The 54,124-nt window shown below is 42.1% G+C and overlaps 1 protein-coding gene across 1 annotated transcript; it reads right to left on the bottom strand.

The window, feature by feature from the left end:
- Positions 1-13,000: 13,000 nt before the first annotated feature.
- Positions 13,001-53,779, bottom strand: LOC306980028 (zinc finger E-box-binding homeobox 2). Its single transcript, XM_079579239.1, has 8 exons — positions 53,617-53,779; positions 21,460-21,690; positions 20,248-20,457; positions 19,337-19,527; positions 19,118-19,229; positions 16,547-17,751; positions 16,284-16,467; positions 13,001-14,075 (listed from the first exon to the last, which is right to left on the bottom strand). The coding sequence occupies exons 1-8, from the start codon at positions 53,672-53,674 to the stop codon at positions 13,492-13,494; spliced, it is 2,775 nt and encodes a 924-aa protein (XP_079435365.1). The 5' UTR covers positions 53,675-53,779; the 3' UTR covers positions 13,001-13,491.
- Positions 53,780-54,124: the final 345 nt, after the last annotated feature.

The following is a 54,124-nucleotide window of genomic DNA, read 5'->3' as shown; positions in this document are numbered from 1 at the left end:
GCCCTATTCCTACAATCTTTTTTTCTAAACCATTTCATTGCCAACATAGTACTGAAGGAAAACGTGCAAGTTTAGTTTCACAATCTTTCGAAATAGACTTGAGAAAACAGCACAAAAGCAGAATCTTTAAATCATAGTAACGGGTGAAGGAAGGAGCTAAATTTAGCGGAACCATCTCACTGTGAAACCCAGCCCAGCAGCACATGCACCTCCGCGTCTGCGTGGACGGACGCACCGTCAAATATGCAAACCAACAGGAAGCAGGAAGGCTGGGCGTGAGCAGAGACTGTTTTTAAAGTATAGAGCCAGCAGGGCCGAGACGATCCTGTTCAAACCAAACTACTGACCGTGTATGTGGACCTCTGTTACTTTTCCTAATTACTGTTTTAAATTAATGTTGTAAATATGTGAAATATGACGAGTAGCACTTTTGCCTATTGTGTTACGTTAGCAGTGATGGTGAAAAACTATACAATGGGTTCAGGAAGTCTTTTTAGCCCTGTTAGTATCTAATTTATTCTTATATAAAATCTGCCCAGGCATACTGTATGGAGAGGCTATGCTGTGTGTATTATGGGCAATGAAGGAAATTTAGACCTGATTTTTATTCTTTTATGAATGTTTGGGTCGACAGTTGTTGTATGTAAAGTGTGAATTCTTGTGTAATGTCACCAATGTTTCTTTTTCTTTTGTACATTTTCCAAACTGAAATAGAAAGAAAACTATGTGATTTAAGCGTCAAAGACATAATCACAGACTTTTTAATAACTACACCTTATTTAGCCTTTATAAAAGATGAGGTAACACTTAATTCATCATGAACAATTCGTTAGTTAAGTGTGACTAACACTTAATAACTAATGATGAATAAATGAATAAGTGAAGTATGTGACTGTTCATTATGAGTTAGGCAGATATTAAGTGTTAGTCTCTCTTAACTCAGGGGTTCCCAAACTTTATTGGCTGGGACCCCAAAAATGTACACGTAAACAACACGGGACCCCAACCACATCAAGTTATTCCCTCTTATGCAACATTAAGGCAGGAAAAACATTTTAAAAACAAGTTAATATGTAGGTAAACTGTTTATTTGGGATATTTGAAAATATTTCACAAATGATATGCTGTTTTACACTCAAAAATATGCTAGAAACAGTAGCAGTTTTGAACTCATCTGGGGACCCCCATCCAAGGCCTCGTGACCCCCCGAGGGGTCCTGACCCCCACTTTGGGAACCACTGTCTTAACTAATGAATTGTTCATGATGAATTGAGTGTTAATTCATCTTTTATTAAGGCTAAATAAGGTGTATTTATTTTAAAGTGTTTCCGACTTTTCTTTTTAGTTTATTCGACAGGGCTAATAAACATTTCAGTAAATGTACCAGCACCTGGAACGCTATAAAGTCACCCAAAGAAAATACAGCCCAAAAAAATAAATAAATAAAATTCACACATTGATCAATCTCGATTTCCGATTTTGTCTTTTCCTGATGAAACAAATACACGTGGCTGATTCATGAACTTAGCCACACCTTTTATACAAACCTCAGCTTAATCTAAACCACATGCTTTCCTCCAGCGTCATTTAAGACACAAAAATCTCCCATTGTCGCATCCAAACTCTGAAACTAGGAGCTGTTTCTGCCAAAGACATGGCTGTAAACCTGTCGATAATAAAGTCCCATGACGATTATTGAGACTGACCAACAGCAGAATAATAATGATCATCATAATTTAAAGAGATGTTTAACAAGAATCCAAAGGGGAACTCTCCTGAACCCACTGTTGATCGATGTCGTGTGCAGACGCTTTACCTGAGCTGTTAACCTTACAATAAACCAGTGTGACTGAACCACTCTCTGCTGTTTCGTGCCTTGTTTTGTCGACCGGGACGGGTTTGTTGCGTGACAGATAGTAAAAGTGTGGAGGTATGTGGCCCTCGGAGAGTCTGTGGGCCGAGGCGTCCCCTGTGATTGGTGCAAATGCTGCTTTTAATAAGAGAACAAAAGAGGAACTGGAAATGCATATGTTTTCAAAAAATGTGGACTTTCCCCCCTCCCTTCCCTTCCCTTCTTCTTCTTCTTCTTTTTTCTTTTTTTTTTTCAACAAAAGCCTCTCACTCTGCGGCCTGGGTAATTTTATATTGACTGTGGGTTTGGCAGAAGACTAAAAGATCAGAAAAGAGGCACCAGGGAAGAAAGGGCTCGGAGATTGTGCTGAGTTTTATTAGCAGTATTTATTCATTTTTACGTGCGCGGTGCGGCGAGTGCGAGCGGACAGAGCGCGGGCTTTTGATCGCCGTGTGCGTCGCCACTGCGTCCGCTGATTCTATCGACAGAGTTGTCATTTTAACTGAGAAGTGCGGCCGCATGTGATTTACGTGATTCAAGAGACTGCCAAGTTTTGCTCGGTGTCATCTGCAATTTGACACATCATTCAATTTAATAGAGATAATGTCATTTATGCTTCGCTAATGCTTTAAGTTTGGTGTTTTTCTTGTTTAGACATGGTTTACATCACGGTTAATCCAGACCATTTTAAAGTAGTAAGTAACTTGTTTACCTTAATAAATCCTTTTCGTAGTCCCTCTGGTGGTAATAAGTGTTAATGGGATGATTGGGGGGGGTCTTTCATCTCCCCTGGCGTCTCTGGCCAGAAAACCACAATTGCATCTTGGCTGCCACTGGGTCGGAGGCCCCAATACACACTAATGGAATCACAAAGAAGAAGCTAACAGGCTAACGGGCAAAGCTAACTGTGGGCTAGTGCCAATTAGATTTAATTTACAGCCACGTTTCAGTGAAAAAAAATATCTTCATTGTGTAATTGGATAAACCCCTCTCTCCCTTTGTCTTTTCTGAGTATTTACTCTCACAGACAATTAATGATTAAAAAAACGTAACATGCTACGACACCTGCAGTGGCGCTTACGGCCTCTAGGGGCTTGAGTTACTTAGTACTGCTTTAAATAAATCCTTTTCTTAATCCCTCTGGGGGTAATACAAGTGTTAATGGGATGATTGGAGGGCCTTTCATCTCCCCCTGGTGTCTCTGGCCAGGAACCATGGTTACAACTTTGCTGCCACCAGGTCGGAGGCCCCAATACACACTAATAGAATCACGATGAAGAAGCTAACAGGCTAACGGGCAAAGCTAGCTGCGGGCTAGCACCACTTTAGCAGTATTTACAGCCAAGTTTGAGTGAAAAAAAAAATCTCCATTGTGTAAATGGATGTACAATATCCCTCTCTCCCTTTGTGATTTCTGTCAGCGTAGTATTTACTCTCACGGACAATTAATGATTAAAAAAACGTAACATGCTACGACACCTGCAGTGGCGCGTATGGCCTCTAGGGGCACGAGTTACTTAGTTCTGCTTTTGATTTAGGCCTCACTTGGAAGGTCAGTGTTTTTCAGGTGGCGCTTGGTTTTAAAAGTTAGTCTGGATTTAGCTCTTATATACTCCTGGAGTTCGTTTACCCCCCGGGGTATAAAATAAAGGGTATGCAAATGTAAAAAATAATTGAACCTTCAACAGCAGTGAGTGAGCTCTCCTCCTAGTTGGCTGCTGTTGCCGTGATGCCATGCTGTTGCTATGCTATGACATCACACACATAACCTCTGTACTCCGGCCAAACTGCAGAAAAGGGATATCTTGATCAGTTAAAATAGCTGAAATTGACAATATTTTTAAATTTGATTTTAACCCACTGAGATTAAGAATGTCTTTTTCAGGGGAGTCTTGGCTCCAGTGTGTTTTTTATTTTAGTGGTAGGGGAAACCGCAGCACCCTGAGAAAACCTACACCGGCAGAAACACACACATTTTACTTTTGTTTGATTAATTATGAGTTGCCAGGTAAATAAATCTGCCAATGGAATTTCTAAAGTATTTTTGCACTTTAAGAAAAAAGCATCTTATTACAAGTAGATAGAGATTTATCATCAAATATGAAGTGCAATGAGTTGTTTTTTCTATCATTTAAAGGTGCTTTACGCAACTTTTTTTGTGGGAATATTTGTGTTTGACCTTGTAGTGACCCAGCGGCTGTGTAAGTGGTTACCGTGGCGTCTTTACTCTCCATCACGGCGGTCTCTAAGATGCTCCAGGATCAATTGTTAGGAAGGTTTTCACTGCTGACGGACCCACTCACTAGAAAACCTACAAAACAATTGATCCCGGAGCATCTCAGAGACAACTGTGATCGAAAGTAAAGGCGCTATGCTATTTATTTCTCATAAAAAGTTGCATAATGCAGCTTTAAGTGCAAAAATACTCGTTCTACTGGCAGGTTTTTTCACATACCTTTTCAAATCAATGTGCTTATTTCAAGAAAATTCTGGGCATGGGTAAACTCGGCCTCTACATCCATGACAGGGGCGCATTGCAACGTCTTAAAATGTTTGCATCCGCTTTAGTTGCATCACAATGTACTTTAACAACAAGGCTTTCTATACGATGCACTTTCCCCTGTCCTTCCTCTGACACTTGGACCAATGTTTTCTTCATATTATTCATGAGATACTTTTCAAACATATAAACTATCTTTGGACACATGGGCGGAAGGGGCACAGTGTTCACATTTCAAACACACTGAAGAATGTTATGTCTATGTATTTACACATTTTTACTCAGAGCCGTGGGAAGATTTTTTAGTTAGGGGGTGCTGAGGGACAAAATTTACCCCCAAAATACTTTTTCTGTGCATAAATCCTATTTATTAACCTCTTAACTCCCGCCTGAACCGAGAGCATTTGCTCCAGTTCAGCTTTACCCAAATCCTGTAGGCCAGTGTAACGCCTCATTTGAAAGATCTACAAAACTAAATTGATCTTTTTCCTCACATCCGATTTTTTTTCCATCACTTTTTTTGTTGGGCAGTCGCCTCATTTTTGTCAAATTTTCGTGACATTTTTGTCACTTTTTCGTCAAATTATTCACATTTTTTTGTCAAATTCTTATCACTTTTTCGTCCATTTTTTCTCAATTTTTTCGTCAAATTTTTCTCACTTTTTGGTCCATTTTTTGTCCATTTTTGTCATTTTTTGTAAAATTTTTGTCACTTTTTCGTCAAATTATTCACATTTTTTTGTCAAATTCTTGGCACTTTTTCGTCCATTTTTCGTCAAATTTTTCGTCAAATTTTTCTCACTTTTTTGTCAATTTTTTGTCCATTTTTGTCATTTTTTGTACATTTTTTGTCACTTTTTCGTCAATGTTTTCTCCCTTTTTTTTTACATGTCCATCATTGTTTTCGTCTCAGTTTTGTTGCTATTTTCACACCTTTTTTCCAGAAGCTTTTGGACTGGTGTAAAGCTGCAGAAAATGTGCTCGGTTCAGGTGGGAGTTAAGGGGTTAATATTGCCTGCAGTTCACAAACTATCCACAATGGGGGCCCTGCAGCGCCCTCAGCACCCTGGGTTCCCTCGGCCTTGTTTTTACCGCTTCCTGTGTCTACAAGTGGAATGTAAAAATGCTTTGTTTCTGGCTGCTTTGATGTTATCGCTGCTGCTGAAACTACGCTCCATCTAAACCCCGTCGTCTAATCAGCCGCTCTGGCACTTCGTACGAGATTACAACACCCTTTTCTCGGCTCACCTCATTAATATTATGTTATTTTAATCAGGGCCCTAATTGAATCTTAATTGATAGCAAACAATCTGTAATGAGAGATGATGTAAGGAAATGTAAAGCAACGCAGACAATGGAAAAGCGGATGGCTGAGAGCGATAGAGAGGCTTCCTTTACAGCGAAACATTTGTGATTTACGGCCTGATGAAACGCTACAGCTAAACGTCAGCGCAAAACCAGCGGTGCATCTGCAGGCAGTTACTTCCACCCAGAGAAATGTTTCTTCGTGAAAGTGCTTATTCAAAACTGAAAAGCCCCCAAAAAATGTCCTCTCCTTTGTTCCTTTCTTTTACTTTTTTCTGTTTTTTTTTTACCACATACTTTTAGCTTTTGTTTAACCTTCTCAAACTAACATAGATTTGCACTGATTGAATATCATTGAAATTTTGTGCATTTCAAAGCTCATGGGGAAGTCTCAAGAAGGATGACCTAACCGGACTGAACTGGACTTACTGGCCTAATGTATTCTGACTTTACAAAGAAAAAAATATGACCAATATGCAGCTTGTTTCCTCCCACCATTTACAAAGAGATATCTATGCAAGAAATAATAGTATTGTATTCTCTGATTTCTTAAACAGAACTTGTCATGTTTTGGGTCTGTTCATGTTCTCTTTCCCCCTTGGTTTTGTTTATCGTTCTTGTTCTAGTTCTAGTTCTAGTTCTTGTCCTTTGTGTTTTATTTTGACATGTCTGTTTTGTTGTGGTTTTGCTTTGCTTCCCCTGTGTTGATAACCTGCCCCGCCCTAATGTGTGTCACCTGTTCCCTATCCCTTGTTGTATTGAGACCCCTGGCTGCGTCCGAAACCATCAAATTATAGCCTCTATGTCCTTAACCTTTCATGGGGTCAAGTGTTAATCCCTATGCAATTAGTGAACTAGAGCTTCAGCAGCATTCGCCCAATTTGGCTGTCCTTACCCAGGGGAAGGGGAAGTGACATCACCAACAGCTGCTGTTCTTCTTCTTTGAGGTTATTGGCAGACTGCAGGCAAACAAAAGCACATGTCGCCACCTACTGTATTGCATATGCAACAACAGAGTGTCCAAATAAACACATTTAAAGGAACAGGCTACCATTTTTCCATACTGAGATATGTTCTTACCTGAGTTTAGATGAGTTGATACGTACCTGTCTGGTCTTTGTGCGTACCCGACTTTGGTGGCTTCCAACATCACCCCCGTTTGGAGCTACAAGAATACATTGGGAGTGGCCAAATGCTGAGAACATCTTTAGTCGTTTTGCGTGACTGAGCACACGCACAAAGACCAGACAGGTCTTTGTGCAACAACTCGTCTAAGCTCAGGTAAGAATATATCTCAGTATGGGAAAATGGTGGCCTGTCCCTTTAAGGTGAGAAAAAAAAGAAAAATCCAGATGAGCCATCACATTTCCCTTTAGCATTTTTTTTTATTAAATGTGCTCCTGTCAATCAACAGTAGTTGCGCATGAATCACTCGAGGGTGGGCCGAGGGGGATAGGGGGATTGGCGGCGCCGTGGCTTATGGGATGGCATATAGCTCCTAATCACCGGTTAGTTAGCACCAGAGGTCCCTCTGCTTAAAGGAGCTATCCTTGATTTTTTTCATTTTCTGTTATTGGAATAAAATTTGTTTTGTTCTTTAGTGTATGGTAAAAGCAGACATTTATCCAAAAAACACTGGTTTTAAAGCCTTTTAAACATAAAATGTCAGGCTAGTAGGCTTTTTTTTTTTTTTTACAGTGAAGTGACAGTTTTCCTCTCTGAAAGTTGTGAAACCTGGTTTAAACTCAGTCCCTGTGACCAATTTTGATGTTGTAAATGCATTAGGAAAGTTTAAGATGAGCAATTTGAAATTTGAGTGACCCTGATTCTTTATACAATCAGGTATAGTTAAGTTAAGTTAAGTTAAGTTATAGCTCTGTAGTTAGCATTGAGGCTCCTTTTCCTAACTCCTTCCTAACTGACAGCCCAATTCGGAGGCTTCTTATCATGGCGGACGCTGACGCACGTCCAGTTTGGGTTTAGGCCTCTTACCAATCTGCTTGTTTCTGCTATGTTTTCCCTTGTCTTTGTTAGAGTTCATGGAGTCCGTGTTTGCCTGGCTCCTGCTTGAGTTTTTGGGTTTGTTTTACATCTGTGTTTTCGCCTTGGATTTGTCCATTACATTTATTTTGTGGCAGTTTTGCATCCCATTTCCTCGTTCCACCACCCCAACCGTAACAGAACTTTGACAATTTACACAGAGTAAATCTAGATCTAGAGACTCGCCTTCACAAAGAGCTCAGACTTTACACAGCGTTCAAAAACGGCTTTGAGGTTGGGTTTTTCTTTTTGCTTTGATGTTGTCTTTCTTTCAGACATTTTAGAGAAAAAAAACACACACACACACACACACACAAATGTTAGGGGATTTGAAAAGAATAAATAAGCCTTTTAAGACCTCAGCTCAACTTTTGCTCTACATTTATTGATTACTCTATTAAATCAAAGGCTTCAGAAGTAATTGTGATATCATACAAAAGCACAAGCTTTTTACTTTTGAAAACTTTGTAAATTTTAGTATACTGAAATTGACTTTTAAATGTCTGAACAATTGTGTGTCACCTCTGTTCTCTGGCCTCATGGTGAGGTGTCAGAGCTCTCTCAGACCTTCCACCAGAGCCTCAGTTAATGGGGATTGTGTGCTCCCAAAATTTAGAAAATCTTTTGGACAGTCGTGCTTCTCCTCCAGAGGGGCTACACTGTGGAACTCTCTCCCTACGGCTCTGAAACTGCAGACAAACGTTACCATCTTCACCAGAGAGCTTAAACAGTGGCTCAGATCGGCCCAAAGGTGTTCACATGTGTAAAATGTGCCATATTTAGTTTAATAATCTGTTTTATTGTAACTGTGTTTAATAATGTGTTTTATCTTTGAAACCTAAAAGCCCCCTATGGACAGGTGTTGAAAATTAGCACATGTGCTATAACACTTTAAACAATGCATCTGGTTCGTCCAATGTAATTGCTATGTCCATATTAAATAAATAAATAAATGAAATGAAATGAAATAATTAAAAATAAGTAAAAGTGACCTTTACGGTGAAAACTTTAAACATATGACCCTCTTTTGCTCATGCATCATTTAGTAAAGATAACAAAGCCTGTGAACACTCAAAAGTATCAAAAGTGCATCATGGTCCCGATGAGGTATTAATACAGTAATAACCATTATATTCTTAGGTCTGTGGTGCTCCAGAAGCTATTTGAGGATGAATCATAAAACAGGCAGAGCTGCAAGACGTCGATGTGACCAATGTTTTGCGTCAGTTTTGGGCAATGAAAGTCAGATCTTTGCTGGTGAGTGTGCTTTCCTGTAAGGGTTAGCAATGTCCCCACATCAAATTGACCCCACACGCAAACATCAATTATTAAATGACTAGACTAAAACACCTATGTCTTTATTATCAAAAGGCTGTTACTTAAACCTTTATAGTCCCTCTGGGGGTAATACAAGTGTTAATGGGATGATTGGAGGGTCTTTCATCTCCACCTGGTGTCTCTGGCCAGAAAACCATGCTTGAAACTTGACTGCCACCGGGTTGGAGGCCCCAATACACACTAATGGAATCAAGAAGAAGAAGCTAACAGGCTAACGGGCAAAGCTAACTGTAGGCTAGCGCCGCTTAAACAGTGTTTACAGCCAAGTTTGAGTGAAAAAAAAATCTCCATTGTGTAATTGGATGTACAATATCCCTCTGTCCCTTTGTCTTTTCTGTCAGCGTAGTATTTACTCTCACGGACAGTTACTTAGTACTGCTTTAAAGACACACTGTGTAACATTTTAGATTGTGTCGTTACCGATACAAAATATTCTTCTAACAAGCAGCTAGACACAGAAGATGCTACTTTTGCAGTTGATTATGAAAGAATGGTTTTTGATGACGACCTAACCTGATTTTAGTTATCTCCATGGAGACGAGCTGGAGGCGTCCCTGCTCCAAAAGAGCTGAGCAGCTTTATTTGTTTCTTTTCAACAATAGATATATATGTAATAAAATGAGAGCTTGTATTTTATTCTATCTAATTGGGTGAAATGTTACATGCTGTTGCTTTAACCTGTTACCACGATCAAGGAGTAAGGGGTGATGATTAGGGTTAGGAACGGCAAATGTGATGATGTGAAGTTGTGTTTAACTGAGACCATTTCTTCAGAAGTAACCGGAGTTATGTTAACCTTAACCCCCACCGTAACCTTTACTGGAGAGTTAACAGTGGGGGAAAAAAGTATTTGGCCGAAAACCAATAGAAAGTCTATGGGGAACTGACCAAATTCTTTTTTCCCCACTGTATATGCCAGGGTAATGCCTCATTTGAAAGCTAAGGCATACAAAAATGATCTATGCTTTTTCCTCGTTTTTGTTGTCACATTTTGTCGTGTGTTTTCTTTTGCGTTTTCATCAGGTTTTTTGTTGCGTTTATGTCACATTTTTTGGGGATTTTGTCTCGTTCTTGTCACATTTTAGTTGCGTTCTCGTCACTTTTTTTTCATGTTTTGGTCACATTTTGCTGATTCAAGGATGTACGATCTACTGAAGAGATGAAAAGGCGAGTTTATTCTTCAGACGTAACGGGACTAAAGCAGAAAAACCTGTCAGTGAACGGACTTTTACTGTCAGTCCAAAAACAAAAACTGACTTGTGTTTTTCTACTTGTCACCTGTGGCTCACGGACTGCAGTGGAGCAAAGAGGAGCGGAGTCAAACCATCATAGATCCATGAGAAAAACTCATCATAAGGTCAGTAGATTATGGATAACAGACTCCACTCTGGCGCTGTGACGTCATCGTTTTAGTAAAAGTTGCGGAAACGTTGTAACAAAGGCGCCACGTAAACAGCACTTTGAGATCTTTCCACACTGCAGACCCCCAAAACGCCGGGCTCGTATGGACGATACACCAGTGTTCATTTTGATAACATCTTTTATTTTAGTTTTAGTCTTAGTCTTTTGACTAAAATGTATTTAATTTTAGTCAAGATTTAGTCAAAGAAAACTTCTAGTCTAGTTTTAGTCGACTAAAATTGCATGTCAATTTAGTCGACTAAAACGAAGACTAATTTAGTCGACTTGTATTTATAATATTCATTATAATCATGTTTAATCGTGGTCCTCGACTTCATGGAGCTGCTTCCACATGAATAAAGCACAGACCTGTTCATTTGGCAGCGAATTTAAACGATATGAGGCTTTTTCAGACGGTCAATAGAAGTTTGGATGATTTTAGTCTCTCCTTTTCATTTTTATTTAGTCTTATTTTAGTGGACTAAAATATCTGGACATTTTAGTCATAGTTTTAGTCTCATGAGAAAGTTTTAATTTAGTTTTAGTCCAATTTTAGTCGTCAAAAACATCACTTTGACTAAAATTAAGACTAAATATTTTAGTCGACGAAATTAACACTGCGATACACTGGATTGATAAAATATCTTTGGTCCCCAGCTTGACTTGGTTTCCTGGTTTGACATTTTTTCCGTTTATTTGACATGGATAATCCCCAATGTCCAATAAGGGGAACATCGGAAGAACTGGAAAGAACTGTTGCCGTGAATCATACTGTACTAAAAGAGCCACAAAGTACCTCCACCTTCTCAAAACACAAAGCAATGCAAAGCGATGTTCTTGTGGCAAAATGTGTACAATTTTTTTTTATTACAAAACTTACAACATGCAAAAAATACAATAATAATAATAATAATAAAAAAACATACAAAAGTTGCATTGTGCTGTTAAAAATACTGCTTGGTACAAAACATGTAAAACACCTGTAGGTAAAGAGCTGTGCAGAGATGAGGCGTGTGCTCAGAGCGGCGATGCATGAGTGCTACCAGCTTAGTCACACCTCACACGCTATTCGTCTTATCTCTCCACACCAAAGCTTCGTCCGATTACTCACAGTGTCTTCTTTCTCGGTACAAGGACAGGCACTTTTTTTCTTTTTTTTTTAAATGTAGCAACGGCCAAAAGAGGAAGTTCAGAAACTGCCAAATGCGTCCACCAAACCCTCGCATCTTGACAGGTTTGAGAATGTGCGACTTCATTGTGGCTGAACAATGTTGGTTAAGTTTTATCATGACTACTTACTGAAGCATTTGTAAAGCATTGTTAAACACCTTATACAAAATTAACAGTGGTTCCCGACTTTTTGGACTCGCGGAGCTACCTCTTGACTCTTTTATTTCTAGTCAAGGTTGGTTATTTAGGAAATGATCCGCTTTTGGCGACTAGTTGTGGGCAGTAACACTAAAACACTCTGAAATTCAAACATTTTACAGCAAAATATAATCATTTAAAAGAAGTACTTTTGGTTGGGAAACACTACAAGATAACACAAACCCTTTTCCCTAATCTTAACCCACTATAGCTCCACATAGATTTTTTGTGTGGAAATAGGACCTTTGTGTGTTGTGCTTCTAAATATAAATAATTTTTAGAGGTTGATCGACATATCGGCCCATATACCAAAAAAATACCCAAATCCCTATATATCGGGCCGATATTTGGGGATTTCACAATATCGGCTGATCTAGCGCAGATAAAAGCTGGTATCTCCTGGACTGAAAGTGATACTTTTGCACTGGAAAGAATGAAGTCAGGGCTTTAAAACTAGTCCTCTGTGGAACAAAGAACATCGCGATGAAAATTGGTTAGCTACAAGTTTGTTGTAGCTAACCAATTTTAGCTACAACAAACTTGTAGCTAAAATTTGTTAGCTTCATCCTCAGTGAATATGGTGCAAGTCATTTAAAAGCTAAGAACCTGGAGAATTCAATCGCTGAGTTAGTTTTAACCTCTGCAATTGTATTTTAGATCGGCGTGCAAAATGCCACAGCTAGCAGTATGCTAATGCTAACGGCAGGATGCTAATGCTAATAGCTAACTAAGCAAAGGGGACAGAAACTAGGATTGAATCACCAAAAATAATCAAATAAAACAAGTATTTATGTTTTACAGGATTATAAACCAGACATTTGGAAAAAATCTGCCAAAAATATCGGTCGAAAACATCGGTCGTGCCTATTGGTATCGTCTAATAAAAATCCCCAAAAATCGGCATTGGCTTAAAAAAAAAAAAAAGTGATATTGGTCGACCTTTAGTCTGGACCACCACTAACCTTCAGGTATTATTTGCAAAAAGAAAAATAAATCCGGTGTAGGGCCTTCAACCATTCATCCATCCATTTGCAGCGTTACCACGGCAACACACACAGAAACAAGGTATATTAGGAGAGCTTTGTAATAGTTTTGGAAATGATGTGTTTACCAATGCTTTACAAATGCCCCGTAGCGTGTCATTTCAGTTATCAAAGATGTTAACTGAGACATTTACATACATATAGAATTTGCTGAGAGACATTGTTGAAGCTTTGCATGTTAAAAATACTTTGAAAAGTGGCAGTCCGTTGTTCGCTGCGTGAGACAATAAATAAGCATGTTCCGTACTGTGCGTCTAAGCGGCCAAAGAACTGGTCTCTTGCTGCTCAATGATAAATCTCATTTCACAGCGTGGGTAACTTCGACACTCAGACTTTGTAACACTGTACCAGCCTGTGTGTTTTTATGCAAAGTATTCGGGTACATGAAAAGATAGTAACAATAAATATAAAGCTCCTTCCAGTTTCTGCTGCCTTTATGCGTTTGTAACTTGGCAGGAAGCGTGAGTTGGCACATCGGTGAGAGGACGTCATATTTGGCATGATACTGCTGTACATAGATGCATTGTCACATTGATTTGTATGGCTTCATTCGCTTGTTTAAACAGGAGTAAAAAAAAAAAAAAAGGGTAAGAAGTAATTGATATGTACAGTTTATGCATTGAAATTGCTTCGTAAACGTCACCTCAGGTTTTTATCCTCGGTAGCTGCGAATCTGTCACTTCTAGTTTTAGTTCACATTTGTCCAGAGCCCGGTTTGAGTCCCATGTGTGGCTTTCCTCTCTCCCGCCTTCCACCAGACAACTGTTTCTATCATTTGGCACGCCGCATTTTCCTGTCGGCGACTCCGGGATGTCTGCTTCCTCCACGCTGCGGATCTCCTCCTCCTCCTCCTCCTCCTCCTCCTCCTCTTCTTTCGTCGGCTCCGTGGTCCCGTCCAGGCTGGAGTCGCTGAGAAAGGAGTGAGGCGTCTGGGTTTCCTCCAGCGACATGGGGGCGTCCTCGGGCTCCCCCAGGCGCCCGCTGTAGCTGCTGGCCGTGCCCGGGGTGAGGGGCATGTCGTCCGCGTCCTGGTCCGGGTCCTGGTCCTTGCTGCAGTAGGCGTAGCGGTGGTTCATGTGCTGGGAGTAGGAGCCCGAGTGGGAGAAGCGCTTGCCGCACTTGTCACATTGGTAGGGTTTCTCTCCGGAGTGCAGCCGGCTGTGCTCGATCAGGTGGTGCTTGTGCTTGAAGGCCTTGTTGCAGATTTTACATTCATGCGGGCGCTTGCCTGGTAGAAAAATATAAAGTTGTTTAATTTGTTGTAAATTTGAAATAATTAAACTAGTACTTTTTATGTTTAAAAATCTATAAGACGACAAACAACATTAGGTTTACATGAGGAGCTGAAAGCCTTACACTGAATTCAATTTAAGGGGCTCGGATCAATTTAAAGGAATAGGCCACCGTTTTTACATACTGAGATATGCTCTTACCTCACTTTAGCCAAGTTAATATATCCCCGTCTGGTCTTTGTCCGTGCGCTCTGTCACGCAAACGGAGCACATACGCAGCCTCTCCCATATGTCACATAGCTCCAAAAAAGCTCACGATAGAAGCTACCAAGCTCTTCCACGTGTTCCCTATTTAAATAAAGTTATGTGAAGTGTTTTCATGCGAAGTATATTTACACAGAAATGTAACGTGTCGATTATATAAGCAAATAAAAAGGGGGAATATATTGTGAGGCGTAATGATACGAGGAGTAAAACGTCCGCGCAGTAACTCCTAAAGGTTATTGACGGAAGTGAGCGGGGGAAGTCTTTAGAGCATATTTCAGTATGTAAAAACGGTGGCCTATTCCTTTAAGACTGCCCATGCCTGGACATCCAGAAAAAAGTTTCTGTGTGTCCGTTTGTGGTCCTAAAATATGGAATAAACTACATGTAGACCTCAAACGTCCAAGTATCAGACAGTTTAAGTATCAATACAAAGAATGTGTATTCTCTAGGTATGTATCGGAAGTAAATATATGACTTTTCATGTTCAGCTCTGTTGTAAACCAGATGTTGATTGGTAGGTGATATTCACACTGTATCCCCGACCACTTGGATTTAGATCACAGAGCTCAAATTATTGTTTAAAGGAAGCCTAATAAGTAAATAGAACAAGATACTGAGGGTACTTATAAGTTGTGGGACTAAAGAAGTGTTTACTCCCCCCCCACTCCCTTTCGGACAGCCTTATCTAAAATGTGCAAAAGGTAAAACAAAATTGTTTGTCCTAAGATGTAAATGTATTGAGCTGCACATTTGATATTGAGCTCACAACTGCCTCAATCATGGCAAGTTGTATTTTGAGTTCATATGAGTTTGTGTTTTTATGTTTTGTTCATGGTCCGAATAAATATTTATTCATTCATTCATTCAATTAACAGTGATAGACATACACACACAGTGTCAGAGAGTACTTGTGTTTGAGTGTCTCTGCTCTTCCTCAAATCATTTTCCCATATACACCCCGCTAAAATGCCGGGGTTTTCCGCGTACACACTGCCAAGCTGGATCTGCATACTATTTTAGATGCAAAACAGCGCCAATACAATGCTAGTGTAAAAAACAAACAAATAACCCCTGCTTAACCCATTAATAAAGATGCCAATTTAAATATCGTTACATAATATCAGGAGTACTTCCACAGCCACCCAGTAATATCTTCACTTTACTGTGCGGATGCCAAAATACTCCTGGTATTATTACGCCTTACAATATAGTTCCCCATTAATTATTGCTTCATTTTGTGTACTATACAACTATCCTTGGATTGTGTTACACCTCACATAACCATATTTAAACAGGGAAAACGTGGAAGAGCTTGGTAGCTTCTATCTTCACCTCGTCTGGAGCTACAGAGGAGAGGAGGAGAGGCTAAATGCTAACGCCGTCTGCGCTGTGTTTACGTGACTGAGGGCACGCGTGAAGACCAGACAGGTACACATGAACTCATCTATGCTAAGGTAAGAACATATCTCAGTATGTAAAAACGGTGGCCTATTCCTTTAAAATAAAAGAGTCTGCCCCTGGATTTAACAAACTGTTATAATCTGGGGTTGCTGCAGTTGGTCAGGTCTAGGTTCAGCAACACTATGTGCCCAAAGACAGAGAATGGCCTTTGTATTCCATCATCAAAAGGCACTCCAATTAAATATTACAGCGTTTACCTTTTTTTGCAGTGACTTTTAGTATAATAAAACCGTAATAAATAAAACAAAAAAATTGGACAAAATGTTTCTTGTACCTGTAACTATTATACACCTCTTTTACTAAACATTAAAGCCAAACTGCCCAACACATCACCCTGTCAGTAACCAACAGCAAAAATTGTATTAGTGGTGTGTAGCTTTATTTCATTGCTCTGACATGGCAACATATTATCTGGAATGTCCTGCAGTGTGGCTTTAAATAATTGATTAATATCTAACATGAGTCTAAATACTTGCCTGTGTGCTCATATTTGTGCCGTAGAAGTGAGCTGCTCTTCTGAAAAGTCTTATCACAGATGTCGCAGGCGTAAAGTCCTTCGTCGGTCTTCTTTAGTCTTTTCCTGCCCGGTCCTCCTTCGCCGTCGAAACCGTCGTCCATTAAAGAGAGGTAGTCCAGCCCTCCGCGGGTTATCATCTCACCCTATGAAAAAAACATTGTTACAAGTTAAAATATCAATTACGTGGCTTCTCTAACATCTGGAATCTGAGTTTGTTTTTACCATTAGCGCTTGTCTCTCGTGGTGGATCTTCTTGAGCGCCGCCTCTGCCTCACTGTCCATCATGTAGGCCATCGGAGACAGAAACCCCGGGCTGTTGGCTGGTTGACCGAAGGGAAGGGGCGAGATGCCTTCATGTCCCAGGCCAGACTGGTTAAAGACCGGGAACGCACTGTACATAGACCCGGCAAACATCGGCGCCCCGTAAACCGGGTGGTGAGGAAGAGGCACGAACGAAGGGTGACTCGGACTCGATCTCCTGATTGGCTGCGATGTGAATTCCCTCTTCACTCCTCTGGCGGCGCTTCCGTTGCTCGCCGCGCTCTTGTTTTCCTTGGGCATGGACAAGTCTAGCGGTTCGCTCTGGTTTCGCGGCGACGGGAGCTCAGGCGGACAGTTGGTGAGGTCCAGACAAGGGGGAGAACCCAAGCCGACGCTGTTCCTCCTGTTTTGCGGGGACGACAGGTCGGGCGAGCGGTTCAGCGCCTGAGCGGGGCTGACTTTCTCGTGCGCAGACCAATACGCCGCTCTGGGGGAAGGCTGGGGCGGGGAGTGCATGGCGACCAGGAGCTGCTGCGGCACCGAATGCCAGCTGGTCTTTCGTGGGGGCGACGTGTTCAAGGAGAAACCATTGGTGACTTCGTGAGGTTTGCCGTTCTCTGTTTCCTCCTTGTTCATCTTACACAGGTAGCGCTCGTGCTGCAGGAGGACGGCCACGTTGGGAAAAAGCTGCGAGCAAAAGCGGCAGGAGACCCCCAGCCCCTCTTTCTCACCCCCACCACTGTACGCATCCCTGTTGTCTTCCGCTTTACCGTTCATGTCCATATCTTCCTCTCTCTTCACTTCCCTATTCAGCATCTTCTGCAGCACCTGCTCGAATTTGGTCCCAGAGTTGAGGTAAGGCAGTAAGGTGGTGCCTTTGAGGATGCTCGCCCGCAGCGCCAGCTCTGACTGAGGGTCCCACAGTCGCCCCAGATCTAAAGGCCGGGGGAAGTGCAGCTGCTTGCTCTCCTCTGCTTTGTCATTGGGAGACGTCTGAAATGTGGCCTGGAAAAGATTTTGACTGTGGCCGTTCAGCGTCGCACCAGCGGCTCCGGCACTGCCTCCACTCCCGCTGCTGAGGCACTTCTTGCTGCTCAGGTGGGAGCTGTACGAGCCGGAGTGAGAGAAACGCTTCTTGCAGTTGGAGCATTCGTAAGGCTTCTCACCTGGAGCAGGAAAGAGTAGAATATCAACAAAATAAATTAGTTTAGAAATATAGATACTAGATAGATAGTTCATATTATATTAAAACATTCTGCACAGCTTGTATTTTAGACAGAAATGTTTATCAGGAGAAGAACCATGATAAAAGGGGGGGTGACTGTGTGCTTTAGGTTTAGGCCCAGTTTTCTTAACCCATAAACGTTCACCTGGAAATAAATAAACTGCCTAATTTTTAATTATTACACTTCATACATTTTTTCCATAGATTTCCATGGGAAAAAGTTGCTTCAAAGCCGTCTTTTAACTTCTTTACCCCCACCTGAACCAAGCACATTTTCTCCAGTTGAAAAGCAACAATAAAAGGCATCAAAATGAAGATGAGGATGAAAAAAATGAGAATGAAAACGCAACAAAAAAGTGTCAAAAAGCATTTAAAAAAGCAACTAAAACCGTGGGCACCCAGGTGCCCTTTGGGCATGCCCAGTAGCCCTTGAGACTTTGTCTAAGGTGTAAAACACTTAATTTTCTTGAATCTGATTCTTAAAATACAGTCATTTCGATCTTGTGTCTCACTACGATTTTAAAATGAAGCTCTTTTGACATAATATGGGGTCAAAATTCTATAAGTAAACAGTGTACGCTTAAGTCTGTAGGGAGCTTTTTTAACTGGTAGCTCTCGAACACCTTAATGAAGTAGCCCTCGGCTGAAAAAAGGTTGGTGACCCCTGATCTAGTCTATAACAACAACATCTATGCTATAACAACAACATCTAGTCTATAGCAACAACATCTAGTCTATAGCAACAACATCTAGTCTATAGCAACAACATCTAGTCTATAGCAACAATATCTAGTCTATAGCAACAACATCTAGTCTATAGCAACAACATCTAGTCTATAACAACAACATCTAGTCTATAGCAACAACATCTAGTCTATAACAACAACATCTAGTCTATAGCAACAACACAAGTTTTTTTTTTTTATTTAGAGAGGATTTGTTTATTTCTAATTCCTTGATAAATTGAGCTTTAAAATGCAAAAACCAAGGCAATATTTTTTGTGTTTTTCCCCCAGCTTTTTATTTGAGCTCTCGCTCAAATAAATATATGAATAAATAAAAGCCAATCATAAACTAATACTGGCCAAACCTCTATGCCAGTGATGGAAAATGTTGGACCACAACCATAAGAATTATCTATTAAAAAGTAACGTCACTGGCTGCAACCCCTGGATTCTGTTTCATCTAAGTCCGCGTTGCTGTATGTGACTAATTAGTTTCGTGGGGGAAACTGACACAATGGAGGATAAAAGCAACTCACTGAAAGCAATTAAGTGCTTTGGGTAAGTAAAATGATTACAGCTTACCACTGTGGATTCGGAGATGCTCTTTGAGGTGGTGTTTGTACTTAAACGCTTTCCCACATTGGAGACACTTAAACTTCCTGGTCTCCGCGCCTTGTTCCGAAGTTATAGCGCCCTTGAAAAACAAAGCAACATTTATTATTAGTTGCGGCGTCATTAAAACAGGCCCTTGCAAATTGAAAGTTATGTCGACCGCTAATAAATCTGGGGCTTCTTTCGCACTTTTTCCTGAAGCTGGTTGTGCAGCGCGAGGTGCCGTTCCATCTGCGGCCTGAGGGTGGCAGTGTATCCACAGAGAGGGCAGACCATGGGCCCTCCGTCCTGCTCCTGACAGTACGTGATGTGGTCCCTGAGAGCTGCGCGCGGGTACGTCCTGTGGCAGAACGGACAGGCCTGCAGGTTCTTTCCACTCTCTGAAAAACACATTAAAAACACTGTTTTGATTTGAAATTAAACACTGTAGACATGCACTTTTTATATTTTTAAATATAGAGACAAGTTAAAAAATAATACAATGTTAACTTTCTGGATCACTGGCTTTTCCTTTACAAATGTTACACAATTAAATTTTACTTTTTAAGAGTGATGCCTGTGGTTTTCTGAAATAAATTAATATATGTTTTATTATAGTTACATTTCTTCTCTCTACTGATGAGAATGAGCCAACTAAATACACTTTAAAAACAGAAGTAAAAAAAAAGAATATATAATTTTGATGGTGGTTTTTATGTAGGATATTGTTGCCTGTGCACTGAGTGTGTGTGGATTTTTTTTTTTTATATATAAAAGTACTTATGGTAACAATTTTCTCCTATATGAAGCCCTTTATAAATACCCCAAGTTGTTAGCCACATAGCATAATTGCCTAACTTTTGGAAAACACATTAGTATTCTATTATTGCTATCGTAACAAGACAAAATGACTTAGACAATTATGCTATGTGGCTAACTATTACAAGCTATAATAACAATCTATCTGTGTTTGACTATTTGGGTCAGGACATTGTGCTGCTGCTGAAGCCCCTGTCCCGGACCTTTCTACACGGTTTCCAATCATTCTGCATAAAAATATATATAAACACACAGATGTTGAAGACAATATCAGACTCCTATGTTGTCTGTGATCAAACTACCTGCCGCCTCAGGAGAGCGATGCTGAGCTCCAGGGGACCAGATGGCGGCGGGCAGGTCGTCGTGGCTGCTGTTGTGATGGTACAGGGGCGCGCTGCCGTTCTGACTGAGATGACCCAAAATACTGGTCGGGTTCGAGGCCCTCCTCAGCTGGGCCAGGAACTCATAGTGCGCCAAGTCCTCCAATGCAGTTTGGGAATCTGAGGTTTTATCTGCAAAAGAAATGATCCGTTTTTTATTATTAATTTAGCTACATGATTTTTTTTTATAACTAATATTTTGTGTACAATAATAATTTCTTGTCTGTGCAGCTGTGGTCTGTATATGTGCTCTATACTATAACTGTAACTATTCATGCTGTTAAACATGTGGTTTCGGAAAACTGCATTTTTTGAAGTCGATGAAGACACTTGATAAGACGTTGTGGTTCAACCTCATTCTGAGTGCTTATTGGGTTCCCGCTGCACGTACAGCTAATATAATGCAAAGCAACTACATTGTTGACTTTAGGAGTGACAGATGGACCGCTCCGTGTGAACTCTTTTGCCACATGTAAAACTGAATTCCTCTGTTTCCTCCCGGTGTCCTTGAGCGCGGTGACAGGCAGGAGACATGTATGTGTGGAACATGCGGCGCCTCCTATCATGAGCCGCGCCAGTCATCTCTACTTACAGCCACTTTGAGGAAGATGTTTCAAATGTTTGCAGATGTTGGCATATTTTGAGCTGTTTTTAATGTGGCAATGGGAAGAGCCTGTGTGGTTTTGTGCTGTAAAAACTCAGCTTTGCCTTCATCAGGCCAGGCCAAATCACACGAGGCTAGGCAGCTAAGTGATTGTTAGTAGGCAAGCCGCGTGAGCCTTTGATCTCCTCTAAATAAAAGGGAAAGCCTCACGTCGCTGCGCGATGATTTCAGTACCGTAACGTCACCTCTTTGATGCCTGGAAATATTGTGACATTGTGTGGGATGAGTTCTTTTGTCATGCTTTCAGAAGGCTGCCTTTTCAAAGAGGAGAGCGAAAGGAGAGCGTCTATGGAAGGCAGGGGCTGATATGGCGGTGTGTGGAGCGGCTGGAAGAAACATATGAGCTGCTTGCGTCAGAAACACTGTAAATGTGTTTATACTGTAGTGGCCAACACGACAGTCTGAACCAAACTGTGTTTATTTAAAGTTTACATGAACAAAGTGAGTCTTTGTATTGGATTGTCACTTACGGTACATGGCCCCTGCATCCTTCTCCTCCGCCCGGTCAGGGACCGTCGGACCCTCTGGGCTCGGACTGTGTGGTCGTACGGAGCGAAGGGGACTACCGGGCTCCTCTGTGCCCTCACTGGGAGTCAGACTCGCCTTGTCCAGGCTCTCCGGACAGTCCTGGGGCTCCAGGCTCCAGACGCCCACCTCATCTTCCCCTTCAGACCCCAGAGAGCTCACCTGATCGGCCTCCACTGCAAGAGAGCACAACACAAAGACAGGATTATTTACCAGTGTGTAACTGTGGCTGCACGATTTATGTTGTAATATCATGACAGAGATCACAATGTACAATTCAAACACATTCAATCTGCTAATATAATGTAAGAATTACCTCGCTCGTAGAGGTCTAAACTACAGGGTTAGAGACAACTCGAGACCCAGAGGAGACGGAATATTATGCTGTTTGCATTACATTGGAATTCACTAATTGCAACCATTCAAACAGTGAGACACGCCCTTTAAGTATGTGATTTATTTAAGGAGAACATCTCACAAAGTGTTATTATCATTTAGTTAAACAACTTCACCCAGAAACCAAAGCTACCTCCCAACTGCATCGAGCTCATGGATTTTTACTACATAAAATACTGGGGCAATTAGACGGCCCCATTTAAGAATACATATTTTTCTTCTTATTCCATGGCTCATACATCGGCCTCATATGGATTTCCTCTTAGTCAAAGCTGTTGCCTATAAGGAAAGAGGTGGATGTGGTTACTGTGTGCTGCACTTATCTGTGTAGTGTGTACCAATAAAAGGAGCAATAAACAGAGTCGGGGCCGCGGCGCTCGCTCGGTGCCCGTTGCGCAGCTGAAGTGGAGCGCCGCATTACTGTTTCCCATGGCACAGACAATACATGGCAATCACAAACACATGCCCGGGATTTCGGCTGTAGGCTCTAGTTACCGAGGCTCCTTTTGAGGACTCTCTGTTTCTCTTTTGCTGATTGGCAATATCTAATCACAACCAAGTAATGACCAGTTAAGAGCACAGAGTACGGCTTTTCTGCCAGAGGCTTTCATCAAACGCAGCTATTGTCATAAACTGAGCACACTGGAGCGCTGTGCCAGCTGTCAGAGGCACGGCTCATCCTCTTGTCTCTGTGCTCTAGTGTTTCTCATTAGCAACTAATAAACATAGCCACGCAGAGATTTTTTTCTTTCCTTTTAGGCCCTGAGAAATAAGAAGATTCACAGCTTGTTAACTGTACTAAATAAACAACTTTGTTATGGGAGTTTTCAGTAACCAGTTATATGTACTTAAGGAACTTTTGGGAGAAATCGTACTTCTAGCAGTATTTGAGTGATATCATTTTGAAGTAGTAGTAGCACTCTTACAGTGAGCATCAAAAGGTGTCAAGATCTTGTGTGACATAAAACACTTATAACACTTGTGTTTCTAGCACCTTGACTTTGAAACAGTCCTGGCCCAAATATCCGAGCATCTCTATTCTTCATGAGTTTATAATCATAGTCATGTTATTGCTTTGAGGAAGCAAAAAGGCCATGGTAACATAAACAACAACAACTAGCCAGATAGAAAAAAAATATCTTTATAACCTAATGGATGTATCTAATGCATTCCTTTGTGACTGTAAACTCCCGGTTTGTTTTGTTTTGCTTGGTCTATGGACTATATAGGACTATGGTACAAATTACTGTACATGGTTCTTACAGTATGTTGTCATTAAAAAAATCTCTCTCTTTTTACATTACACAAATTAAACTCCACAACATGAAAAAAGCCTTTAACCTCTTAACCCCCGGCTGACAGAAACACAACTGAAAGGTGATGATAAAGCCACAAAAAAGTGTCCAAAATGTGACAAAAAAGTGACAAAAGAGTGACAAAAAATGACATAAATGCGACGAATAAGTGACTAAAATGTGACAAAAAAGTGACAAAAAAATTACAAAAATGCAACAAAAATGTGACAAATAAGACACAAAAAATGGCAAAAAATGCGACAAATAAGTGGCAAAAAAGTGACTAAAATGTGACCAAAAAATGACAAAAATGCAACATAAACGCAAGAAAAGAGTGACAAAAAAGTGACTAAAAAGTGACAAAAAAGACACAAAAAACTGACAAAAAGTGACGAAAATGCAACAAACGGTGACATAAGAGCGACAAAAAAGTGGCAAAAAAGTGACAAAAAAGTGACAAAAACGCGATAAAAAGGTGACAAAAAAGTTACAAAAAAATTATAAAAAAGTCACAAAAACGTGATGAAAACATGACAAAAAAAGGATTTAAAAAAAAGCAACAAAACATGACAAAAACACTTCAAAAATGTGGCATAGATGCACCGACAACACAACAGAAAAAGTCACAATTTCAAATGAGGCACTACACTGTTGCTCTCCAGTCGAGGAGCTTTTAGATTTGGGTAAAGCCGAACTGGGGGAAATGTGCTCGGTTCCGGTTTGGGTTAAGAGATTAAGAGGCATTTCTTCATCTTATTTTTACTGCGTATCCATTGACAGCCTTTTCACATTACTTTATGCCTTGTCTGACAGATTACATTATGACTAAAACACAGATCAGACTTTCACGCTCAGCCATTACGTTTTCAAGCATAATGTTTCTACTTTGGCGACTCTCCATCTGGTTTTGCCATAGATACATCGCCAGTTGCATCTGTGTTTTAAAAGCCAGGAAGTTTTGTATCGGGGCAGCCCGCATCTGCACTGCACGTCGCAGTCAAATCGAAAGGGTGTCTAGGTTTTTGCAGAGAGGGCCCACCCGCACCATTGACACATCTATAGCACATTCGAACAATTAGCATAACACACAATGCACATGTTTGTACCAAATGTGCATTTCACGCTGTCTTACTAATTTGATTTACTCTGGGAATGACTCGCTCTCGTATAGAGGTTTACGCTGGTCATCAACAGGGGAAGGCAGTGAAGTTTTATGATGCTGCTGAGGTTGGACATAGGAGTGTTTTTCCTCTTTTTTTTTTTTTTGCTGGGATGATAGCGCATACCACAAAGTAAAAAACAAAACTCAACAGGAAAAGCAATCTGGACCGGATTAGCGTCAAATCGCTTCTAATTTTGTCCGCCACAAGAGCGAGTGACACCGAGCCGAAGTGCATTGTCATTAAAAGCACGCCGCGTTCCGATGGCTTTCCCTGTGATCCCGGAGATTTATTTATTTGGACAGATCTCTGACATGAAGCCATCTCTGTTCGAGGGAGGATATAAAGAATAGTGGCTTCAGCAAGTTTGATCATAACCCTCTATTTATGCCCCATGTTGTTGAAAGTCGGATATTTTTTACCCAGCTTTTTGTATCATGGGCAATACATACAATTTTAATTCACTCTATTAAAGGAGAACGTCACCTTTTCCCTCTTGAGCTTTAAGTACATCATTGAAATGGAGAAATGACTGACTAAAGATACTGATTATAGTCAAGCAAATGCACTTAAGCCTTTGGAGGCACTTTGGGAACCAGTGATAATGCACAAGTTCTGAATTATATCACTGTACATTTAAATCAGCCTCTCGCAAATATGTTTTCATACTTTTCCGAACTTCTATTTTCATGTAAAATCGTAGGTTAAATGATTTTTCTGTAACACTTTATATTACAGGTTGTTCCCTGTGTGGGGTTGGGGTACAGGTAACAAGAAAGTACTTACACATTAAAGTGCAAGGTTTAATATCTGTGTTCAAAGAGTAATAAATGTGTATGACATGTAGGTATGTGTAACAAAGGGGTACAAGTAAAGGTGTCCATGGCCTCTCACATTACACATTACAGGGTTTCCGCAGGGCAGTACAAAACATTAAAAGTCAAGGCAAAATCAAGGCCTTGAATGTCATCAAGCATTAAACTGGATTCAACCATTAAATCCTAATTTCACTGAAATGGTTATATTACTGTATATGTTTGCAAATCTTAAAGGCACACTGCGTAACATGTTGGACTATACTGTGGTCATCAGTACAAAACATGCTCGACACCAGGGCAGGGTGATGTGGTCTAAAATTTCTATCACGATATAACAAAGAAATATCCCGATATATTTGATGATATAAACAACAACGGACAAATTACTCCAAAATAGCCTCACGCCTATTTGGAATATTAATGGAAAGATATTTCATTACTGTGTTTTTAGCGTCATACTAATCTCCTCACAAATATGATATACTCAGCTGAGCGTAATTAAATCATGTCCACGGCGATATAAAAAATGACAACGATATAAAAAAAATGATATCCCGATAACAATATACGATATGGCTCACCCCACTCGACACAGAATATGCTATAACTGTAGAGGGTAATCAAAGAATGAATTTGGATTTGGATGACCTAAAACCTATTAAATTTGAAATTCAGCTGACTTTAGTCACATTTCCATGGAGACGAGCTGGAGACGTCCCCAGACTCATATCTTATGAGAGGCACATGTTTGTTTGTTTGATGAGGTATTTTTCAATTATGAAAATATCAGTCATAAAACAAATGCTTTCAATTTCATTCATCGGGTAAAATGAAACCTGCGCTGATTTCTTACTGCATTTGTGGCGTTAAAATGTATTATTTACTCGGGCTGCAACTAACGATTATTCTGGTAATCGATTAATCTGATTATTTTTACTGGCTGTGAAAGGTGCATGGAAATAGTATTGTTTCAAATTGTTGTATCACATAAAACTGTTGATGGAGTAAACTAAAAGTAAACGTTTATAGGAGACTCTTAGCGCTAATTCTGCTTCTGATTGGACGAGACAAAGACAGATATTTATGAAATTTACAAAGTACAAAACACTACAGACCCTTACATTAAAAACAAAGTGGGATTTCAACAAAAATACATAATCGTCATGTCATTTTTGCTCTATTTGAGTCTGTGTTTACAAGAAATTCATAGTTTATATATATAGTTATTTCAATAATCGATACGTTGTTTCAGCCCTACTACATAGGCATTTAAAAAAGGCACATTAAAAAGTCTTGTACTCGTTATACACCTTTGTTACACCTTGTATACAGTTCAGTATACAGCACACTTTGAATAACTTTATTAACATGTGTAACAACCCTGCTTCTCCACAATGAAATAAAACAAATAAACTTTCTGAACTTTTTTTTTGAAGTATTTTGAAGTGCGGGGGGTTTCTTGCCCACACTGTGTGAGTCTATAGACGTTTTTCAAAGGTGTGATTTATTTGTGTGAGCTGTGGAGATCAAATGGGGTTTTGGGCGCGTGGGACGGGCCGTGAGTCATTCTGAGACAGAGAGATGCTGCATCATGTTTGACGATGTGGATCACTCGGGGCTGCTGCGGGGACCGCTCTGCGTTCGCATAAAGGTTTTCCTATTTCCAGACACGGTTCAAAACAAACGCCACACAAAGCGCAGAGGGCCGTGGAAACAACAAGGCGGCAAAACATCCGGATATTGGCCTGTCTCCTCACATGGGGTTATCTAAAAATGGATCAAGAAAAGTATGATTTTGTTTCCTTTTTTTTGTTGATGTATGATGATAGTTGCTAAGAGTTTTGTTTGTTTGTGTTGTGTCTCTGTCATTTCAGTACTTTAGCAACGGACAAAGAAGGTGCGAATTATATCAGGCACAATCTGACTCTGCGAATGTGTCACTGGGAAACATAGCAGTAAATAATTCTCAAAAGATTATTAATACCCACTCTTTGTTATCTTTAAATATCTGTTTCATTACACAATATATTCAAAAATGCGAGATGATGATACTCTACCTACAGAGCTGCTCACAGACGAGGTAAGTCCAGGTTCAGAGTCTGACTTGTCCATGACATCTGTGCATGAGGTCTGTGATGACACCTTCTGCCTGACTGTACAACAGTATCATGCTGATCAGGGGAGGACCACAGCTCTGTTACCGCCCACCTGACCCCCTGCTGCTCGGTGCCAACCTGTGCATATGAATACACAATAACCCCTCCCCAGATTTTCTCATGAAGTCCTGTATGTTGTCTTCATTCGGATGACTTCCTTAAATCAAGCTTCTCCGATGATCTCACGGTCTCTGGCGGCAAATTGGGGATTAAATGCTATGAATTACATGCTAACCAATAGGAATGTTGATAATGGGGGCTGTGTTGACATTTTATTACATTTCGGCGGTTAGCAGAGAGGAAGTGCTAACATTCTTGTCTAATGATGCCGATATGAAAGTCATCATTCAGCTGTTTGAGAGGGTTCGAGACTGAAAGTGTGACACAGCCGCGGGGATGCAAAGGTCGAAGGTAACTCCTGCAGGGGTTTGTACAGTCAGATGGACATCAGTGCGCGGAGGGGAAAACCCAGCCTCAAACCAGTTTGTGAAAAAACAAGACGGGGTTAATTTAATCATGAGAAGGGAGCGCTTTTAATTAGACCATTACCAAATTAATACGTAATATTTCAAGCTTTGTTTGTACATTCCAGTTGCCCCATAGTTACTGTGATGTAAACTGGTCACAGATCAGTGAGCTGGTGTTGCTTGACCAACATTACTCATTAAACACTGGCCTTACTCTTTAGGACAGAGGTAACTGGTGTGGAGTCGGGACCCACGAGCACCCTGGGACGACGAGCCCCAACCAAAACCGTAAATCTGACTTGTAAAATATGATGTCAAATATTTTCCTGAAAAATTGTTGAATTGTTGAATAAGTTTTAACCTCTCAACCCCCACCTGAGCAGAGCACATGTTCTCCAGTGTGGCTTTACCCAAATCTAAAAGCTCTTGAAAAACAAGCATCTAGCAACATATATAGCAACAAAAATGAGACTTATTTGATGAAGACGCAACAAAAATGAGACAGAAAGTGACAAAATTTGACAAATAAAACACGAAAATGCTATGAAAAAGCAACAAAAAATCATTTAAAAATTGTCAAAAATCTGACAAAAAATTTACAAAAATCGGACATAAATTTGACAAAAAAGTGACAAAAAATTGACGAAAATGTGATGAAAAGGTGACGATAATTTCACAAAAAATGGACAAAAAATGGACAAAAAAAGTGAAAACATCTAGTGTTTTTAATGTGTCCATTGTACAGTCCTTGGGTGTTCTGAAAGACGCTTTTAAATAAAATGTAGAAAAGTGACAAAAAATGAACAAAAAATGAACAAGAAAGTACAAAAAAAAAGTACAAAAATGCATAAAAAAAGTGACATAAATTTGACAACAAAATGGACAAAAAACTGACAAAAATGCGATGGAAAAAAATAACCTGTTTAAAAAGTGATGGCAACAACGAGGAAAAAGATCCATTTACATCAGTTTTGTAGGTCTTAGCTTTCAAATTAGGTTCTCCACTGGCCTAATAGGCTCCAGTTGAGAAGCTTTCAGATTTTGGTAAAGCTGCACTGGATGGAAATCTGAAATTATGATCAAAAACACCCCGATAAGTCATTACAACAGACTCAGGTTGTGATTCTACACTTTGTCTGTCCATAAATACGAAAAGAAATGTTTTCCTTTTCGCGACCCACTTTTTGGGTCCCGACCCCCAGTTAAGAACCACTGCTTTTGGGGGACGCCCCTTTCATCCCATCCTGTTTTCCTTCACAGTAATGCTGGAAGCTGGAGGCCGGTGCGCCGACTGTAGCGGAGCATCCACAGCTTCCACAAGGCCTGCACAGAAAGCTGAGCTAGACAGAGCGCCTTAAGAAGTGCGCTCATTAGGACACGAACTCATGAAAGTAAAAAAAAAAACCCTCAAATCCACCACAGGCGACGCGCACGAGCTGCCGTTGTGCTCACTAAGCACCCCAGACGTCAAGAGACTCCAAACTTTGTTCATCTGGTGCCTCATATTTGTCCGGCGCAACGTTTGATAATGCCACTCAATTACCGCCCGAGCAGAAATCCCTGTTGCCTGATGCGGCTTTTAAGAAACTTCTGAAGCACCCTGATAAAACTCACATGGACTTTTTTATTACGGAGTCGTGCTTTTTTAGTTTTTTTTTTTAGTTGTTGATCATTTGGCGCTGGCTGTCACTGCACTGCGGCCTCTTGAATCAAAGCGTTGGCCTGCAGAGCTGCGTGTACTGCTGTAATGCAAGGAGAGCCTTAGACATCTTAGACATCTGAAATCTATCTGTTCTGCTCATCTCTCATTCCCTATCAACGCGTCACATCAATGAACCGAGCTCTGAACCACTTTTCTGCTCAGACCTGCTCCGGCTTCAGCAACAAAATGTGTTTCAAAACCTCCAAAAATAGGATGCCGATGAATGTTTAATAGATTTGACGGAGCACAATTAGCACCGCAGTCGAAATGAAGCACTGCTGCAGATGATTCCAATGGACGCCATGTCTTTGTGCTGCTATGACTTTGATTTTTTTTTTATTAAACTGAGAAAACAATGTCCTCACCTCACATCCTGGTACACATGACTCACATTTGATCTACTTTAATACTACACTTAAGCTTCACATCCTTTGTCTTTTTCAGATTGTGTTGAATTACGGCCTGAAACGATGTGAATAACTTGGCCGCTGCTCCGACCAGAACCTTCAAATTAAAGGCCCTGTGCTAAATTTATTATCTCTTGCTTTTCTAATTCATTTCTGACAACCCAATTCTTCAGCGGTTTTTTAGCATTTTACAAATTTCAGGGAGCAAAGTGAATGTACTGTCTCAACAGGCCAGCGAGTTCATGACTGGTAAAAAAGCTTTTCAATCGAAATGTAGTAATATACTGAAGGAGAACAAAACAAATGTCACTGTGCACACTGCAAAAAGAAGTTGTTTTGTCCTTGATTTGAGAAACAAACAAAACATCTGTCCAGGTTTTTAAAAGAGTTCTTAAATAATAGTAGAAAAAGATCTTATAGTATAGTCAAAATTATAAACAGGTGATACTCTGAAAATTAGAATAAAGTGCATTCATTTCTATTATTCAACTTAAACCGTGAAATTAAAATATGGTAGACTCATTATGTGCAAAGTGAGATATGTAAAGCCTTTATTTGTTATAATTTTGTTTATTATGGCTCACAGCTTGTAAAAAAACACACATTTTGAAAGTGGACTGTAAGCCATAATCATCAAAAATCGTCACTTTAGATATCATGAGTCTATATCATACTAGTTTCACGTTCTAAGATGTAATTTTCTGAGTTTCACCAGTACTGTATAAAAGAAATTGAATTTTCACATGAAAAACAGATTGTTGTGGATGTTTCGGTAACACTTTATAATAACTACACCTTATTTAGAATTAATTAACTCAATTCATCATGAACAATTCATTAGTTAAGTGTGACAAACACTTCATAAAATTCATAATGAATAAGTATGTGAAGAACTATTTGTTATTCGTTATGACTGTAGTTGTTCACATACTTCACTTATTCATTGTTGAGTAGTTTCTTAGTCACACTTTACTAATGAATTATTCATGAACTAAGAGTTAACTCATCATGTATTAAAGCTGAATATGGTGTAGTTATTAAGTGTCACCAAAACATCCACAAAAATCTTTTTGCAAATGAACTAAGGACTTTTTTATACAGTGTACAGGTGCTTGTCATATTAGAGAAATATCATGAAAATTCATTCATTTATTTCTGTAATTCAACTCAAAATGTGAAACTAATATATGATATAGACTCATTACATGCAAAGTGAGATATGTACAGCCTTTGTTTGTTATAATTTTGATGATTTTGACCATTTTCACAATATTCTAATTGTATGAGTTTTTAATTTGGGAGTTTTTCCAAGCTGAGCCATGATAATCAAAATTATAACCAAAAAAGGCTTTACATATGTCTCTTTGCATGTAATGAGTCTATCACATATTAGTTTCACAAGTTTAAGTTGAATAACAGAAGTGAATTAACTTTTTCATGATATTCTAATTACATGACGAGCACCTGTATATAATTTTGAGCACAATAAGATGTAGCTATTAGGTTATTAGGTGTAGTTATTACAAATATGTAAAAAAAAAAAAACAGATTTCTTGAAATAAATGACTCAAACCAAGGACAAATACATATTTCAAGAAAATGTCACTCATTCCAAGCTTGCATTTTGCAGAGCATGGGCTTTTAATAGGTACATTTTTTGCATCAGGTGGAGATAAAAGAGACATGTTTACAACCACAACTGCAAGCATATCTCTGACAAAATCTGTGTTTTTGTGCTACATACCCCTTACCCCTGAACCTTTCTGCTCTGTGGTTCACCGTCATTTTCCAACGCTCGTCTCATGCATGTATTTTTGTAATAAAGGCATCACTCGTGGACCGTGTGTAGCCAAACAACAACAACAATCAGTTTCTTCTTGTGCACAAACGGGCCAAGGTGTGAGTGGAGAGGTGTGCAGTGCCTTCCTGTGGTCGCCTGCGCTTCCCCTGGAGGTTTCCTGTCGCTGCAGCCGACATTGTGTTCACCTGTGTGCCACGGCTCTTACATTGATCTCATCTGATGCATCGGTCGCCTTCAGAATAAATAAAGGCCTTCTTCGAAACATCCACTGAAGAAGTATCGGCGAGTACTTCAGAACGTCCTCTTTGAAATATTCTATTAAGCCATACATGTTTCTCTTTTCTACTATATTGGTAACATTCTGCACTGATTGCCCACTGCCCAAAGGTTTGTGCTCCGTGTTGCCATCTAGTGCCCACAACATACAGTTAAAAAAAAAGTTAAATCTCCAATTAAAAGCAGTACTAAGTAACTCTTGCCGCTAGAGGCCAATAAGCGCAACTGCAGGTGTTGTAGCACATCTCATTAATTGTCTGTGATAGTAAATGTTACGCTGACAGAAAAGGGGAAGGGAGAGATTGATAATGTACATCCAATTACACAATGGAAATAAATGTTTTCACTCAAACTTGGCTGTAAATACTGTTTAAAGTGGCGCTAGCCCGTTAGCCTGTTAGCTTCTTCTTCGTGATTCCATTAGTGTGTATTGGTGGCTCCGGTCCGGTGGCAGTCAAGTTGCAACTGTGGTTCTCTGGCCAGAGACACCAGGAGACCCTCCAATCATCCCATTAAAACTTGTATTACCCCCCAGAAGGACTACGGAAAGGATTTATTAAGGTAAACAAGTTACTTAGAATTGCTTTCAAGAGACTTGAAAAGCAAGTTGGGCATTTTATACTCACTACTGCCACCTCAGGTCATACATGTAACTGCACCTTCTATATTAAACCTGTGCATGACAGCAATTCGGACCTGAAGTAACAACTATTTGAGTGACAGTGCAGGATTTTAGATTTGTGGTGAACAGGTCTGAGCTCATTCTACACATTAGGACATGGCTGGAACATGTAGGGGGAGGAAAATACATAATTTTAACATTTTTAAACTCTGTATAGTCCCTTTAAGTAAAAGAGTAATAAATATATGTATACGATGTACAAGAAGCACAAAATTAGAGTTGAAATTTGCGTCGACATTTACCACCGTGTAATTTTGGCCTTCCCTCTCAGTGAGGAGTGAGTCATCTGAGGTGTCAAGTGACTCATCAGAGCAACCAGCTAAAGGTGCTACACTCTATTGTTCATTTCAGTCATTGCGTTCAAGCGACCCCGAAACCTTCAAGAACCAGAGATTGGCAATGAGATAGCAGGCAAAAAAAAAATCCAAAGTTTAATTCGCTTTTTAATGTAACCACGATCAAGAAGCGCTGATGTGGTTTAGGGTTAATGTCACAGCGATTACTGGGTCTGTCCACACGAGATGAATCGGCTCACACAAGCTTTAATGATGATTTTACTGTTGTGTCGAAAACGGCTTATTGGTGAACATGTTGTGGAGAGGACTTCAACCTCAACCAGGTGCATTTTCTCCAGTTCGGCTTTACCCAAATCTGAAAGCTCCTGGAACAAAATGTCAAAACAGTGACAAAAACAAGAGAGAAAAGCCATAAAAGAGGAATGAAAAAAAATCAACAAAATGGCCAAAAAAATGCGAAAAATGAGCATGAAAACGTACTGCATTCTGAACATTACATTGATCGTCATTATATTTATGTATAATTACAATAATGAAGACTACAATTGTTGAAACACCTGTAATAAACTCACTTACCATTAATTAGGAATTCAAAAACGCTCATGGCAAATGGAGCAGCAGATACAGCGTCATGTGATGCATGGGCAGTGTTTGTATGAACTGTGGCATGAGGCGTTTTAAATCTTTTTATTTGATCTTAGGAGGAACAACAGTCAGCTACAACAATGGAGCTAAAATAGAATGACTGACACTGGGATGTATTCCCTTGATATTTGGAAACTGCTTTCCAAATACTCTCAAATGACAGTGTAACTTTACCAGAATACAGTTACTCAAAATGAGTATTCTGAATGTGTATTATAAATACATGTATTTAGCTGCCCCCCAACACTGCAAATACGTGATGAAAAATTGGCAAAAATGCAATGGGAAAAAAGACATCACAAGTGCAACAACGGGAGGAAAAAGATCAGTTTAGATCAGTTTTGTAGGTCTTAGCTTTCAAATGAGGCATTACCCCGGCCGGTTTTTAGATTTGGATGAAGCTGAACTGGAGAAAACGTGCTTGGTTCAGGCGGGGGGTAAGAGGTTAAGCTATAAAATGATGCGTTTAGAAATGTTCTGTTTGAATATGTCCCGCCAAAGTCACTCCATGCCAGTACAGTTAGTCAGACGGACTCTCCTCCTTTCCAGCCGAGACTTTGACCCAATCAAATGACACGATGTGTGCGGCACAAAAGTTTAATAGCACTAGTTCTCAGACTTCCACCTGACAAAATAATCATAAGTACGACCAGGCCCAGGTAAAGATCAAATCAAGCCTAAACCGGCTCAAAGAAGGATCTACAATAAACATGTTAGGTCTAAACTGGGCGTAAACCAGAAAAAAGCATAGAAGTATTATGAAAGAAGAAGAATGAATGAATGAACAAAGTCTATGGGGTTTAGTTTGCAGCACATATACAGCACTGGATTATGTAGGAAACAAAAAAACAACTGTCCTTTATCCTTGGAAAGAGTCTGGTGACGACACCGTGAAGCTCATTGAGAAAATGTCCAAAGTGTGTAAAGCAGTAAAGCAGTGATCAAAGCAAAGACTCGATCTACTTCACCTTTTTTGTATCAAATATAATTCCATGTGTGTTTGTTAATAAATGAGGGCCTTCAGTGAGAATCTACAATGTAAATGATTGGAATAAGAGAAAAACCAATACATAAAAAAGCGTTTCCAAACTATTGGACTGTACATGCTGGACCGCTCTGTCCAATAAAACAAAGCTCCCAGGCCAAAAAGCATATAAATAAATGAAGAGCAAAGTCTATAATGTGAAGTAAGGCTTCACTATTGAATGGAAATCAAAAGTCTGCATTTTGATGGACAACATCCTCTGAAAACAACACACTATCCAGTCTTATGATGTTTAAAAGCAGCTATTCCTGTAGGTTTATAGCTCTCCCCACAGGTTCCAAAATGGATGAGATTCTTGTGTTGGTTTAGCAGCGTTTTATTCAAGTCTCCTCTCAAACATGAACGCCTCTGGTCACGTTTAAAAAGCGCAAAACATGAATCGCAAATCAACCTGCTCCGGCCCAGGTCACCCCCAGCCTTAAAGGGGGGTTCACCGGCCACTTTCTAGGGGGCTTACGCAGTCACCGCACCGCCAAATCCCCCATAACCCCAAACTCCACTTCATTAGACTCCTGTCATTGCACAGACTCTCACACCACTCTATAAATACACAACCCGCCGTCTCCCCCTCCAAATTTGTTTTCCCTCTTTTTTTTTTTCTTCTTCTTCTTCTCTCGAACACATGAAAATGCTCAGGGACCGTTCCAAGCGCTCTGATGTGGCTCTTTATTTTGTACTTTGGCGCGAGAAACCGCACAATAGTGGCTCCTTTTGAATATTAAAACATTCTCGGAGTGCGGCACAAAGGTTTTTCTGAAGTTTTTTAATAGGGGCGCATGCTAAATAAAAGACCACTTTGGAGTTTTAACGGCTATACAGTGTGGGATTTACGCAGAAGCAGCAACGCGACTTTTTTCTTTCTTTCTTTCTGATTTGAAGGTGATCCAAGTATTTCTGGCTTCCTTTGTTTCAAAGCCGGGACTTGCGTGGGTTTTTGTTGAACGCGCTTCGTCCTATTGTTCCCCTCCTATTAGAGGTGATAACAAGTCTCGCAAGTCAAAAGGTTACATGCAAATCAAATGAAAAGGGGGGAAAAGTCCCTATAATGAGCACATGAGCAACTGATCGGTGCCATGAAAAGGAGGATCTGTCAGTGCGTAACGTACATAAACGGCGCCATCCTCTGGGGGGAGCGGGCATCGCAAGGGCTCCATTAAAAGCACACTTCAGAGTGACCACATGTGACCCCTTCAAAAGAAAAAAAGCTTTATACAACGTAGAATGAAAATGCTTTCCCAATGTGTCACCGGCTGCCCCTCCTATTGTCGCCCCGCATTCCTGCATCCACTACGGGCACTTTTTGTTTTTTGTTTTACGAGGAGCGCGCGGAGACAAAAGCGGACAGAGGAGTGACTTCTATAAGGCTCTCTCTTTGCGGCGGGACGATTGCGATTAGGTACGAGCGCATGTGTGTGATGTGCATGTCACCGCCGCCTTTAAAGAGCAACTAATTAAAGTCAGGAAGAAAAGAAAAAAAAAACGCCAAGACGGCAAAACCGCAGTGCGTACGTGTGTGTGTGTGTGCGTAAGTGTGCGTATGTGTCACTGCCGTCCTGGCCCGGTTTAGGAGCGAGCGAAACCTCAATGAGTGAAATAATGCGTTTAAAATAAAGGGCTCAACAAAAACGCGCGGGTTTATAAAGCAAACTTGGGGATTTTAAGAGGATTCTTTGATGTGTATCAGAGGAGGAAAGCAGCTCAGCGACTCGAGGACGATAGTAATTTTAAGTCGAAGCAGAGCTGGCGGTGGCGGAGTGGAGCACTGGCCGACTGCCTGCCTGCCTCTGCCTCGCTGACTGCGGGCTTTGATGGCGCACGCTGTTTGAAGTGGTTTTCGGGGGATGGGAGCAGCGTGTGGTGTCAGAGGGACAGGGGAGGCGCTCCGTACAAGAAAAGAGTGGGTGGGTGGGTGGGTAGATAGATGGATAAAAATGGAAAGTGAAGAAGAAGGAGGGGAAAAAAAGGAAAAAAAGGTCAGAGAAGGTAAGATGAAAGACGAGGAAGTCAGATCCGGGAGACAAAGGGATGGCACGCGGTCAAGTATGTCCTCGTGTCGGACGTTCTTCTGAGCCCCGTTTTAAGAGCGCTCACACCTTCAACTTATCGATGACGTTACCTCCCTGTGATTCCCTGCCAAAATGCCTCACAGGACTTTACTCTGCCTCATCTTAAAGTGGAACTCCGCAAGAATCCCCTAAGTCAGAGATTCCTAAAAGTTGCACACAAAGTTTTGAAATATCCATCCATCCATCCATTTTCTTCCGCTTTATCCGGGGCCGGGTCGCGGGGGCAGCAGTCTCAGCAGAGATGCCCAAACTTCCCGATCCACACACACCTCCTCCAGCTGTTCTGGGGGGACCCCGAGGCGACACCAGGCCAGCTCGGAGACATAGTCCCACCACCGTGTCCTGGGCCTTCCACGAGGCCTTGTCCCACTAGGACATGCCTGGAACACCTCCCGCGGGAGGCGACCAGGAGGCATCCGAAACAGATGCCCGAGCCACCTCAGCTGGCTCCTTTCGACGTGAAGGAGCAGCGACTCTACTCTGAGCTCCTCCCGGGTAACTGAGCTCCTCACCCGATCTCGGAGGGTGCGCCCAGCCACCCTGCGAAGGAAACTCATTTCGGCCGCTTGTATTCGCGATCTTGTCCTTTCGGTCATTACCCAAATCTCATGACCATAGGTGAGGGTGGGAACGTAGATCGATCGGTAAATCGAGAGCTTTGCCCCCCGACTCAGCTCCCTCTTCACCACGACAGACCGATACAGCGACCGCATCACTGCTGACGCCGCACCGATCCGTCTATCGATCTCACGCTCCATCCGTCCCTCACTCGTGAACAAGACCCCGAGATACTTGAACTCCTCCACTTGAGGCAAGGACTCCCCACCGACCTGCAGAGGGGAAGCCACCTTTTTCCGGTGGAGAACCATGGCCTCGGATTTGGAGGTGCTGATCCTCATCCCGGCCGCTACACACTCGGCTGCAAACCGCCCCAGTGCGTGCTGAAGGTCCTGGTTCGTTGAAGCCATCAGAACAACATCGTCCGCAAACAGCAGAGATGAGACTCTGAGGCTCCCAAACCGGACACCCTCCGGCCCCTGGCTGCGCCTAGAAATTCTGTCCATAAAAGTAATGAACAGAACCGGTGACAAAGGGCAGCCCTGGCGGAGACCAACACGCACCGGGAACAGGTCTGACTTACTGCCGGCAATGCGAACCAAGCTCCTGCTGCGGTCATACAGGGAACGGACAGCCCTTAGCAGAGGGCCCCGGACCCCATACTCCCGGAGCACCCCCCACAGGGCACCACGAGGGACGCGGTCGAACGCTTTCTCCAGATCCACAAAACACATGTGGACTGGTTGGGCGAACTCCCACGAACCCTCGAGTACCCGATGAAGGGTATAGAGTTGGTCCAGTGTGCCACGACCAGGACGAAAACCGCATTGTTCCTCCTGGATCCGAGGTTCAACTATCGGCCGGATCCTCCTCTCCAGCACCCCGGAATAGACCTTACCGGGGAGGCTAAGGAGGGTGATTCCTCTGTAATTGGAACACACCCTCCGATCCCCCTTTTTAAAGAGAGGGACCACCACCCCGGTCTGCCAATCCAGAGGCACTGTCCCCGACCGCCACGCGATGTTGCAGAGACGTGTCAGCCAAGACAGTCCTACAACATCCAGAGACTTAAGGTACTCAGGGCGAATCTCATCCACCCCCGGAGCCCTGCCACCAAGGAGCTTTCTCACCACCTTGGTGACTTCAGCCCCGGTGATGGGCGAGCCCACCCCCGAGTCCTCAGCCTCTGCTTCCTCATTGGAAGACGTGACGACGGGATTGAGGAGGTCCTCGAAGTACTCCTTCCACCGCCCGACGACATCCCCAGTCGAGGTCAGCAGCCCCCCACCCGCACTGTACACAGTGTTGGTGAAGCACTGCTTCCCCCTCCTGAGGCGCCGGATGGTTTGCCAGAATCTCTTCGAGGCCGACCGATAGTCTTCCTCCATGGCCTCCCCGAACTCCTCCCAGACCCGAGTTTTTGCCTCCGCAACCGCACGAGCCGCAGCACGCTTGGCCTGCCGGTACCTCTCAGCTGCCTCAGGAGTCCCACAAGCCAACAAGGCCAGGTAGGACTCCTTCTTCAGCTTGACGGCATCCCTTACTTCCGGGCGCCACCACCGGGTTCGGGGATTGCCGCCGCGACAGGCACCAGAGACCTTACGGCCACAACTACGAGCAGCCGCATCGACAATGGAGGAGGAGAACAGAGTCCACTCTGACTCCATGTCCCCCGCCTCCCCCGGAATCTGGGTGAAGCTCTTCCGGAGGTGGGAGTTGAAGACCCCACTGACAGAGGGATCCACCAGACGTTCCCAGCAGACCCTCACAACACGCTTGGGCCTGCCAGGTCTGACCGGCTTCCTCCCCTGCCAGCGGATCCAGCTCACCACCAGGTGGTGATCGGTTGACAGCTCAGCCCCTCTCTTCACCCGAGTGTCCGAGACACGCGGCCGGAGGTCAGATGACACAACTACAAAGTCGATCATCGACCTCCTGCCTAGGGTGTCCTGGTGCCACGTGCACTTATGGACACCCTTGTGCTCGAACATGGTGTTCGTTATGGACAAACTGTGACTAGCACAGAAGTCCAACAACAGAACACCACTCGGGTTCAGATCGGGGAGGCCGTTCTTCCCAATCACCCCCTCCCAGGTCTCACTGTCGTTACCCACATGGGCGTTGAAGTCCCCCAGCAGAACAATGGAGTCCCCAGTCGGAGCACTATCTAGTACCCCTCCCAGGGACTCCAAGAAGGCCGGGTACTCTGCACCGATGTTGGGCCCGTAGGCCGAAACAACGGTGAGAGACCTGTCCCCGACCCGAAGGCGTAGGGACGCGACCCTCTCGTCCACCGGGGTGAACTCCAACACGTGGCGGCTGAGCTGGGGGGATATGAGCAAACCCACCCCAGCCCGCCGCCTCTCCCCGCGGGCAACTCCAGAAAAATGGAGAGTCCAGCCTCTCTCCAGGAGTTGGGATCCGGAACCCAAGCTGTGCGTGGAGGTGAGCCCGACTATATCTAGTCGGTATCTCTCCACCTCCCGCACAAGCTCAGGCTCCTTCCCCCCCAGCGAGGTGACGTTCCATGTCCCGAACGCCAGAAGCTGTGCATGTGGACCAGGTCGTCGAGGCACCCGGCCTCGACTGCCACCCAGTCCTCTCCGCACCCGACCCCTACGGATCCCTCTGCGGGTGGTGGGTCCACAGGAGGGCGGGCCCACGTCGTCCCTTCGGGCTGGGCCCGGCCGGGCCCCGTGGGCAGAGACCCGGCCACCAGACGCTCGCGTTCGGGCCCCAACCCCAGGTCTGGCTCCAGGGTGGGGCCCCGGCTGCGCCATGCCGGGCGACGTCACGGTCCTTGTATAGTGTACGTCCATGGGGGTCTAGTTTTGAAATAGTATGTTATAATGACGAGCGCCACCCACTAAACCATGACTGAACGTGAACCAATAAAGCAGGTCGAAACCGGTGTGTCCCAACCAGGGGGACGGGGACCGCTGAGGGCTCGCAATGTAAGTATTAGAGGGGATTGTAAAGTGATACCACACAGCCAAAACGTTTTGTGTATTTGGAGTTCATTGACTTTAAGAATGTTTGTGTTGGATCTTTTTTAACCTTTAAACCTGAACCGAACACATACTTTTTTCAATTCAATTCTAAAAGCTTCTTGAAAAAAGTGTCAATAATTAGACGAAAACTAGGATCAAAATGCAACAAAAGAGCGACAAAAACATGACAAAAAAGTGGCGAAGAAGTGACAAAAATGTGTGACGAAAATACAACAAATGAGGAATAGAAAAAGTGACAAAAAGCGATGAAGATGTGGCAAAAAAAACTGACAGAACTGCAACAAAAAAGCAATGGAAAAAAAACGCAATGCGAGGACAAAGATCCATTATGACATTTGTAGGTCTTAGTTTTGAAATGAGGCATTACTCTGGCCTATGTAACCTGCAGCTGAACTGGAGAAAGGCGGGGGTTAAAGGCCACCGTTTTTCCATACTGAGATATGTTCTTACCGGAGCTTAGACGAGTTGATGTGTACCTGTCTGATCTTTGTGTGTGCCCTCAGTCATGCAAAATGACCAATGATGTTGTTCAGCCTCTCCCAGCATATTCCTATAGCTCCAAACGGGGGTGAAGTTGGAGACGACCACGCTCTTCCACGGCACAAAGACCAGACAGGTACGTATCAACTCGTCTAAGCTCAAACAATAGTAGTAACTGTCACTATAGTATCAGTTAAGTTAAGTCATACTTTATTCATCCCTGTAGGGAAATTTGTTCTCTGCATCACCCATCCTTACTGACCTGTAGGAGAAGTGAGCTACCAGTGTCAGCGAGCGCTCAGGGGCCCATTTCCTGATGTGGAGCCAGGCCTATTGTACATGTTTTGGTGGTTTGTTTATTAAGATCTCCATTAGCCATTGCCCTTGACAATGGCTAGTCTTCCTGGTGGTGGGGAAACCGGAGCACCCAGAGGAAACCTTCCTAGTATTGCATAACAGATGGTGCCAGCTTTCTAAAAAACTTAAAGGCACTATACCAGATTTTTTTGAATGAATGAAATGAAAATGTTATTTGTAGTCCAAACTTTTCTAACTTTCCTAACATATTTGTAGCATCACAATTCAACTTTATGGGCACATTTCACAATTTGCAGGGTCACGTTTCAGGGTCACTTTCACAGAAATGCTAGAAAACCAGCCTGCACATTCATAAAATTGATACAAATGCTTTATAATTTGATGCACAATGTTTTTCCCTACAAATGTCTGAGTTTACAATGTACTAAAGGAGGGCAAACGGATTTCATTCCACTACTAGAAAATAAAAGAGGTATAGTGCCTTTAAATACAAAAGATATGATGACCTATAAGCCACAGTCACTCCAACTGTTGAGCCTCACAGTGAGAGCTCAGTCCTGGACCAGGTGGAGTCTTTCTCTGTGGAGTTAGCATGTTCTCCTCCTGTGGGTGCTCCACTTTCTCCTAACACTACAAAACTATGCTCCACAGTGGACCAAGACTGCCCTGACGATGAGATTCTGAAATCTCAGAGGGACTCACCTGGTTAAATTAAGGTCAAAACTGTCTATTTCTCACCAATTCTGTCCCTCACAAAAAAGTGTTCGTGCAAAAACAAGCCTTAAACGCACGCTAACCTGCCACCTAACATGAGAAACCTTTGAGAGAGCAGCAGATAAGTGCATCTATCAGATTGCACTGGCCTGATAAATGACGGAGATGTGCGTCTATGACCTTAAGTGCGTTTGAACCGCTTCCTTCGATACGCAAAATGCATCCGTTTTAAGATACATGTCGGCTTATCGTATATGTAAAATCAGAGCGATACGACATTGTAACATCTCTGAGCAACAGCATCGAAGTCGAGGATGCTTTTTTCACACGTGAGGTCGAGTGCGTTTGTTGAAGACAGAGAGAGATACAAGATAGCGCTGAGGAATGCGTTCAGTCCCTCCCAGGTAAATAGTTCGGCCGTGGGATGTGCGGGGCACGTCGAGGTGGTACCAGGTGATCGCAGGTACAGGCCGAGGGGAGCTGCCTGCAAATGCTCCCAGTGTGATCTTTCAAGCCTATGAATCAAGTTAAGCCCTCCTGAGTGTTTGTGTTGGCCACTTTAGCCAAAACTGCCATTTATCAAGTGTATCGGAGCATGTAAATGGTGTGGATCCCCTTTGAGCAAAAGGTGAAGCAATAGATGAATACATAACCCTTAATACAACGATAATCCTGACTGAGACACAGTTAATGTAGTTCAAGTATAGCTCTACTTGTGTTTTTGTATTGAAAGATGTGTTTTTGACCAGTCGAATGGTGGAGTGGGAGATTTCTATGCTACACCTTTTATTTTTTAATACAATACGGTCTGTTAATCATATCCTCTTAACTCCCACCATAACAGAGGGCATTTTCTCCAGTTCATCTTTACCCAAATCTAAAAAGTTACAGCCTGTAGGCCAGCGTAGCGCCTCATTTGAAAGCTCAGACCTACAGGACTCATCTAAGTTGAGCTTTTTCCGAGCGTTGTTGTAACATTTTTGCCACGTATTCATCTCTTTTTTTGGTCACTTTTTTGTTGCATTTTTTGCCTTTTTTTTTTTTTTTACTTTTTTGTTGCATTTTTGTGGCTTTTTTGTCATGTTTTTGTTGCATTTTCATCCTTGTTTTTGTCTCATTTCTGTTGCTATTTTGACCGTTTCTTTTTCAAGAAGCTTCTAGATTAGGTCTCCATCGGAAAGAGAGATTTATCTCAAGGGACTTCCTGGTTAAATAAAGGTTAAAAAATAATTTAAAAAAAAAACATTTGGGTAAAGCCAAACTGGAGAAAATGTGCTTGGTTCAGGTGGTGTTTAAGACTAATCAAAAAAAAAAAAAAAAAAGTTGGACTTGAACCGGTGAACCCATGATTCAGCTGCCCCTTTTATCATTTTGGACAGAATAACGGACTATCCCTCCCTACAGTGCCTCAAACTGAAACGTCCATTTTCACACCATGTAAACAAATTACAGACAAACCAAGTCAATTGCTCTTGTGTATGAGAGAAGACTAAAACATGAAGTTATAAAAGGATCATGTGAATATACAGAGTCTAGTCTACATGTTTTAAGCTTAGTAATTTGTTGCGTCTACATTAGGATCCTATAGTGTCTGACCAAATGAACCTTCAAAGTGATTCTACTTTTCTGATTCATTATAGATTCTGAAAAAAAGCTCTTGTTCATATGAAATGTGTTGTATTAAGAGATGCAGGCAAGGGTAAAGGGTTTAATCAATAAAAAGGAATTGAACAGGATGTGCTCCCCTATTCGAAACCCACCTTGAACATGCCGTAACAATCCACAACTGAAATAAAAGTACTACCGTCAGCTGATAATCAAAACATTATGCCGCTTGGCCCTGTTGAACACATATCAATCTATATATAAATTCCTCACAGAGCTGTCTTGACGTTCATTTGAAATCTGTTTATGCAATGTATCAATGATTTTTGACAATTCCCACGACCAATTTAAATAGTTCAGCCATCCACATTTGAGAACCACTGTAGTAGAGTTGTTATAAACTGCAGGGCTAGTACATACCTGATAATTAAATTCCCAAAAAGACAGAAGATTATGTTGTTTGTACAGAATATTGCACGGAATAATGGCAGCCTTTGTGATTTGTTTTTGCCATTAAGGTAGTCATTTTGATTTAATTGAGAATAAATCATATTGTGAGTAAGTAAGTAAAAGCTTTATTTGTCATTGTACAAGCGCACAACGAAATAGTGTTCATGTGTTAGTCCTGAGCCGCTGCCACTGAGCCGCGCTGCCACTGTGTTTTTGGAGGTTCGGGAAACCGTAGCCTCGGGAGGAAACCTGCCTTCAGTGTTCCTCTGATCCTCTGAAACGGTGCAGCGACTCCTGGGTTTGTCCCTGTTTCAAAGCGTGGTGTCCTGCACTGTTCAGCTCCTCAACCACCTCCTTCCTCTTCCTCCTGCGCAGCTCCCTCCGCTCCACAACAGTCTTTCACCATCTTCTGGGACGAGTTTAGCAGTTAATCTGTTTTATTCTCCAGTGAACGTCCATTAGCCAGAACACTAGGAGGCATGTGTGGCTTAGCTGTGAGTCTTGTGCGGATCGTTTGTCCCCGTTTTTGTTTCCTGTAGCGCCTCTTGTGGTGCCTCCACTGTGCTCAAATGTCTTTAGCTCATAAGCTCGCCGTTTACTTTTAAAAATCTTATTTTTTCAGGACAATTATGGGCTCTCTGCAGTCGGGCTGAACGATATGGACAACATTTTATTTCTGGATATCCATGCCAGATATCCCAATATCGATACGATATAACTATGGGTTAGGTGAAAACTAAGCGCTTTTCAGAAAAATAAAATCATAATACAAAACAGTGCAGTTTGATTGATGAAAATCCTTATCGTTTATATATTGCTTATTCGATTTCTATCTTTTGAATGTTCATATCTCGACATCAATACGATAACGATATATCTTTTAAGCCCTACTCTGCAGTACAAAAAATTCATCCATTAAAACAAATGCAGTTCGCAGAAAAGGCAAAAAACTTAGCTGTATCAAGACAGTGCGAGGTTGCTGCTTGTTTACACGTCAGCAAGACACATTTACAATTGGCAGCCCTAAAGTAGATTATGAGAACCTTTTACACTTAATTTTTTATCTGTGCATGTCTTTGATCCATACCATACGATGCAGTACAATTAAGTAAGCTCGACCTCACACTAGGCTGTCTGCAAACACCAATGTTCCACCTTTGACTGTGGCTCTGTCGTCTGAGGGCAAACACTGGCATCTCCCCTCTGCTCTTATCTCTCCTCCTCCCTGCCACCCGTCTGGGCCTTGTAATACATGACAGCTGAAGCGGCCTCTCCACACTGACAATGAGGAGCGATAAAAAAAAAAAAAGCACATATCTATAAATTGAAGAAGCCGCTCTATCTGGATGGGTTGAAAAGCGCTCTCTGCCGTCACACATGTGCAGCATATTAGCACAACGCCGGGGCTAAAGGGAAGATCTACAATTAGGAAGAAGAGTTTGTATCTGTGCCAAAGAAATGACAGGGGATATGATAATAACGACCCTTCAAAACGGTCCGAATGAAGATGGACTTGTCTTTGAACATGTCCGAGAGCGTTCGCATTTGAGATATGACTGAAATAATGAATTGCTGAACTCATACAGGAATCACATGTGTTTGAGAACATGTTTTGAAGAGGTGTAAACTGCAGTGTGAGCGGGTTTCATGCATGATCGATCCCCAGCGAGACAGATTTGTAGTTTTCGTAATCAAAACACAATGCCCATCTCTACTATGGCACGCAATGCTTTCTATCAGAATGACTTCTCGTGAATAGAAATGCTTATGCGTAAGTGAGAAGTTGCCAAAATACAGTTGTCGGTCAAGGTGTGAAACATACACTAAATGTGCCTTATCTCGCAGATCTGAAGACGTGTGACAAATTAGAATAGAGCAGTCTAGTCTAGTGCTTACTATTGTGCTTCTGCAGCAGGGGTCTTCAGCTTTATTTTCCCTTGTAAGCTACTTCTACCTAACAAATATGGCAGGGAGCTAATTCACTCCAAAAAATGAATCTAGATTAGTCTCAAATTGAGCGTACCAATTCAAATGTGAGTTGTTTTGACTAGTTAACATTTTCTGACTCATTTCAATACATTTTGTCTTTATTTCAGGTTGATTTATCTGTCAATGTGGTAAGAAAATTGCGCTTCTCCCATTGGTCGCTTTCTTATCTCGAGCTGGATGACCTCAGAACCAGTGAGAAATGTCCTTGAACTAGCAAAGTGAACTCGGTCTGATCAGGAAATCTCAAAACAAGATTCGCATTGTCACTTCATTTAAACCCGCGGTTCAGTTTTTGTAGTGTTATTCGTCAACTATGTGTCTGAAAAGGAGTTCACCACGCACAGTTAGTTGCCAAAATGATGTTACAAAATGACTTTCTGTTTCATAGAATATACAGTGGAAGGAAAATGTGTGAACCCTTTGGAAGCTGTTACATTTCTGCCTATATTGGTCATAAAATGAGGTATTATTTTTTATTAAAATCACAAGATTGAGTAAACAGTGTCTGCTTAAACTAATACCACCCAAACAATTACGTGTCATCATATTTTTAATGGCCATAACATGTAAACATTCACAGGAGAAATTCCAAAGGGTTCACATACTTTTTCCTCCCACTGTGGTATTGAGCTCCTGAGCTACTGGTTGGAGATCTTTGATTCATATCGCACGGAGTCCTGAAATATTGACATATTTGCTAATAGAAGAAAGGGATTAAATGAAAAAATAATGTGGTTACTGTTATAAACCTCGCTCAAATCCTAGGCTTAAACCCTACAGAGAAATTCAATTTGTCGGTCAGAAATCTGGCTTTCCTCAACACTGCGGCGTCTAACCCAAAAGTAAATTTGTCACAGCTCATATGAATCCGGTCTGATGATTCTTTTCCCTTTGTGGACGGCCTGAACGGGTGTAGGTGTAATTTTTAATATTGAAAAACAAAATTGCAATTCCAAATGGTCTCATGGAGAGGTTAACAACCGGGAGCCTCCTCATATTGTCCCACTCCTGCAACGGCACCGCAGAAACTTTCCGAATCATTCCCCTGACAGTGCGGCAACCGCCGAGTCCAAATGTGCCGCAATAAGCCATTGGCCTGCCCCACTGTCTGCACATGAAACATCCGAAGGGGCAATAATGGCATAAACATGTGGGCTCACTAAAAGGGATCTTCAAGGAGGGATTCCCCGTTAGCGCTGCTCAACATGTGAGCTGTGGGAACCAATCAGGACACTCTTCTCCATGTCACCCGTCCCGCTGTCTCCTCTCCGCTCCGAACGCATCAATGTCTAGCATTCTCACGCTGAAAAAAAAAGAAAACTGTCTCCAGCCTGTCAGCCACATCAGTTCCCCACCTCTCTCATCCATTCTTCTCGCGGGACACTCCCACCCGCTGCTTCTGACGCCTGCACTGAGCCCCTTGAAGAGTCCCGCTAATAAACTGTGGAGCCAGGGCTGTTCATAGCTGTCTCGCGGTCCCCACCCTCCAGCGACGTGACGTTCGACACCGGATCGGATCTTTCGAATGGCTTTTTATCATGATCCACGGCTCAAGCGGGTCTCAGCAGTGAAAAAGAGACGTTTCTTAATGCGACTTTAAGCAGATGTTGCAGAAACAGCGCGGCAGCAGAGAGGGCAGCACGAGTGAAAGCTAAAAATGATTTGGGCACAAAGTTTACGGACAACTCTGAAGTGAGGGATTTTAAACAAACCCTTTTAATTGGTTGCTGGCCTCTGGAATATAAATCAATATATACAAATCAGTCTTTTGAATGACTTGTTTAAATGAATGGACCATGAAAACTTGGAAAAACTTGAGCAATATTGATATAGTAGTGTTATAATACTCTTCCAAACAGTTACATTTTCTTTTCTTTCAATTTTCAGTTAAAAAACATATCATAAGTCATTTGTCTTCAAAATTCAGGTCAAGGCAAGGATAAAATGAAACTAAAATAGAAAGATAGTAAATAAAACTGAACTTTTGCACATTTATAAGTTCAGTGCATTGTTTGTGTTTGGCTGAGTCTCAGTCTGATGGGAGACTTTCAGTGATTTTGCGATATATTATGGCTCTTGTGTTACGGATGAATATGATCATTTCGATAGATTGTTCAGCCCTAAAAAGAGTCTTTCGAATCGCTCTTTCAAATGAACAGATCTCAAAGATTCGGCTCCCATTTAAGAGCCACAAATCCCATCACTACCACCCTCTTCCCTGTCACATCTGCCACTGAACCGGGACGCCCCGCCCCTTGACTTCTCTCGACAGTACAAGCATGCAAGTCCAATCCATGATACCCCCTTCTTCTTCCTCTTCTATCCCTCTCTCTTTCTGGTTTGTGCCGTTCAAGTCTTTTGTGTACAGTGTGCTCCGCTCACTGTGGCAGCAGCGTGCCAGAAAAAGCCACACAAACACACACATGTTCGCGCACACAGTCACCGACACACAGCTGGGCCCCAGCTGCATACAAAGACTGGGGTTTGGAAATCAATGAAGGAGAAAGAAGAAAGGGGGAAAGGAGTTTAAATAAATTGGCACTTGAAAAAAGAAGAACACGCAGAAAGAGCGAAACACGGAGAAGGGGAGAAAGGCACATCGACTCGACAAAAGGGCTGATCACCGAAAACATAATGTGACTGCATGTTTATGAATGCGGCTCTGAAACGCAATGGGCCCGACTCCAGCGCCACGGTCCGTCCCAATGAGGAGTGCCGTTCTGCTTGAGGTGCCAAGAGTTTGGAAGCAACAGCAAACACAAAGCGAGCACATCAAATAAATGACAAGGGCGATCAAACTCTGTATCTAAATGCGATTTCCTTTGGCTCGGGGCGCACCTGGTGGCAATATGTTCATTTAGAGCACGGGGTTGGCAGATTTTAGAATGAGAACTTTAGCCTGAGCTTGACGGGACGACTTTCCAATAGAAAAAGGTTCATGATACTCTAGAGTCGGATGTCAGCATTTCAGATGGGGGGCAGGGGCCAATATACCTTATCGGTCTATGTTAGGGATTACATTTGCTTTGCCATATTCATGCTGTTTCTCCACTTTTTAATGCTATTGTAGGTGGAAAAAAATCACCTTAATTCATGTGGACAGAAAGAAGAAATTGAAGTTTGTGCTTGTCGATGTTTCCTGTAGATAGCCCGAGTAATAATAGACACATCAACAATAAAGGAGGTGAAAACATGTGCCGTTTTTGGCCTGGTGATGTCACAGGGTAGCAACCGCATGTCGACGGAACCCAAATGAGTGCCAAACGTGGATCATCCTTTTTTTTTTGTTTCGACATTACTGTATACTGAACTATAGTTTCGTCACGTGAGCGCACAACCTATCTTAAAAGTGACCTGGCATTTCCTGCACTCACGCCACGAGAGAGATGACAGTGAGTGACCACAAGATTCAGCAGGAAGTGTCACTCATGTGCGGGGCATTTTTAGGTTGAGCCTAATCAGCCCGCTGCACCTGTGAGATAAGGTCGCGAATCGAAAAAAAAACTGCTCCGTTTGGGACGAACCGACTCAAGCTAAAAAACTTTTGTTGTGCGCTTATCGTTTGTCAAGATGGTTTTCGTTTAGTTTTATTATGACTCATTTGTTTATTTTTCTACTAATATTGCCGCAGTGCTGGCCGTTGGTATGCTCCAGAAATTGCTTGCAGACCTGAAGCTTCATATCAGTTTTATTAGGGCAGGAAGCATAAGCAAGAAATGTTTTCCCTTCTGTAAAACTTGAATAAAACGGAATAAACACCGCTGCATGATTTTGGGAATGCGCCTATTTGCATTTTTTCTGAAAAGCATTGCGATATAGACGGTTTAAAGTCTCTTTCATAGGGCACATTTTAAACAGGCCCACTGATGTTTGAGAGAAGAGAAGAATCACATCCAGAATATGTTTGTGAAATTGTTGTATTGTGTCTTTGTATCGTTTAGTTTGACCAGGAGTCACAGACAGTAGCACATCCCACACTTACAGCCGGGACAGGAGGCAATCTGAGTCTATTAAATGTGAAAAGGAACAAAGAAACCCTCTTGTGTGTTTTGGCAATGCACAGAAATGCAATTATGCCGGCAAGAGGTGAGACAAATCGATGAATGCACTAAAGATTCAAGTGCCGTTAAACCCGCAAAACCTCCGGAAAGGTCAAAAATATCGATGAATGTTTACAGATTTCAGTGTAATACTGGCAAAAAAACCAAAAAGAATGATCACAATTACTTGGAAGGACTTTGAAAAGACCACACACACATCGGGAGGCGGCTGTCGGGGGAGAAATCCACATTTCTGCCTTTGGAGAACATTACATTCAGTGGTGGAAGACGTGCTCAAACTATTCAAGTAAAAGTGCAGATTCAGGAGAACAGGATTAACTTTAAGGCCCAATGCTTTTAGTTGTTATTCCCAGTGAAAGTGGGAGCATCAAAAGTTTAAATAGTTAGCTGTGGTCCAAACTCATTCCGAACTTCCCTAATGAATTTCAAGCATCCCAATTAGTTACAGGCACAGTGCACAAAAGCGATAAACTGAACTCAATTTACTCACTCAGATCATATATTTAACCTTTAATTTCTGATTAAAGCCACACCGTGTAGAATTTTAACCCAAAATTAAAATTGAAATACAGGCATTTATTTTATGACATTGAAAAATACCTCATAAATGAACAAACAAACATGAGCCTTTGCTGTGAGCGGCTCAGCTTTCCTAAGACATGACTGTAACTTTACCGGGAGTGGGTGCGTCTCCATCTCAAAGTCACCAAAGTCAGCAAAATTTGAGCAGGTTAGGTCCTCATCCAAATCCATTCTTTGATCACCCACTGCAAAAATAGCATTTTTTTTGCCCGAGCTGGTCATTAGAAGCATGTTTTGTACAGATGGTATAGTCCAAAATGTTACACAGTGTGCCTTTAAAGGTACATTGTGCAACATTTTGGACTATACTGTTACCGGCAAAACAACACATGCTCCTAATGACCAGCTCAATGCTATTACTGCAGTGTGTAATCAAAGAATGGATTTGGATGAGGACCTAACCTGTTAAAATCTCAAATTCTACACATCTCCATGGAGCAGGAGACGTCCCCACTCCCGGTAAAGCTTACAGTCATATCTTAGGAGGGGTAAGCTTCATAAATGTTTGTTTGTACATTTATGAGGTATTTTTCAATGAGGAAAATATCTGTCATAAAATAAAATGCTTGCATTTCAATTTTATTTATTGGGTAAAATTCTACGCGGTGTGGCTTTAAGGAAAAGTTTACAACTACATGTCCACAGAGATGTCGCTGCAAAAATGTGTTTTAACTACAACTGAAAAAATACTGTAGCAGCTTTTAATCTAGTTATAACAAAAGTAGTCAAGTAGAAAGTATAGACACCGACAGATATAAATAATTTTCCACTTTTTACTAATTGTAACTGACTTTTTACTTTACTTTCCACCATGAATGACTTTTACTGCCAAACATCAATGACATATTATTGATCCTATTGATTTATGTATCCTCAACATCCTTACACTTTGCAGTCTTGTTTCTGCTCAGTGGTCTGTTACCTATATACAAAAAAACTGAAGAAAAATCCTGTTGAGGTAAAAAAAAAGAAAAAAGAAAAAGTTGTATCCTGCCAAAAGCTTAAGCTGCAGTCTTGATAACGCATTCAGCATTGTGTCCGTCAGATTCAACCCCCTCCGAAAGATTTGCACAAAAAAAAGCGACACAAAGCTAATCTCTCCTGGGTGCTCGGAGCCTTGTCATTGCCGTTGGCCTGATAAGTGGCACGTCCCTGTCAGTGAGTGTGCCCCTTTTTTTTTTTTGCTGATAGCTTTCACAGCGGCGCGACACCGTTGATTTGTGAAATAGGTTTGAGACGCTCGACAAACTGCTACTTGACAGTGTAAAAAAGGTGAGAGAAGTGTGTAAGTGGCGGCGGTGGTGGTGGACACTCGGGGGGCCGCCACACCTCGCTCACAAAGAAAATGAGGAAACACTCGCCGCAAACTAATACGCTATATACAAAACTCCGATCGCCCTTTTTCTTTTTTTTCTCTTTTTTTCAAATAGTTTAGTGGCAGTTGCTTGGCAGATGACAAGTAAACACGCCGGCTGTGTGGTTTGCGAAGGCTCCTGGAAATGAAAGCCAGGGGTTAGTGGATTTGTGTTTGCTCCGCTCCTCGAGACAAAATATCCTCTGTGTCAATATGAGAAAACCTATTCAGTCCCCTTTGACAATTGCTTTCAAATGCAAACTCGCCGGCACATGATCGGCATTATCCCTAACCCTCTTTGTTTTGCAGCTAAGGGCATTTTAATTTCGGGATTTGCAGCGGTATACAAATGGTTGCAAAGTTTAATCAGTGGTTGTAAAAGCGACGGTGGCTAATTGAAGACTTGCAGCATCTGACTTTAACATCAGTGGCACTGGAGGATAAATGTTTAGAGCCGTCTCTTTGCACGAGGAGCGTGTCATTGCTGAGGTTTATGTTTGCGCAGCACCTTCAAGTAATTCACCAGATCAGAGGCTCTCCAGCTTTCACATCAAGTGCGACGTTATAGAACGTTCGACTGTCCAAGAACCAGCAGACGCGGACCAAGATCAGGAAGAAACCAGATCTTAAAAGTCTGTAAAGCTGATCTAAACTGGACTAAATTACCGGTATGTCTAAGATACTACTATTACTACTATTTAAACCAGAAAAACACCCATCTTAAATGTGTTACCAAAGTTTTTGAGATGCACTGCAATAGATCTGTACCACCTGTGGCCTTTTACTGTATCTCCTTAAGGCCAGAGTAAGACGACAAGTTCCTCTGTGGGCTGTTTTAGGAAGTGCCTTCAAGATGATAACTGACAACATCTAAAAATGTATAGCCTTTTCACACGTCATGTGCGCAACAACACACAATTCATGGCTCACACTATTTCAGAGGATTGTTGCAGTACGCTGCATAAATGACACGTACTCACAGAGTCTGAAATATTGTTGGACATTTACTAAGTTGCCAAGGGTGCAAAAAATATGATATACAATAGACTGACAAAGGTTTGCTTTTGTTACATACATGTTTGTGCACGGTGGAGGAGTTCTCACTTCATAATTAATCATTTGCAATTTGGTGGACGAGCTTAAGCGCCAAAATAAAACACACACAAGTGGTAAATTGTGTGCGAGCAAGATGCAGAAGTGCTACTTGAATATACAGGTTCTCTCAAAAGGTGCCCCGTCAGTGCAGGGCTCAGCATGAAACTATTAGAAAGAGGGAACTGGACACTCAAAGAAAATTAACCTCAGCATTTTGAAATAAATGAAAGTAAAGTTGCAGAGGTCTGTTTTTTATAAATAAGAGAAAACATGTGGACTTCGCCAAATGATCCCCCCCAACAATAATAATAGTTTGCCACATTACACAGAATGAAACATGTTAGATAAAGGTGACATTTGATGCTTTAAAGTCATGGGATTTTTTAGAAATAGCGTCGCACCTTTGTGAGACTTCACCGCGGTGGCCTGTGTCATGTAGAGGCCACATGACCAAAGATAACGGTTCTTAGCTGCGAGGCATTTAAAAGCCAAATCACAAGGAAAAAGAAAATGCCCTACAGCAGAATAAAGCTTATAAGGCGGCTATGTGAGTCCCGTTTACAATAATTCCCCATTATAAAAACACATCTTCGTTCTGTGTTCTGCGCTCTTTCGTCATCGCCACTTTCCAAAACTCCTGTAAACTTTCTTCGCTGCGCCGCGCGCCTCTTACCTCGGTTTCTCCTGGGGTTGGCTTGTTTCCTTCGCTTGCCTCTGCTTTCCTCTGTCATCCTTGTTTCCCAGCCGCCGTCGCTCCTTCTCAGAAAACGGTCCCGGCGCGAGTGCGGTCGTGTCCTGAGTGCGCGTCAAGAGAATGAATGGCGTGAACGCATCGCCCCTCGGTCACAGCGGGACACTCTCCTACAGTGCCTGATGGAGGTGCTGCTGCTGCTGCTGCTGGTGCTGCTGGTGTGGGACTCTCCAGGCGACCAGCAGCGAGGAGCGGTGATGTCAGCAGAGGAGGCAGGGCCCACGCGGGTCAGTCACTCCTGCTCCTTATCACACGGCCATGTCAGTGCCTCGGGGGTCACACCTACGGAACAAAGGCGCGCGGCCAAACAGTTATTTATGACAAACGTGTTCGATGTCCCGCGCTGTCACATGTGGAGTCCCACTTTTGTGCAGCGCGGGCAGATGACCACTATAACGACAAGGCTGGAGTTTTGTTGAAAGCTGTCACC

Source organism: Gobius niger, assembly GCF_951799975.1.
Source record: "Gobius niger genome assembly, chromosome: 20".
NCBI lineage: Eukaryota > Metazoa > Chordata > Actinopteri > Gobiiformes > Gobiidae > Gobius > Gobius niger.
The sequence above is the reverse complement of the archived record's forward strand: the minus strand, read 5'-3'. Positions and strand labels throughout refer to the sequence as shown.

Bases quoted from the DNA above. Each gene is read 5' to 3' on its own strand.
- LOC306980028 (XM_079579239.1), bottom strand. From the start codon at position 53,674: ATGACAGAGGAAAGCAGAGGCAAGCGAAGGAAACAAGCCAACCCCAGG. The intron at 19,528-20,247 runs GTAGTTTGATCA...TGTGTTTTTCAG, and splicing joins TCGCTCTCCTGAGGCGGCAG to AGAGTGGAAAGAACCTGCAG. The intron at 19,230-19,336 runs GTGCGAAAGAAG...TTGTTTTTCAAG, and splicing joins ACAACCAGCTTCAGGAAAAA to GGCGCTATAACTTCGGAACA.